The 72,089-nt window shown below is 38.9% G+C and overlaps 1 protein-coding gene and 1 long non-coding RNA gene across 5 annotated transcripts; one reads left to right on the top strand and one right to left on the bottom strand.

The window, feature by feature from the left end:
• Positions 1–16,647: 16,647 nt before the first annotated feature.
• Positions 16,648–40,879, top strand: LOC132614822 (ABC transporter G family member 24-like). The gene is made up of 14 exons (XM_060329369.1): positions 16,648–17,198; positions 17,290–17,366; positions 23,201–23,467; positions 24,146–24,209; positions 24,303–24,449; positions 24,657–24,691; positions 24,867–24,940; positions 25,228–26,156; positions 26,421–26,717; positions 30,485–30,976; positions 38,810–38,958; positions 39,068–39,357; positions 39,448–39,581; positions 40,602–40,879. Exons 1-14 carry the CDS (start codon positions 16,969–16,971, stop codon positions 40,756–40,758), a joined length of 3,342 nt encoding a protein of 1,113 aa, XP_060185352.1. The 5' UTR covers positions 16,648–16,968; the 3' UTR covers positions 40,759–40,879.
• Positions 40,880–41,505: 626 nt separating this feature from the next.
• On the bottom strand, positions 41,506–45,750 carry LOC132613661 (uncharacterized). Of its 4 annotated transcripts, none has more exons than XR_009572049.1 (3): positions 45,344–45,631; positions 44,894–45,043; positions 41,506–44,278 (listed from the first exon to the last, which is right to left on the bottom strand). It is a non-coding gene; the product is annotated as an uncharacterized LOC132613661 (long non-coding RNA). The 4 variants fall into 4 exon arrangements; XR_009572048.1 differs by having other exon boundaries at positions 44,894–45,018; positions 45,344–45,622; XR_009572046.1 differs by lacking the exon at positions 44,894–45,043 and having other exon boundaries at positions 45,344–45,750.
• Positions 45,751–72,089: the final 26,339 nt, after the last annotated feature.

Raw genomic sequence — 72,089 nt, 5'->3', positions numbered from 1 at the left:
GTTGGGTACGGATAACCTTGAGCCTTGGTAGGGCCAGGTATATGTAACCCTGAGCCTTGGTAGGGCCAGGTATGTATAATCACCGAACCTAGCCATGGTCGGGTACGCGAAACACCGAACTTTCGTGGTCGGGTATGCTATGTAAATGATATGTATATGAATATGAATATGATTACGGATACGAAATGTAAATGAGTACGGATATGGATGTATGTACACAATCACGCATTAGAAATGGAAAGTCCCTATAAAAAGCAAGTAAGTATCCATGACGTTGGATCTACTACCTCCCATCTTATGCTCTTTCTTATGTTGCTTATTATGCTTCTATAATGATGTTGATCATGCTTTACATACTCAGTACATTCTTCGTACTGACGTCCTTTTGTTTGTGGACGCTGCGTCATGCCCGCAGGTGGCCAGGGAGACAGACTTGATTCATAGCTTTATTACTCAGGGACTACATAGCGGAGCTCCATTTCATTCAGAGTTACAGCTTTTGGTATTTATTCTCTTGTGTACATATTTATGGGCATAGCGAGGTCCTGTCCCGCCTATATGATATGACATACTCTCCTTAGAGGCCCGTAGACATGTGTATATGGTTAGATGTATTTGGCCTTGTCGGCTAGTCTTGTGTATATCATTTTGTTAGCCTCGTCGGCTTATGTACATTGATATGGGCATTGTTATTGATGGTGATATATATATATATATATATATATGTATCGTTGCCCAATGAGATTAGTATGAATAATGGATGGAAAGTATGAATTAGCTATGTGGCTCACCTAGATGTAAATGTGAAAGTATGATAAGAGGTGCCCGGGTTAGCACCAGGTGCCCATCGCGGCCCTCCGGTTGGGTCATGACAAGTAAAAGGCAAAAAGGGAAAACCACTCCCTAAAAGAACAAGTTACTCAACCAAGTTCACCCGTCATAGCTCTCCAATCTGAAGTCCTAGGGCTAACCATCAAGATTGAATCCATGAATATCAGTGACAACCAATTCAAAGCGGAAGCTAATTTGAAAAGGACGAGAAGGGAGCTGCATGAAGAAAGGGAAAGCACTAGAAAGATCAGCATGAGTTAGTAAGCAGAAGTTGATCTAGAAAGAGCAAATCATTAGACGCAATCATCTCCACTACTCTCAAATCCCACCAGCCGGATACACAAAAAATCCACTCAACTAGGGTATGATAAAGTCCTAACTCAGGAAATCACAAGGTGAAATACCAAGACTGTCAACAGGGTTGAAGAGCAAGTCCTTAAAAGAAGTGCCCAGATGGATAAATAAGGGATCAATTAACTCAGGTATTCAAAGAAAAGGGGCCCAAATCTGCATGGGTTCTTATAACTAACCCTTGAATGTTTTTACAGGTAGGAGGAGCAGAAGGAGGCATGCTAAATCAACACTTAAATAAAGCCTTCTCAAAAGCAAAAATTATGAAAGAATACAAACTCTACTCGCTCAGTTTGAGAAAAGAATATTCCATGTAAAGACTAGAAGGGCATGATGATAGGGGGAACTTGTACAAAAAAGGAAATAATCATGATTGCATTAGTATCTCATAAGTTGGGTAGAACAAATACTATAGATCATGTTATGCCTAAATTGAAAAAAACAATATTCTACTCAGTCTTGTACATTCACTTGCATGTCCTATACCATGTTAGATATCTATCTCATAAGATATAATGAATCGTGAATGTCACACAAATTAGTCTGGATGCTGAAATTGATGAGAGTCCATCCTTGTCTATTAAATAAACGTACAGACCGAGAAAAGTGTCTTTTATTTTCTTGAATAGAAGTGTGCAACCATCATTTTTCAAAAATTAACCCCACAATAAAAGAATTACCCCTTTTGAAACTATCAATACATTCTTGTACCAATATAAGTCTCAAGCACTTTACAACAAGCGACCCAGTCACATCCAAAGATCATTACCCTCTTAGCAAAAACAAAAAAAAATTGTTCTGTACTCTGTCTTTCCTCTCAAATTCTTGCTCTACTTCCATGGAACAACAAGTTTCTACCTCTGCTTCTCCTCAAAAGCCCCAAACCTCTGCTCAAATTGCTCACGGCCCTGTCTCTTTTTCTACTGTGATATTGTCAAGTCCAAATATCCCTGAGTCATCCTTCACAGAAAAGCCTAAAAATACGGTTCAAACCTCTAACCCACAAGTCCAAAACCCTATGAGAACCAAGGCTCTGCGTGTCGGGCTGATGAACTAATTCATTATGATGACTCTCAACTTGATCCATCTTTGGTATCTTTCTCTGATCATTCCGATGCTCTGGAGACATCCTGAGGTTTATTTGAAATTAAAGGATTAGAATGCAAGAGCCTAGTGTGCAAAATGTAAAAATTACAAGGAATATACTATACATGCCCTCTTGAAAAAATAACCCCAATTTTTGTACCAAAGGTAGTGATAGTAGAACAGACAGGAGTAGCTCATGTAGTAACGTCAGTTGAGGAATTGGGCTTTGAAGAGGACAAGCTTGAGAAAGAGCCAGAAGAGGAATGCATTCAGGGGAGCAGTACTGAAAAGCCTCCAGCATCACCTACGAAGGTAAATGAGGCAGAAGATCGAGTAAGTTTGCTGGTGTTGGTAACAATACAGAGGAGATGGAGGAAGTAGTGAAAACCGCAAAATCAATAGAAGAAGTAGTGGCAGAGGTACTTGGTGAATGTGATATAAAGGAGACTGAATTAGAAAAGGATCTTGAAAACCCAGAAAATGCCCAGGAAGAATAGCTGCCAGTTGATAACCTAGTGCCAGTGAAACAGGTCAATGAACCTGGTCAAACGCAAGAAAAGGATATACAAATAGAACATGTAATCCAACCTGATTCAGATAAGGCTGACACTGAGAAAGAAAATAATGATGATGATGAGGTACACATTACTAAGTTTGTGGTAAAGAAGGTCAAATCTAGGCTTAGAAAGGCATCAGGTGAGCCTGTTCTAAAGCCAGATAATGAAGGGGTTGAGGAAAGAGGCTCCTCAACAGAACGAAGAACCCCACATACCAGGGGGCAGAAGAGGAAGGCTGAGGAAGAGATGACAAAGGCAATGCAGGTAAGCATAAGAAGCACTGCCTCAAGAACAAGGCATACTAAGCTTGAGTCAGTAACCATGACTGAGTCATCAAAAGAGACCGAAGCTACTGAGAAGGATAGAATAAGAAAAGGCAAGTAGGTAGAAACTCCAAGATCCCAACCATCTGCCAAAAAGAAAAGGGTTGAAAAGTTTGCGTTAACAAAGAAGAAAACTCAGGTTAAGCAAAGGGATGTGTCAACTGAAAACGATGGGCAGAAATCCTCTGGGTCAGAACATCAGGACTTCAAGGACATTGAAAATTACTATGACTCTGAGGACTTGAAAGATCCAACTAAGAGTACAATATTGATGATCAAAAGGCAGTCTGTACTGAGAGGAAGAGTAGTCACAAGGCATGAGGGACCTGAAATGGATGCACTGCTGGAAATGATTGAGTACCAAGGGTGGAGTAACTCGTTTCTTCAAAAATATGAAAAAAAAAAAAGATGTGCAAGAAACAATTTATCGAGTTTTATGTCAATGCCACTTTTTAAGGAGAGGAACTCATCAGCAATGTAATGTGACTTAAAATAGCATTTAATGCTCAAAAGCTGGGAAACATTCTGCATGTACCCATAAGGGATGGGCAAGGTATGCAAAGAATGAATGGACATCATTTTAAGGAATGGAAAATATTGTGGATAGAGCTAGGAAGCTCTTAAATAACCCAGCAGCCAAGCAGCACTAGAGAGTACTGAAAAAAGAGATGCCTAAACTCTATCAACGATATTTTGAAGTTGTTCATCGCATGATTGTGCCAAAGAAGGAAGGAAGGAAGAGGAGAGGCAAGTTATTTAGCTATGGCGCTCATAGGGCTTTTTATACTAAGGTCCAAATAAATTTGCCTAGTCTTATGCTTCAGCATATGCATAGGATTACACTTTAGGAGAATAGAGGTCATGGACTGGCATATGGGTTTTGGTATGCTGAAGTTTTTTATTATTTTAAAATTCCCATCGAAGTATGGCAGTATCAGGCGGTGGAGGATGTCATTAGGACTGTGGAACAGGTTGATCAACCAGTTCCAGTCGAAGACGCTAGTGAGGAACTTCAAATCTTTTGGGATCATGTAGCAGCAAAGGAGATTGAGATTGTTCCATTGAAGTATAAGCATCACTATGAATTGTGTATGTTACAGGAAAAGTATGAATGCGAGCAAGAAGCTCTGGATACTCAGATCTTGAGCCTACAATCAGCATTGGATAAGGAGAATAAGGAAAACACTGAGTTTATCCAGAAATTGGTCGCTGTTTTTGCTAAAGAACCCTTTTCTACCTCCAAACCATCCTCCTAGAATCCCTTAGTTAGCTCCACTGCTTCACTCTTAAAATTGTTTTGAATTTCAGTTCTTGTCTAATTGGTATGTATGTTTAATGACTCTGATGGTGTTCTCTTTCATTGATAACGAATACAGTCTGGCTTTCGTACATCTCTATGTTGATTCTGTGATAAGCATATTCTAAAGACTTGGCGGTCAAGATTATAGGATTCCTTGCCATAATTAAACAAGGTTCTTCAGACTCATACAAGGACAATGAAGTAGATCCAAAAGGCAACAATCCTACTTCAACACAAACCCTATTATATCCCAAGGGCCTACTCGAACAAGGTTTTGTGTTTGCCGACTTACGGTGCACTCAATGCTATATAAATATAGATCCAAGTCTTGCCAAGAAGAAGGTTTGCGCACCCATAAAGAGAGATTCAGAATATTGAGCGATCAACGAAGATATCAAGAATATTCAGAATCTAGGCGTGCATCCCAAGTACAAGAAGAAGATTGAAGAAGCTGCAAAATAGAGTTTATGTTTTACAGTTCTTGAGTCTAGAAAAATTGTATTAGGTTGGTTATCGAGTTGTATCTTTATCCTCTTTCATAGAAGCACACAGTTAGATATAAAACGTTATAAATTCAACTTCAAGTTGGAGGTCAACTTGAAGGTTGCTTGTGTCACGACCCAACCTAGGGCCATGACAAGTGACCGAGCTTATCCTGCCCGATGACCCAACTTATATTACTTATTCTCAAATATGGCGTTCAATAGATTTTTTTTCAACTAAATCTGAAAGCTGTAAATAAAATACCAAAGTCGACACGTAACTCAAAACATCTCAAGCATGTTTACATATATATATATACATGGCATAGGACAAGGCGAGCCAAAGAGGCTACCACCACTTCTGTACAATAAAACAATGGCCGACAAGGCCAAACAGTAACCATGACACCCACGCTGTTCGCAGACTTCTAAAGAGTATGACCTGCAATAAACAAAGTTATACCAAAACAGGAACAGTCTCCGAAGCAAGTGGAGTTATCTGACTCCCGGTGCTGACTCCCCCTAGGTAGCTGGATCGCCGGACTGCGTCCCTGAACCTGCGGGCATGAAACCTAGCTCCCGAAGAAAGGGGGTCAATACGGAATATATACTGAATATGTAAAGCATCACAGAATCATAAACAAGGAAGGGCGTAACAGTAAACCAGTTTAGAGATAACCCGGGAGCAACCTGGAACAGCATTTTACACCGTGCCATGTAGTGCCTTACACCAATTTCCAGCATACACAATATAAATACAGTATACACAAATTCTAGAATACACAACCTGAATATAATATCACAACGGTCCCTTCGGACGGCCGCTTCCGGCTTAACAATAATGATGGCCCCTTCGGGCATGCAGGTGCCGGCATAATCGTACTAGGCCTGGCCCCTTCGGGCATGCCGCTTCCAGCATAATAATGATGATGGCCCCTTCGGGCATGCCGCCGGCATAATCGTACTAGTCCTGGCCCCTTCGGGCATGCCGGTCCGACATAATAATAACAATGATGGCCCCTTCGGGCATGCCGCGTCCGGCATGATAATAATGATGGCCCCTTCGGGCATGCCGCGTCCGGCATGATAATAATGATGGCCCCTTCGGGCATGCCGCTTGCGACATAATCGCACTAGTCCTGGCCCCTTTGGGCATGCCGCTCGCGACATAACAATAATAATGATGGTGTCAACACAACTTAATCTACAATTATCCATGCAAAGAGATACCGCTATGGAGTATAAACACAAATCGTAAATGAACAAAATAGTAACATCTCGCACCCCGTTCGGAGTGGTTTTGGAAATCAACTTTATGCTTTCTTTAATACCGAACTAATTTAATTTTTTAATTTTTTTTCTTTTCGAAGTCGTGAGTAAACCTTAAACACGTTTCAAGTTAATCTGAGTTAGCATAAGAAAGTTAACGACCCTATGCACGAGCAGAGTAGTGAGAATCCATATGCACGCAAATCAATGTTAAGACTCGATAGACACGTATACTTACCGACGCCTGAAGGCTCAGAAACAAGTTTCGGGTCAATCTGACTTAGTATAAGAAAGTTATGAACGTTTGAAGTACAGAACCTCCTACGAACGTTTCAGAAGCTATTTTTGGAAAAATTAAAGCAACAATCGTACCAAGTACCTTCCAAATATCATTATGGATCAAATCAAACAGAGCTTTTGGAATCGTAAGTACGTATCAAAATATATCAAAAACTCAATGGAATAATCGAACGAGCTAGCATTTGAAAGTCAAGACTTTAGTCATATCAATTGTCTTTCGAACAACATTCGGAAACATATCAACTGAACTTCGGACATCATAGATACGCATCAAAACCATATGAGACAGCTTATGGAAATCAAGAACGTAGCCATCCTAGTGGCTCTAAGAATAGGATTTTCTTGAAATCATATATATACGTCAAATGCTTGTTTCACAAGGACCATGCCAAAAGAAAGAAAGGTTAGTCTTTACATACCTTGTCTGCTTCCTAAGCTAGTTCGCACTTAAGTCTCGTCTTTCGTAAGATCTACAACAATGTCAAAAGATATCAAACATTAGCTATGGACACTTAAGAGCCCAACCCTAAACTAACACTTTGTTTACAGAAATTTCGGCAGCACCTCCCCTGTGAATACACCATCCCCGAGAATTTAACTCGGACAAATTATCAACACAATACCACCAATCATACTAACAACTTCAACAATCAATCCAACTATATTCCAACTTCAACAATTTAATTCAAAACGCATTCTAACATCGCTAACCATTTCTACGCAATTCGACGACATTTCACTTATGTTCAAATTAACCACAACAACACAATCTAAAATCTTCCAACTTACCATGAATAACAACAACGCATTCCTTCCTCCCAAATTCATAAACTACACCAACAATTCACACACTAACAACATTATTTTTCGTAAATGCAAGAAGACTATATTCGAATCACATTAACTTCTAAAACGACTCTCCAACCACTACAACCTCAACTAGAATCATTAAACTTTCATTATCAACATAGAATCCACAACAACAACAACCAAAATACTAAATAAAATAATTGGTTCATCATACCTACACAACACACACATGCACGGCCAACACCAACACACACACGGCCACCACACAACTTCCATATTTTCATGATTTTCATTCATTTCTACATACTACAACACACACAAACCTTCCATAACATATAAAATAAGATTAAATCTTACCTTTTTCCTTCAACTTCTCACTTGGCTAGGGTTGAGAATTTGCAACAAAGAGTAGTTTTCTCGCTCCAACAATTATACCACATTAAAGAGGACCTTCAACTTAGTATGAATGCTAGGAGAAATAATTTTTTTGATAAAGATTTTTGGTCTTCAATTTTTGGGTAGGCTTGGCCGAATGGAGTGGTCTTTATTTTTCTCAAGGCTTCTTGAAAATTCTAAGTGTTAAGAATGAAGAATATGCTCTAATTCTCATCCTTTATGGATTAAAATTGGACTCCCATGTGGGCCTTGGCCCATTCCATGTGGCCGGCCATATGGTCCATTTAATCCAAGCCCACTTTTTTTTTCTTTTCTCTTTGGTGTTTTGTAATTCATGAAAATTATTTTCCAAATTCCAAATTTGCCTTTGGCCTTCCTCCATATTTTCACATCAAAGTTTTCATACGCAACTTGTGTGTTAAACAAGATCAAAATATATAGCCTTGCCCTTGACTTACCACCACCATCTTGAATTATCCGAATGTGCAAAGTACGGGGTATAACAGCTTCCTAGTCAGAGAACGATTAGTAAGATTGGGATTAGAGATTAGTTCTTAGGTTACAGAGTTTGTAACTTGAATTTGCAGAGGTTCACCGTTGTAGTGGAGTTTTAGGAAAATCCTACAGAAGTGTAGGTTGTGGTTTTTATCACCCTTGTGAGTCGGGTGATTTCCACGAAAAAATCATGTGTTCTTTACTTACCTGCTGTTTATATTCTGCAAGACGCTAGCATAGAACAAGTAAAGTAATGTGTTCCATCTAAACTTGTCAACCATGCCGGTTGAACTGGTCAAAACCGATAACCGGACCAGGTTTAACCGATTCCGTAACGGGACCCGGTGGACCGATTTATCGATCGCCAATCTACCGGGGTTCAATATCAGGCCAATTTTTAAATATTGTGCCCGATTAACTGGTAATTTTTTTTTAATAAAATGGAGGCTGCCTACTGGACCGTTGGCAACGGCTAAAAACGACCATTTCGGCTTCCCTTTGTTCCCCAACCCCTCCAAACTTGCAAAAATCCGAAGTAGCTCCAAAGTTTTGGTAGATTTGCAATTCTAGCCGCCTTCACTTTGATGGAAATTAGTCCCACAATTTGGTACCTTCGTTCCAACTCTATCTTTATTTTTCGCTATTTAATTTACGCAATTTAATTCTAGCAATTTAATTTATTGCAATTTATTTTCTTGTGATTTATTTGCGTGTGATTTAAAATTATTGTTATTTAATAATGTCGAAGAGAGTGAGACGTGGTGGCGGTAGTAGTGGTAGTGATGGGTTTATGGAGGAAACATTTGTGAACGAAACACCTAACTTAGGTATTAATATTGGTGGAAATAATCCACTTTTAGATCATGATGTAATGGAACACTAATTCGGCACTTTTAATGAAATTGATGATAATGATGAAACACAAGCCCCCGAAAATCCCATAGGAGATACACATCCTTCACAATCACATACACAAGACAAACCGCCAAAATCTCGCAAGCCAACCTCTAGAGTTTGGAAATTTATGACTAAAGATAAGGAAAAAGACAATTAGCTATATGTAATATATATGGAAAAGAATTTACTTTCAAGCAACAAAGTAGTAAGGATGGTGGAACGGGTTCACTAACGAATCATATGAGAACTAGACATAAGGATGTTTGGGGAGAGCGAACGGGTTCAAATGTGGGGGGTATTCAACAAATAATAGACCCACGAACCGGTAAAAGTTTTAGCTATGACAAGAAAAAAGATCGTATAGAAATAGGTAAAATGGTTGCTTTTGATGCTCTAACATTTTCCTTTCCTTCGAGTTTGGGTTTTGTTACTTATATTCAACGTTGTTATAATCCATTGTTTGAGGGTATTCCTAGAAGTACTTGTAGATTGGATATTATTGATTTATATAAAAATATAGATTTTATTTGCGTCATGCATTTAATTCTTTAAATTGTAGTGTTTCTCTTACCGCCGATATTGGTCTTAGTCTTAACAAGTTAGAATATTTTGCTATTTACATGTCATTGGGTTGATGATAATTGGGTGATGCAAAAAGGAATTATAGCTTATTTATATGATGAAGGGAAAGTTCGTCATGACAGAATGTTTTTAGCGGATTTAATGTCAACTATTATGAAATTTTTTAATATTTATAGAAAAACACTTTGTATTGCTTTAGATAATGTTTCTAATAATACAAGGGTGGTTGGTCTTTTAAAAAGGGAATTAAACCCTCCACTAGAAAATATTTTTTATATGAGATGTAGTTGTCACATTTTAAACTTGATTGTTAAAGATGGTCTTGACTATTTTGAAGATTCTATTCCAAGGGTTAGAAATGCGGTTGTTTTTCTTTTTTGTAATGCTAATAAGGAAAAAACAAGAGATTTTAAGAATTCTTGTTTGTAAAATAACCTTAGACCTAGGAAAATTCAAGTAGAAGTTGACACTAGGTGGAACTATACTTACATTATGTTACAACAAGCATATGATTATAGGATTCTCATACAACAAGTTCACAACTTTCACAATACGGAAAGTGATGAGTGGATAAATAATAACGATTGGGTAGGTGCTAAAAGGAATGTATTGAACTTTTACAAAATTTTTGTAATGCAACTCTTGCTTTTTCTAGACAATTCTATCTCTCGGTAACTGGAATTTTAGCCTACTTAGCGGAAATAGCTAGAGTTTTATATGAGTATAAGATAAATCCGGTTATCAAGTGGCTATTTTTTTCTATGACAACAAAATTTAAGAAGTATTTTTTTCCCATCCCAACTTTATTTATATTGGGTTCTCTTTTAAATCCTTGTTTTAAAATGTCTTATACTATAGGATTGGTTAGACAAATTTATGAATTTTTAGAAATTTCCGAGGGAGTTAAACCATCTTTAATTGATGCCGAGCTCGTGATTGATGCCGAATTTAAAAAAAGCTTTTCCTCATTATTCTACTTTGGAAGAAAGTGCTACATCCGTTGCTCCACGCCCTAGTACTTCTCAAAGTAGCAAAAAGGGCTTGTCGGGTTTGTCGAATTTAAAAGTTTTACATTCACATCCAACTCCTTCTCATAATGCAAACTTTGATGAACTTCACCTTTATTTGATGCAGCTAAATATGGATATCTCCCAACTAGATGATTTGGACATCTTAGCATGGTGGAAGAAATACAAGGCGAGTCATTCGATACTTTCAAGAATGACTCGAGATATCCTTATGGTTCAAATATCAACTGTCGCTTTGGAAAGTGCATTTAGCCAAGGAAGACAACAAATTGGAGACCATAGACACTCATTATCCAGATTTAGCTTTTGCATACGCGATTGGATTAGATCGGAGCAACGCAACCAAAACTTAGGAGCAGTGGAAGGCGAAGAGGAAGAGATTGAAGATTTGATAGCAAGTGGAGGAGACCAAATGGAAGACTTTGAAGATATCTCAATAACCGAATTTGATATTGCGGAGATTAGCGAAATGATTCAAACTTTTTTATTTTATTCTTGTACTACTTTTTTGCAACTTATGTCTTATTTGCAAGTTAAAAAAAAAACTACAACTTGCAAATAAATGTTATTCATTAATGAATAAAATATACGGCTCATTGAGCTTTCTTCTATTTACTTGTGTTCATATTCTTACTTATATTAAGTTAGGAATATACTTAAAATATACTTATAATATACATCTACTTAAATTAAAAAATAGAAAGTTATATACTTGGAAAAATAACTTAAGTTATAATACATATAACTTAAACACACATATATATATATATATATATATATATATAGTAGCTAAGCACATAAGTTATGTTTTTTCAAAGTTTATAGATTTCTAATTTATAACTTAAGTATATTTATATTATAAGTATCTTCTTAGTATATTTTAGGTATATCTAATATAAATATACTTTAAGTTATAAATAGAAAGTTATAAACTTAGAAAAAACTTAACTTATATGCTTAGCTACTTATAATATACACATACTTGAGTTATAAAATAGAAATTTATAAACTTAGAAAAAAAACTTAAGTTATATAGTAACTTAAGTTATAAACTTAGAAATAACTTAAACATAGTGTATACATATAAGTATATTTACATATAAATAATATACATAACATATATAAATATACTTAAGTATACCTACAATATGCTTAGCTACTTATGTTATATATAAAATATGCATATACTTGACCTTGAGTTATAAAATAGAAAGCTATAACCTTAGAAAAAAAAAACAATCTAGAATTTTATAAAATTCATAAGTTTTTAGTTAGTAAATATATAAACTTAATTTATGATACATATAACTTAAGCATATATGTGCGTGTGTGTGTGTGCGTGTGTGTGTTGTTAGTTAATAAATATATAAACTTTAGTTATAAACTTATATAACATATATAAATATACCTACAATATACGAAGAAATACTATAATATGTATATACTGAAGAAAAAATGATTTTTTTAACCGAATACCCGGGTTTAGGGGTTGTACCCGGCTGGTTACGATTTTCAATTTTCAACCCATTTAACTGGTAACCACCACTGTTGCCGGTTTTTTAACCAGTAACCGGCCTGTTGGGCAAACCGGTGCCTGTTTCAGGCCGGTTGAGACCGGTTGACAGGTTTAGTTCCATCCTTAGGCGAAATTTGGATATTGCATAAGATAGGAAGTAGGTCGTGCAACCCAACAGAGATCTTGTCATGGGTCGTCTTTGAACTTCCAAAGCTACATCTATGTCCTTTAATGACGTTGAGCTTCCGTGGATGCTATCAATTTCCCCTATGGTCACTCAATTAATAGTTATTATCACAAAAAGTCACTTTCTTTGTTAAAAAAAATTGGAATTAAGAAGAAAGACAATTTTTAGAGATAATAATTATTACTTGAGTGACTATTTGAAAAATCTACCCAAGTTTAGGTGGGGCTGTTTTACGCTTTTCGATATAATTTTCTCTAATTTAATTTTTTAAAATAAAAAATTCAACAGATGAACAAAACGTTTACTAGTTAAATGCTAAATACACGTTTACTAGTTAAATGCTAAATACTTAGTATTCATGACTTTTTGTTGTTAACGTGTGGACTGAAAATTTGACTATTGAATTGGTAAGAAGCAGCATGCATGTTCACCATTTCGGAATGAGATAACTCGTTATAGAAAATCTTTTGTATAATTTCTAAATTATAGCTGTTCATTTTAAACTAAAACAATTATACCATCGACTTTTGATATATGAAGTAAACGATCTGTTGGAATGAAGTAGTTTTGGTAGGGTAACTAGATGGAGATTAAGCACATATACTACAGTGTTTTTTTCTCCCTCCATTCAATATAAATTTAAATGAATTGAGTAGCAATTTGGCTAAAAAAAAATTTAAAAAAACACAAAATACTGTAGCAATTTGGTTAAAAAAAATACAAAATAACTAGCGATTTGGTTAAAACTAAAAAAAAAAAGTACAAAATAAGTCTTTGTCAAATTTTCTTCCTAAACGTTTTTTCATTACATCTATGAAGGTGAGAATCCGCGACTTTTGTAGCACCAAAAAAAAAAAAAAAGTTGAACTAAACTAGCACAAAAAAAAAAAAAAAAAAACATTAGTAGGTTTCACGCACTAAATTAGTGCATGAAAGGACCAAACTGCAAAAATGCAACTTGGGCCTTTCACGCACCAAACCTTTTAGGCATGGTGGAAAAACTTAACCTTTCACGCATAGAAACTATGCGTGAAAGGGTTTTCTTCTTTCACGCACTAATTTCGTGCGTGAAAAGGCCTCCTTCGCATATCACAATTTCAGGAATCTATGACACATAAAGGCTTGATTTGACAATACATTGCTGCATTATTTGACCGTTTTAATACGACTTGTATTGCGCACCATTTTAATGCGCACTGTAAGTATTGATTTGACAACACACCACGCATGACAATTTTAGGAATCTATGACACATAAAGGCTTGATTTGACAATACATTGCTGCATTTTTTAACCGTTTTAATACGACTTGTATTGCGCACCATTTTAATGCGCACTGTAAGTATTGATTTGACAACACACCACGCATGACAATTTCAGGAATCTATGACACATAAAGGCTTGATTTGACAATACATTGCTACTTTATTTGACCATTTTAACACGACTTGTATTGCGCACCATTTTAATGCGCACTATAAGTATTGATTTGACAACACACCACGCATGACAATTTCAGGAATCTATGACACATAAAGGCTTGATTTGACAATACATTGCTGCATTATTTGACCGTTTTAACACGACTTGTATTGCGCACCATTTTAATGCGCAATGTAAGTGTTGATTTGACAACACACCACGCATGACAATTTCAGGAATCTATTTAACTTGAAGGCTTGATGAGTGAAAAACTCATCAACTTCATAAGTCTAAATCTTACAAGTCATTAAAAAAAAATCAAACTTCATAGAAAAAATGTCTCAAAATGCTTCAACTGTTAAGGTTTCACTATTTTGGGATAGAGATATCACTGAGGACAATTACTCCATTCGTTATAGTATCAAACCAAAAGCCCATGTTAAATTTCCAACAACTTTAAATTATGAAACACTAGTCAGTTACATGCACAAAAGAATGAAAACTAGACCCATTGAGTTTGGAATCTCACTAACTGGCAGATATCCACAAACAATATCAAACGGTGTAGTGCATTATGACATGCACAATATCAACGATGATGAATCTTTGAGTGATTATTTGGGATCGCCGGAAGAATATCGTGATTTAGTATTCATTAATGTTCTTGAGATGTATGTTGAAAAGATACCTCGAGAAGAAGTCCCTCAAGTCCAGCCTATTCATGGTAACACTTATGGGGACTTTAGTTCTTATGGAGACATTTTGAGTGGTCAAGTGCCGCTGGAAAATCTAAGCCAGCAATTTAATCAAGCTTACAATGAAAATTGGTAAATATGGATTTTTCATATTATTATTATGTGTAGTAGCACGTGTTTGTTGTATGAATTGGTAAATAACCAGTTTTCGAATCTTTATAGGAACTATTCTCAAAACTCACCAGTGGTACCAAATATGGATGTTGGTCAATCCTCTCAGTTCGGTGGAGTTGATCATTCTCCACACCATGACAGTGCTCATGAACAACAGTAAGTTCATCACCTTGATATTAAATTATCTGTATATATATATGATGTTGGTATTTAAAATATGTTACTTTTCGTGTAGGAGGATGAATGCACTTGATAATGAAGATTTTCCTAATTATTATGAGTCATCATCAAGTGATGACGATGAAATAGCTAATAATGCAGAGGTAACCAGTGAACCCGCATACGTTTGGTTGATGAAGCTCGAAGTTGAAAAATGGACGCTTCATGCTGATGGAGGCAAAAGATGGGGCATGCTCACAACAAACAGCTCAGATTCTTTCAATGGCTTGCTGAAATCTGCTCGAGGACTACCTGTCACCGCAATGGTGAGAATGACTTTCAAGCAGGTTGTGGAGCGATTTGTTGTTAGAACAAGGCAGGCCAGAGCGATGTTAGCCGACGGCGGGACATGGATGCCAAAGCCCTTAGAAAATATGGAGCATTATAGAAAAAAATATGAGCATCACCAAATGACCGAGTATGACCCAATTCAACATGTGTATGAAGTTAGGACGGGTTATTACAACGGTAAAGGTGGAAACGTGCATACCGTTTATGAGGCAACAAGAACATGCACTTGTGGTAAGTGACAAACGTACCACATGCCGTGTTCTGATGCTGTCAAGTGCTTCGAGAGAATGAGAAAAACGGTAACAAGTTATGTGGCGGGGGAATACAAGGTCCACAATTACCTTAGAGCATATTCCGGCCAATTCCACCCACTTGGTAATGAAGCTTATTGGCCAAACGAGCCGTTTTCGATGGTTGCTAACAAGGATTACATCAGGAAATTGGGCATTAACTCACGGAGTCGTAGACCCAATCAAATGGATGTTAGTGAAATAACTTACTCTTGCAAGTGCTCTACATGTAAGCAATATGGCCATGACAAGCGTTCGTGTGGGCAACAAGGCCGTGGTAGTACAAGCACGTCTCGAAGTAATAGAGCCTCTAGAACTTGAAGATTGTATTGTTATTGTAATTTATTATTGTAGTGCTTTGAATTAGTATTGTAATTAAATGGAATGAATTATTTTTTAATTAGTATAAACCTCTCGTATTGGATGAATTATTATTAAATCAAATATTTATATTTGTACATTCAAATATAATAAAACACTTAAATCAAAACCCTATAAATATGACAAGTTTCAAAACTTACTTCGGGGCACTTTAGAACCCCTAAAACGACGATCCAAACGTTTAGGTGGACTTGATGTAATGAGCCGATATTATTGTACGCAAAAAAAGATATTAAGTTTTATATAAAATATTGATATTTTGGGATTTTGAGACATGACTAATCTTTGCCCAAAGTATGAAAAAAATGTGATTTGAAAGGTAACACAAAAAAAAAAAAAAAAAAAAAAAAAAAAAACAAAACAGCTCCTTCACGCACAAAATTGGTGCGTGAAAGGCTCAAGTTGCATTTTTGTAGTTTGGTCCTTTCACGCACTAATTTAGTGCGTGAAACCTACTAATGTTTTTTTTTTTGTGCTAGTTTGGTTTAACTTTTTTTTTTTTGTGCTACAAAAATCGCGGATTCATGAAGGTGAGGACAAAAGGAAAGTGAAAATCAAATTCTTACCTATTGTGCAAAAAAACTTCTGTTATGTCATTAAACTATAATTTTTGATGGTTGATTTTAGAAATTATATTAATCTTCCTTGTATCATTTCAATTTTATCAATTACTAACATTTAAAAACTGTTTTTCTTAAATAATGATGATATTAAGTTAATTCAAGGTTTCAATTAATGTAGCATACATGCTTAAAGGTTCAATGCATACTAAAATCCTAATCTTGTAGACGTGCAAGATAAGATGTTCCAGGTTTGACTTGGCCGGCCTATTCATCGAAACAAAGAGTTAAAAAGGATATAATAAATGAAGAAATGTTCAAACAATTCGGCAAATAGAGATCCGGCAAGTGCAACGGGAGCAGTATAATTTTATAATATGCTAGTTCAGACCAAGACATGGTCTTCTTTGAATTGCAGAAAATGGGACCCACTACTCTCTGCAACTGCCATGAGTAGTCACCATTTTCCTTTTCTTATATAGACCCGCAAATCTCAAGCTCTTGTCCTGTTTTTCATATCCTAAACTATGGCAGCGACCCACCGGCCATTTCAAGTGGGTGTCATTGTGGTCCTGTTGAGCTTACTCAATTTGCAGTTTGTTTTGAGTCAATCCTTAGACAACGGTGCCTCACAACTCGATAATCCTGCTGTGCTTGATTTAGTTACTCGAACTCTATATAACCGTATATACAATCTCACTCAAAACCTTTTCGACAACCAATTTGCGGATGAATTCAAATTCTGCATTCTAAATCGGTAAATATTTCGGTCCAATCGTGGTTTATTCACTATTATGTTTTCGGATGTGTATGTTGCCTATTCTTAATGATATGATGATGTGTTGCAGAGATGAAGAATGGAACCATGCCTTCAATTACTCATCCAATATCGCTTTTCTCAGTGCTTGTGTTACCAGAACTAAAGGTACTTCCCATTTTCAACTTCTATTTTACACCAAATGAAGTGCTACAGACAAATGTTTGGAAGAGAATAAAATGACTTCATTTACTATGTGGATATAAATGAGACTACTGGCATAAATTACCAACAACAAAAAAAAAAACAATAGGAGACAATTAGCACCAAGTTTTATTCTGTCCATTCTTGACATCCTTTTGAAATAAAGTCGGCTTTTATAGTAACTTCTTTTGCTGATAATTTTGCGGATCGTCAGATTGTAACTCGTAGCTAATCAAGTCATAAAGCTGTTATTTACAATGGTAGCATTCACTTTTTCGATCGGTGAAACAAGTTTAGTTCTCAACGGACCAATTAGATAAATTTGCTGGCATGTTCAAGGGAAATTTATTTCTAGATATTACAATCTTGTATAGAATTACATTAGGCTTTTAAAATACAGCATATCAATCTCTTCTTGTTTCTCCTATTTTATTTTTAGAAAACTATCCAGTTTGGCAGCCCAGAGCAAAAAATTACCACGTTTACAGGCTTAACCGAAGCACTAATTTCTCTCATAGGCTCTTGTAATTATTCCACAACTAGGATCTACTATCAAATGCCTTCAAATATTACCAACAAGCTGTCCTCTTTACTTGCACTGTTGTATTTTCAATTGGCTGTGCTCCAGTCACACTGCTAATTATTAGGACCCATTTAAATGCACTCGGTTCATTAAACGTTGGTATTTCAAAATTCCTTCCGGCGTTGGTATTTCAAAATTCCTTCCGGCGTTGGTATTTCAAAATTCATTCCAAAAATTCCCGCGTTGGTATTTCAAAATTTCAAACTCGATAAGCTTGAATTTGAAAATTTGGGTTTTCAAAATTAAATTTTGTTCGAGTCGGTGTTGTTGGAATAGATTGGGTTGGGTACATCTTAAGGAGCTTGAATCTCAATTTTGGGGCGATTTGAGGTGGTTTGAAATGAAATTTAAGCCAAATTTGAAGTAGACGATGAACATGGAAGAAGATGAGATGTGTATCTCCTGTATATCCTTTGTGTATTTGTATATTTCCATGTATAATGTATCGCAGAGAAATTTTTCTACTCAATTGACTACGAATTTTGTCTTCAAATCACTTCAAATCGCCTCCAATCTTCCTCAGATTTTGTATGTTGCCTCGTTCATGTTATCTCATCATTGTTAGCTTTTTGTTGGCAAAAAATGGTTAAATGACATAGAAGACTAAAATGCCGTAAAGGATACTGTTAGTATCGGGAACTCGGGTGAGGAATTTAGCCAAACAACGTTATAATGACAATAATAAAGACAATGCAAGTTGATAATAACGAAAAATAAAGCAGACAAAGGAGACACAAATTTAACGTGGTACGTCCACAAGCGGAGAGGAGCAATTTCCCTATACCAACAAAAGTATAAAAGAGAGTACAAAATTAGAGGAAATACTCTAATTAATCCCAAATACTAACCTCACAAGATCACTCCAACGAAAAGGTTCACACAAGTGTTTCCCAACACCCACTCTCTTACAAAATACTCTAAAAGGATGAGAGCAAACTCAAGTAGTTCTTCTCAAATTGGTGTGTCTTGAACGTAAGGATGAACCCATAGCTTCCACTAAATCAGCCGATTAAAATTGATTGGCATCTGCAACTTTCTTTTGCAACTTGATAGGCAACAGGATATGCAACTTGATGGCATAAATTGTTATGACAAAACTTGTTATGGAACTTGTTGTGACAAAATTGTTATGGCCAAACATGGACACATAACAAATCTCCACCTTGGCCTTATTTTGACTGATATAGTAAATTTGCTCCTCCTCCGCAAAATCCTGATGGGCTAAATTGTTCTACGTAAACGCCAATCAAATTCAAGCAAAGCTTGAACTTGTCAATTGAGAAAGATTTTGTAAACATGTTGGCAGGATTGTCTCTAGTGTTGATTTTTTGAACAAAGACTTTTCCTTCAACAATGATTTCTCAGATGAAATGATACTTGATATCAATGTGTTTGGGCTTTTGTCCTCTCATGATATATCTTATCTTTAGTCAAGTGAATAGCGCTTTGACTATCATAGAAAAGGGTAATACCACCTTGGTGTAAATTGAGTTCAGCAAGTAGACCCTTCAACCATGAGGCTTCTTTGATCGCCTCAGTCACTGCCATATATTCTGCTTCGGTTGTAGATAAAGCTACTACATGTTGCAACTGATAGTGCAACCACCAATACAAAATACGTAACCTGTCAGTGATCTTCTTTTGCCAAGATCACTTGCATAATCTAAGTCTACAAAACCAACTAAAGTGGTAGTATTTCTCCCAAACCCAAACACCTCGCAAGTATCCGAGAATCCATTTCACAGCCTTCCGATGTGCTTTACCAGGGGAAGCCATATATCGGCTTACCACACTTACTGCTTGTGAAATGTCTGGACGTGTACACACCATTGCATACATAATACTGCCAACTGCACTGGAATATGGTATTTGTGTCATATACCTCGTTTCTTTCACTGACTGTGGTGATTGAGCAGCTAATAACTTAAAATGAGTAGCAAGACTAACTGGTTTAGTATCTTTCATGCCAAACCTCTCCAAGTACTTTTTCTAGGTCAGGAATAGCCTGTTGGCTCCTCGATCTCTATTGATCTCCATGCCAAGGATTTTCGTAGCTGCTCCCAAATTTTTCATTTCAAATTCACTTTTCTGTTGACTTTTCAAGTTGTGAGTTTCTGCAAATCCTTAGCAGTAATGAGCATGTCATCAACATATAACAATAAGTAAACAAATGAACCATCATTTAACTTTCAAAAGTAAAAAACAACGATCATACATGCTCCTCGAATAACCATGACCCAACATAAAGGAATCAAACCTCTTGTACGATTGTCTTGGGGATTGCTTTAATCGATACAAGGATTGTAATGTAGTATCCTAAGTGGAAAAGGATTGTAATGTAGTGTCTATAAATAGGGCTCAGTGTAATAATGCAGATACACAATTCAATAATATTTTTCGAGTCTTCATTTCTAACAAGATGGGTTTTACAATACTCACAACCCTCCCTGTCACGCCTCAAATCTGGAGGAATGGACCGGCACTCGATGCCTTAACTTTGATCGAGCTAACCACAACTATGGAGAGTGAGCTAGCTTCTTTAACATTAGCTCAAGGGATTAGTTGGAGGCAAAAATCAAGGATCTTATGGTCGGAGGAGGGAGATTCTAATACAAAATTTTGTCACAGGGTAACGGTGGCAACACGCGGAGGAATTTCACTAAATCAGTTGAATTGAGTGGGCTAGTGCTTGAGGGGGAAGAGGAGGTAGGAGGGGCAATTGTGGGTTTCTATTAGCAGTTGTTTTGGAAGGAGGCAGAATGTAGGCCTAAATTTGGGGGGGTGGGGGGTGGGGTGGGGAGAGTTTAATCAAATTAGGGATGATAGAATGATTTGGCAAGAGAGGGACATTGGGGAAGAGGAGGTAAGGCAGGCTGTTGCGAGTTGTGTAGGGAAATAAAGCTCCAGGACCAGACGGTTTCACTTTGGCATTTTTCTACCAGTGTTGGGGCACTTTAAGATGAGGTGATGTGGACCATAGAGTCTTTCCAGACTACGGGGGAGTTTGAAAAATGCCTCAACACTTCTTTCATTGTCATTGTTCCAAAAAGAGAGGGAGCTTTCAGTATCAGAGTTTATAGACCTATTAGTCTCGTGGGAAACATCTATAAGCTTATATCTAAGGTGCTTTTCAGTAGAGACTAAAAAAGATTTTGGATGAGACAGTGGGACTTCGACGAATGCCTTTGTGGGAACCAATAAAATTGTAGATGCAATTGGTTGCAAATGAAATGGGTGATTCGAGAAGAAAGCAAGGGTATCGGTGCAAATTGGATCTTGTGAAGGCTTATAATTAGCAAAATCTGCAGTTCCTCGACTTTATTATGATAAAGATGGGTTTTGGTGCTAGATGGAGGAAATGGATCAAGTTTTTCATCTCAATTGTCAGGTATTCTATCCAGGTGAATGGCAATCCATATAGCTTCTTTGGTACTCGATAGGAGTGAGACAGGCGACCAACTAGCTAAGGTCCACTTCTTTTCTTCAATTGTCTAGTCCTGATCCGATATATTTATAGACTACTTAAGCTCCTTTTCATTCTGAGTTCTCTTACCTAGACTTTTGAACGCTTTGGCAGAAGATGGTCGGTCCAATCAGTTTTAAAAATCCGTACAAAATCTAAATATCAGCTGACACTAGAATCTATGACTCTGAGGTGATACAGAGCATTCCAGCAAGCTTTTTCTGTTTGTCTAACTTCATCCTTGGGATGCATTCATGGTGTTAGCTGCAAATATGAAACTCATTAATGTGGCAGAGTTCCACAAAATATAACAGGTGTGAGCTCTTAATCTCTTTTCATCCCAGACTACAATAATACATCAGTCTTGTATTATTCCTTTTCTTTTTTTCTTTTTTTTTTCTTTTTGCCCTTTCCCTTGTTTTTGCTCTTTTTCATTCTTTTTCCATTCATTTCTTCCCTGGAAATATCCAAAGCCTTTTTTTTTGTTCATAGAAAAGGATATTGAGAAGAGAGAAAGATAAATTCATTTACATAAGGAAAAATCAATACATAACTTAAAAAGAAGCTTCCTAGCTCCCTTTTAAGTCGGATTGTTGGATGATGGCATTCTTTGAAAAGAGCCTCTGATTAAAAGCAGAGACTCGGTGTATAGAGTTTGTTGAACTATCAATGTACAAAGTTCAAAAACTTACACATACACTTCATGTTGTCATGCTATTCCAATCAAAGCAAATGGATACATAGAAGATAAAATTCTCCTAAAACTTCTCTAATTGTCAAAGTCACAAGTATAAGCTTCCAGATATGAGGTGTTGAGGAATCTTTTAGAAGGAAATACTGAAAATAGAAGTTAGTCTTCTTTCCATTTTATACAGCCTCTATTTGAAGCCAATTATGAGTTTCCACTTTATTGTTTTGATGTATTAATGGAGCTTTTGCAATAAACTGTGGTGAAAGCCAAAGGCGCCCTGATGGTTACGATTGTATCTCATCACTAGCAAACTATATGTCCTGTGGGTTTTTTTGAAATTGGTAACATGTTTCATATATTTAGATGTATATAGTCATCAGCACAAAGGTGGTTCTTAAAAGATGATGCAAAACATTAGACATTCCCCTATACAAAAACTTACAGGGATTCTATGACTTAAAGTATGGTTCCAATCATTTACAGAGTTTGGTTTACACCAAAAATGGAAAAGTAGTATACAATTCAATTTTATCCTCTGGATGAAATTACTTGTGTTGTGTCCTCAAAACATCTGGAGTTTCTTTCCTTCCAAACTGTCCACCAAATGCATGCTGGAATCTTTCTCCGCCATATCTTTTCACTGACCCCACCACCTACAGCAGACCAACATACATCCCATTGTTAACATATACTTACATATATTTCCTTAGAAATTATAGATTCAGTTAGGTTTTAGATTGACCTGATTGATCTTATATATATTTTCATGTCAAGTAGTCCAGTTATTTTGTTTGGCAATTTTTCTCAAAGCTAGTATGTGCTGAATTGGACCCAATTCATCTCATTGAACTGAAACACTTTCTCCCTTTACTATTGTTTTTCTTTTGCTCTGAGTTTTATATGATTGTTTCTCGTCTTCTCGTTGATGTTTGTTGTATGGAAGTGAAAATGATGGTGGAACAGACTTGATCTGATGTCTTTTTCTTTCCTATTGCTAAACATTTCGTGCCATTAATCACTCTTACAGTTCGATGATCTGATGAAAGTTATATATTGAACAGGGGATATTCAACGCAGGTTGTGTACTGCTGCAGAAATTAGTTTCTACTTCAGTAACACCATAACATCAGGGTCCAATTATTTAACGCCCAACAGAAACTGTAATTTGACCTCTTGGGTTCCAGGCTGTGAACCAGGATGGGCATGTAGCACTGGCTCGGATCAGAATCCTGACTTAAGAAATTCTCGAGAAATACCAGCGAGAACTGTTGCTTGTCAGCCTTGCTGTGAGGGTTTCTTCTGTCCTAACGGTCTTACTTGTATGATACGTAAGTATATAACTAAACATCATAAGCTTTTCAAAAAAATTAATAATAACTATCTTGTAGATTCCTGTGAGTGGACAGTAAAATTCTTGTATGTAAGCATGCCTGCGGTAGCCTTATTGGTAAAACAATATAAGAGATAAGTAGCCCACTGCAGTTACAGTTAAACAAGGAGCATCTATTGTTGTTTTATTGGAAAATAAACAAGATTGTCTCATTATTTGATTGTACATAGGAATATCAACCTAAGAGTTTTTCCTACTTTTTTACCCCCTTTCCTCAATCCTGAGTTAAATAGCTGGTTAGGTTCTCAAAAACTACTTGTGCCGGGTTCTGGTATGATGTACTGAATCTGTCTCTAGACGATGATATTTAGTTCAAGCTTTGTCACAGATATATATAATTAACTTATACATTGACATCCTTCATGAACAAGTTTGTAAAAGGGATTTCTGTTGACTCAGCATATAGTGCCACTTCCAGTAATTTGATGTTTTACAACAATGCCCTCAATATATGTATGCATTAAATGGAATAGTTAAGTGTTGCGCTATTTTTTCACTTATTTTGGTTACATGTGTACAACTTCTTAATCTTAGTTTCTATGTTCTTCTGATAAGTACCTTACTTGCTGATTCTTAACAAAAGAAAAGATGTCTGATAGCTTTTTCATTTTTCTAGCCTGCCCTTTAGGTTCCTACTGCCCACTTGCCACACTCAATGTGAATACTGGAATATGCGAACCGTGAGTTCAGATTCTTGATACAAGGCCGCTCTGATTTTTTTACTTGCTACTGTTCACTTTTTGTTTACATAACATGTTTATTGGTTTCTGTAGATATAGTTATCAATTACCTCCTGGGCAGCCAAATCATACTTGTGGTGGGGCAAACATTTGGTCTGATGTTCGCAGCAGCTCAGAGGTATTCTGTTCCGCAGGATCATATTGTCCAACAAATACAGAGAAGAATCCTTGCAGCAGTGGGTTGTAGTTTCTCTCTCAACACCTGATAAAAGTCCAATTATCTTCTAGCTGTAAAATTTTGAAATCAGGCTGATATCTGATTACATAAATCCCTTGTGAAATCCGTGTCACTTAGTTGTACTTGCACAACACACTTCTTTGGTGATATTTCATCAATTTTACTCCTCTTATGTCCTTTCAGGGCTAATCTTTACCCTGTAATTACAGGAATTACTGCCCCACAGGTTCTACGGCTGAGAAACGTAAGTTCCAGGTGGAGCGTGACCAATTATTTGCAATACATTGCTAAATAAAACTCTTTTCATTCAAAATGAATAACAAATGCATTTGTATTTCCATAAAGTCAATTGCATGAATTTAGATTCTTTCTCCAATGGTGCTGCTTCATGAAACATTCACCTCTTGATGGACTTGCAGCATGCTTCAAGTTGACTTCATGTAATCCAAACACCTCAAGTCAGAATATTCATGCATATGGGGGGATGCTCATAGTAAGTTTTGACTATTATCAAGTCACTGCCTGCCTGATATGCCTTCATAGTTTCTAGCTGCTCTAGGTTTATATGAAGTGAGAACTGGATTCAGTAATGCAATAAAATAACTGTGTTACAATTAAAGTTTTCTATTCTGTTTCCATAAGGAGTAGCAGCAACCCTTCTGGTGATAACAAGTTTCAGATATTGTTGTGCTACCTTCCCAGTGCTGAAGTTGAAATTGGTCCCGCTCTTTAGTATTTGAATATCTTCATTGTTTTGATGTTCAAGACTCATCCTTGCAGGCAGCTTTAGCCACGCTTCTACTTATAATTTACAACTGTTCGGACCAAATCATCACCATACGAGAAAGGAGACTTGCTAGATCCCGGGAAGCAGCTGCAAAAGTTGTAAAAGAAAAGATACAGGCACGTGCAAGGTGGAAAGCTGCAAAAGAGGCTGCTAAAAAGCATGCAGTTGAATTGCAAGGCCAGCTTTCTCGTAAATTTTCTCGCAAGCGAAATGTCACAAGTGACAAGATCACAGTACTGAATGAGGAATATACTGATACGGATGGTAATTCATATCCATCAAAGGAGCGCAGTTCTTCTTCAGTGTCCAAGAAATCGCAAAGCGCATCTGAGATAGAGGAAACAGGATCCAGTCCCTTGATGGAGATGATTAATGAAATTGAAGAACAAACTTTTGATAGTTCAGAATCTTTCAGTTTGGAGATCAAAGAAAAAAATTTGAAAACCAAAAAGCCCAAAGCGAAAGATATTCATACTCATAGCCAAATTTTTAAGTATGCATATGCACAACTTGAGAGAGAAAAAGCTCAACAACAGCAGAATAAAAACCTTACTTTCTCTGGTGTAATCTCAATGGCCACAAATACTGATTTCAAGAAAAGACCTGTAATTGAGATAGGTTTTACAGATTTAACTGTTACTTTGAAAGGAAAAAAGAAGCATCTTTTACGATCTGTTAATGGAAAAATCATGCCTGGTCATATTACTGCTGTCATGGGTCCATCAGGAGCAGGTAAAACTACTCTCCTTTCAGCTCTGGCAGGAAAAGCTGTTGGATGTACAACTTCTGGTTCCATCCTTATAAATGGAAAATCAGAACCAATCTGTTCGTACAGAAAAATCGTCGGTTTTGTTCCACAGGATGATATTGTGCATGGCAACTTGACTGTTGAGGAGAATCTATGGTTCAGTGCAAGGTGCAGGTGTGTAATAGTTGGTTCCATTCTATATTATGTCCTTGGGACTCTCCATTATTTTATCATTAAAAAATGTCCTTGGAACTCATGTTATAATGTTCGGCACAGGGTATATTTCAAAATTATCAGTTACTTCTAAATCGCCGTAATAAGCAGAAAACACATTGTTCTATTGACTACTGCTGGCTAGTGGCTTGTATCGCAAGTTGATCTGATCTCTTTAGCTGGTAGTTCAAAAGATAAACTTGTTAACCTTTTGTATTTTTTAAGGTTGTCAGCAGATTTGCCAAAGCAAGACAAGGTTCTCATTGTTGAGAGAGTCATTGATTTCTTGGGCTTACAGAGTGTGCGGGGTTCCTTGGTTGGAACAATGGAGAAGCGAGGTATCTCTGGAGGCCAACGGAAACGAGTAAATGTGGGGCTAGAGTTGGTAATGGAACCATCACTTCTATTTCTGGATGAACCTACATCTGGACTGGACAGTTCATCTTCTCAATTACTTCTTAGAGCACTTCGACGTGAAGCCCTTGAAGGAGTCAATATATGCATGGTTGTCCATCAGCCAAGGTAACCTCTGGAATTTGTTGACTTGGATTCTGATACGCAAATATTCATCCTTTCTGTTTATAGGTACTAGTCTTGCAGCCACAACTGCAAAAGCATGCAGTCTAATTCTAATGTTTGGCAGCAATAAATTAATTGAATAAATTTTAGAACAGAAGAAATCTTCTTCTAGCTAGTAGAGTTTCCTTCTGATTGATAAATATGCTTCCTGTTGTCTTTCACTGAAATCTTAGCTTAATCCTCCAACAATAGGCAGTTAGCTTTTAACATTACCATTCTCAAAAAAAAAAAAAAAAAAAAAAAGGCAGTTAGACGGGGGCGAGGGTTAGGAGGGGTAAGTGGGTTAAAGGAGCGTCTAGGTTGAGAGTAGGATCTTGGAACATTGGAACGTTAACGGGGAAGTCCATAGAGCTAGTTAAGATTCTTCAGAAGAGGAAGATTAATATAGCTTGTATCCAAGAGACCAAATGGGTAGGTCCTAAAGCTAAGGAGGTAGACGGGTATAAGTTGTGGTTCTCTGGTAGGTCGAAGTATAGAAATGGGGTGGGCATTTTAGTAGATAGTGAATTAAGGGATCAGGTGGTAGAGGTTAGGAGAGTCACTGATAGGATGATGTCGATTAAGGTGGTCGTTGAAGGACTCACTTTGAACATTATTAGTGTATATGCGCCGCAAGCGGGCTTAGGCGACGAGGAGAAGAGGCGCTTTTGGGAGGATTTGGACGAATTAGTGGGAGGCATACCGCCTACTGAGAAGCTATTCGTGGGAGGTGCTTTCAATGGACACATCGGACCTATTTCGGGAGGTTATGATGATGTGCATGGAGGCTTTGGCTTCGGGGACAGGAATGGAGGAGGAGTCTCACTTTTGGATTTTGCAAGAGCTTTTGGATTGGTGATAGCTAATTCGAGTTTCCCAAAGAAGGAGGAACACTTGGTAACTTTCCGTAGTTCGGTGGCTAAGACTCAAATTGACTTTTTACTCCTTAGGAAGGATGATAAAGGTCTGTGCAAGGATTGTAAGGTCATCCCGAGCGAATATCTTACAACCCGACATAAGCTCTTGGTGATGGATTTAGCGATCAAGATGACGAGGAAGAAGAGGGTCGTGGAGGACCGACCTAGGATCAGATGGGGGAGTTTAACCACTATTAGTGCCCTGGAGATGGGAGAGAAATTGAAGGATATGGGGGCCTGGGATAGTAGTGGGGATGCGACCAGTATGTGGGATAAGACGGCTAATTGCATTAGGGTGGTAGCAAGGGAAGTGTTGGGGGTCTCGACAGGTAGTCGTGGTCAGCATCAAGGGGACTGGTGGTGGAATGGAGAAGTTCAAGGGAAGGTGGAAGCAAAGAAGGTGGCGTATGCGAAGTTGATAGAAAGCAAGGATGAGGTGGAGAAGTGGACGAATACAGAACTTTATAAGATGGCGAGGAAGGAGGCGAAGTTGGCGGTTTCGACGGCAAAAACGGCAGCTTTTGAACGCATGTATGCTGACCTAGAAGAGAAAGGAGGGGAACAGAAATTGTTCAGGCTAGCCAAGGCAAGGGAGAGAAAGGCACGTGATGTGGATCAAGTAAAATGCATCAAGGACGAGCATGGCAAAGTATTGCTAGAGGAAACTGTCATTAGACGGAGATGGCAGTCATACTTCTCCAAACTCTTGAATGAAGAAGGGGACAGAGACATTGTGTTGGGTGATTTAGAACATACAGAAAGGCGTCGCGACTTTGGCTATTGCAGGAGTATTAAGGTTGATGAGGTTAAGGGTGCTGTTCGTAGGATGCGCAGGGGAAGAGCAACCGGACCTGATGAGATTCCGGGGGAATTTTGGAAGAGCGCGGCCCCAGAAGGTTTGGAGTGGCTGACTAGGTTGTTTAATGTCATCTTTAAGACGGCATTGATGCCCGAAGAATGGAGGGCGAGTGTAATGATCCCTCTATACAAGAATAAGGGAGATATCCAGAGTTGCAACAACTATAGAGGTATCAAGCTGCTAAGCCATACTATGAAAGTGTGGGAAAGGGTGGTGGAGATGAGGGTGAGGAGAGGTGTGTCTATTTCAGAAAACCAGTTCGGATTTATGCCGGGACGTTCAACTACAGAAGCCATCCATCTTATGAGAAGGTTGGTGGAGCAGTATAGGGAGAGGAAGAGGGACTTACACATGGTATTCATCTACCTAGAAAAGGCTTATGACAAAGTTCCAAGACAGATCCTATGGAAATGCTTGGAGGCTAAAAGTGTACCTGTGGCGTACATTAGGGTGATCAAGGACATGTATGAGGGAGCTAAAACCAGGGTGAGGACAGTAGGAGGAGACTCAGAGCACTTTCCAGTTGTGATGGGGTTGCATCAAGGATCAGCTCTTAGTCCGTTTTTATTTGCCTTGGTGATGGATGGATTGACACGGCAAATTCAAGGTGAGGTGCCATGGTGTATGCTTTTCGCGGACGACATAGTCCTGATTGACGAGACTCGTAGCGGAGTTAACGCTAAGCTGGAGTGTTGGAGACATACTCTGGAGTCTAAAGGGTTTACGCTGAGTAGGACCAAGACAGAGTACTTGGAGTGTAAGTTCAGTGAAGCAACTCAGGAGGCTGACTTGGAAGTAAGGCTTGGTACCCAGGCCATCCAGAAGAAAAGTAGTTTCAAGTACCTTGGGTCTATTGTGCAAGGCAGCGGGGAGATTGACGATGATGTCACACATCGTATTGGGGCAGGGTGGATGAAATGGAGGCTTGCTTCCGGAGTGCTATGTGACAAAAAGGTGCCACAAAAACTTAAGGGCAAGTTCTACAAAGTGGTGGTTAGACCGACTATGCTGTATGGGGCGGAGTGTTGGCCAGTTAAGATCTCTCACGTTCAAAAGATGAAAGTTGCCGAGATGAGAATGTTGAGATGGATGTGTGGCCACACCAGGAGTGACAGGATTAGGAATGAGGATATTCGGGATAAGGTGGGGGTGGCCTCGGTGGAAGACAAGATGCGAGAAGCGAGATTGAGATGGTTTGGGCATGTGAAGAGGAGAGATACAGATGCCCCAGTGCGGAGGTGTGAGAGGTTGGCCATGGATGGTTTCAGACGAGGTAGGGGTAGGCCGAAGAAGTATTGGGGAGAGGTAATTAGACACGACATGGCGCAATTACAGCTTACCGAGGACATGACCTTAGATAGGAGGGTTTGGAGGACCCAAATTAGGGTAGAAGGCTAGTAGATAGTCTCGTTATCCGTTCTTATTAGTAGTCGCATTATTGCAATATAATTTCTTGTGCTCCGATTTCTGCTATTATCTGTTATTATGTGTTATTTCCTGTGCTTTGGTTATCCTGTGTCATCTGCTCTGATTTTTGCTATTATCGGTTATTTTTTGTGCTCTGATTATCCTGTATTATCTGTGTCGCTTGCATTATTTCATTTCCATATCGCTTTAAATCTCTTATCCGAATCTCTTAACCTTATCTAACCGTATCTGACTTCTTTTTATGCTTTTATTGAGCCGGGGGTCTTTCGGAAACAGCCGTCCTACCTTGGTAGGAGTCAGGTCTGCGTACACTCTACCCTCCCCAGACCCTACGATGTGGGATTTCACTGGGATGTTGTTGTTGTTGTTGTTGTTGGCAGTTAGCTTTCACCATATATTGGAAATCAACCTAGAAGTCCAAAAAAACATTCGATTTTTTGAAACTGCAGATACAGTGAAGTAGACTTTTTAGGCTGCTAATTATTTCCTTTTCTCTTAATCATCTCTTTACCACTTTGCTGTTCCAGCTACACCTTATTCAAGATGTTTGATGATTTGATACTCTTAGCAAAAGGTGGTCTTGTAGTCTACCATGGTCCTGTAAAGAAAGTCGAAGACTACTTTGCAGGCCTTGGTATTGATGTCCCAGAACGAGTTAATCCTCCGGACCACTTCATAGATATTTTGGAAGGGCTGGTGAAATCAAGCACTAGTTCAAATGTGAACTACAAGGAGCTTCCTGTGTTGTGGATGCTTCACAATGGTTATTCTGTGCCCCCAGATATGCAACAGGGTGCTGCTGTGCTTGCATCTTCACCAGTGGAATTAAACATTGGCAATCAAGCAATTTTTGATCATGTAACAGAGGAAAATTCCTTTGCTGGCGAAATGTGGGAAGACATGAAGACTAACGTGGAGCGGCAACGTGATATTATACTGCACAACTTTATGAGGTCAAATGACCTCTCCAACCGGAGAACTCCAAATGTTATTCTGCAATATAAGTACTTCATTGGAAGGTACATATTCACAAAATCAGTTTCTTTTCATTGGAGAGTTCTTTCTGTGTTTTATTATGAATTAAATACATAGATAAAAACTTAACAAAAAGGTAAGTTCAAGAATTTCTTAAGTAGTGAACCACCGGTCTGGGAATCGGGGTTCTAGATCATCTCTATACCCATTACCCAGCTAGCTTTCACTAATTTTGGCACTGCCCACAAGTTAAACAAAGTTGCGTGCATATTTATGTGGCCTGATAAATTCTTGGAATTGCTCGATAATTGATCTTATAATCTGTTTGCTGTTATTGCAACCAGTATCTAGTTTTAGTTGAGTTACATCAGTATTGACAGGCAAGAAATTTATCCAGTGTGAGCTATATCCCACTATAGAATCTTAAGCCATTGAAGAGGAGAAGTGTAGCTGAAGCTTCCTGCAAGAATGAGCAATATTTTGATTCGCGTACAGTGGTCTAATATCTTGAGCATCAGTTTCACAGCCGAAGTCATCTTGTTGATACAAACAAAGAAAAGATGATCTTGTTAACGTATCCTTGCACTTTGGGACACATGTGGATATCCCCCACTTGTGGCTAAAAGCAAACCCAAAAAAGAAGAGCGAAGAACACTTTCAGAGATCGGGTTCTTTTAATCTAGTGAATAAGGCCCGTCAATTTTTATAAGATCCACTACTTCCTCTCAAACAAAGCTCCTCACAGAAATTCCAGCCTTCTGATTTGATATCAATCAAAGGGAATTCCTTTGTTCCTAGGTGTTAGAATAGGAATAGGAATAGGAATAGGATTTGTATATAGTATCCTACATGGAAAAGGATTAGGATGTAGTGTCTATAAATAGGGCTCAATGTAATAATGTTGATACACAATTCAATAATAATATTTTTTCCCGTATTTTCTCACATGGTATCAGAGCCATAATAGAACACCGGAACAATTTTTCCGACGTGAACAGTGTTTCCAGCAGTTCAGCACTATTTTTCCGGCTATACAGCACTGTTTTCCAATCTGTTTCTCTTCAGTTGAGGTCGCCCAGGTCTTCCGAGCACTTCATATCAGTTTGCGAGCACTATTCTGATTGCCGGAATTAGGGTTCCGGCGACTGCTGCACTGTTGCCAGCCACTTTTTTGACAATTTTTTTTCCCAGCCTGGTGTGTCAGAAATTCCGCACCTATCCCAGCAGTGATTTCTGACTTCCGATCACTTTTAGTTTTCCAGCGAAATTTTCCGGCGGCTGATTTCTGGATCTCTGTTTTCTTAGCACCATCAGCTAAGTTTTGTCCCTGTTTTGTGTGTTTTACTTGAAGTTTTGAGCCATGTCTCTCGGATATGATATGTTTGGCTCCAAAAACACGGGAATCGGAACTTCAAGCCCTATGATTACTTCCGAACCGTTAATGGGAAGTTCAAACTATTTAGCTTGGGCTTCCTCGGTTGAGTTGTGGTGCAAGGATCAAGGTGTTCAAGATCACTTAACGCAAAAGGCTATTATGGTTGACGAAAAGGAAAAGGCTAGTGAGACAGATGGAAAGGCCAAAGCACAGTGGGAGAAAGTTGACGCTCAATTATGTAGCCTTCTGTGGCGATCTATTGATCCCAAATTGATGCCCTTGTTCCGTTGCTTCCAGACATGTTATTTAGTTTGGGAAAAGGCTCGCGCTTTATACACTAATGACATAGCTCGATTTTATGATGTGATATTTCGGATGACCAACTTAAAGAAACAGGAATCAGATATGTCTACTTACTTGAGACAAGTACATGGATGAATTTGAGCAGTTGATGGCGGTCACTACGAACGTTGAAAAGCAACAGGAGCAAAGACAGATGTTGTTTCTAGTTCTTACACTTACTGGACTTCCTACTAACCTTGATTCGGTGCGTGATCAGATTTTGGCTAGTCCTACGGTTCCTACAATTGATAAACTATTTTCTCGTTTGATTCGTCTTGCTGCGCCTCCTAATCACACAGTGATTTCATCACCAACCGTTGACTCCTCTATTCTCGCATCTCAAACCATAGAGAATCAAACATCTCAGTCTATGGATAATCGACGAGGAGTAGGTCGCTTTGGAAAATCTTGAACTAAGTGTAGTTATTGTCATAAGTTTGGACACACTCGCGACGTATGCCATGCTCTACATGGTCCACTACCCAATGATGTTCAGTGTAGTTATTGTCATAAGTTTGGACACATTCGTGACGTATGTCGTGCTCTGCATGGTCAACCACCCAACAATGCTCATGTTGCTCAGACTGACACTATAGGAAATTCGAGGCTTTTATCTGAAGTTGAATATAATGAGTACTTTCAGTATCGAGCAAGTAAGCAGCCATCTCCACAAGTAGTCACGGATTCTCAGCCTAATACTTCTGTTGCTGGTAATCCCTTCGCTTGTGTTTCACAGTCTAGTATCCCTCCATCGTGGGTCGTTGACTCAGGCTCTTCTGATCATATTTCTGGTAACAAATCACTTTTGTCAAATATTATTTATTCACAGTCTCTTCCTTCGGTTACTTTAGCCAATGGAATCCAAACAAAACCAAAAGGGGTTGGACAAGCTAATCCCTTATCTTCTGTCACTTTAAACACTGTTCTCTATGTCCCAAAATTGTGCCATAATATTTCTTGATGATTTTTTTGTTATGCAGAGCCGCAATACGAGACAGGTGATTGGTGCAGGATATGAATCACAAGGCCTCTACTATCTAACACTTACCTCTCCTAATTCCTCCACAGCATGCTCCGTTATAGATCCTCCGGACTTGATCCATAAACGATTGGGACATCCGAGTCTGTTCAAGCTACAAAAGATGGTGCCTAGTTTGTCTAGTCCGTCCAAATTAGATTGTGAGTCGTGCCAATTTGGGAAACACTCGCACTACCTTTCCACGTAGTGCTGAGAATCGTGCAGAGTCTATTTTTTCAATAGTTCATTCTGATATTTGGGGTCCTAGTAGAGTCTGTTCACCTTAGGATTTCGTTATTTTGTTAGTTTCATTGACGATTTTTCCCGATGTACTTGGCTATTCTTAATGAAAGATCGTCCTGAGTTATTCTCTATATTTAAGAGTTTTTGTGTTGAAATACAAAATCAATTTGGTGTTTCTATTCGTACTTTTTGTAGTGATAATACCTTACAATACAAATCCTCCCAGTTTCAGCAGTTTATGACTCACCTACGAATTATTCATCAAACATCTTGTCCCTCCACCCCTCAGTAGAATGGGGTAGCAGAAAGAAAGAATAGCAGTCTTATTGAGACTGCTCGCACTATTCTCATTGAATCCCATGTTCCGTAGCGTTTTTGGGGCGCTGCAGTCCTCACGTCTTGCCATTTAATTAATCGAATGCCCTCATCTTCTATTCAGAATCAAATTCCATATTCCATAGTATATCCTCAGTCATCTTTATACTCTCTTCCTCGTGTTTTTGGGAGCACATGTTTTGTCATAACCTAGCTCCGGGGACAGATAAATTAGCTCCTCGCTCTCTTAAATGTGTCTTTCTTGATTATTCTCGGGTTCAAAAGGGGTATCGTTGCTTCTCACTTGATCTTCGCCAATATCTTATGTCTGCCGATGTTGCATTTTTTGAGTCTCAACCTTACTTTAGGTCTCTTTCTGATCATCCTGATATCTTTGAGGTCTTACCTATACCTCAGGTTTTACCTACACCGACCTTTGAGGAATCTACAGTTACTTCTACATCTCCAGTCACAGTGCCACCACTTTTAACTTATCATCGTCGACCGCGTCCAGCATCAGATCCAACATCAGGTCCAGATAATTCATATCATGCGTCGGAACCTGCACCTAGTGTGGACTTATCTCCTTCTGATCAGCCGATTGCACTTCGGAAAGGTAAACGGTCCACTCGTAATACTAACCCACATTATACCCTTTTAACTTATCATCATCTATCATCATCCCATTATGCCTTTGTATCATCATTTTCCTCTGTCCCCATTCCTAAGTCTACAGGTGAAGCCCTTTCTCATTTCGGATCGTGACAGGCTATGATTGACGAGATGTCTGCTTTACACACGAGTGGTACTTGGGAGCTTCTTCTTCTTCGTTCAGGTAAATCTATTGTTGGTTGTCGTTGGGTTTATGCAGTCAAAGTTGGTCCGGACGGCCAAGTTGATCGGCTTAAGGCTCACGTTGTTGCGAAGGGGTATTCACAGATATTTGGGCTTGATTACAGTGATACTTTCTCCCCTGTGGCTAAAATAGCATCTGTCCGTCTTTTTCTATCCATGGTTGTTGTCCGCCATTGGCCTCTTTATCAGTTGGACATTAAGAATGCTTTTTTCCATGGTGATCTTGAGGAGGAAGTTTATATGGAGCAACCACCTGGTTTTGTTGCTCAGGGGGTGTCTAATCTGGTGTGTCGATTGTGTCAGTCACTTTATGGTTTGAAACAGTCTTCTTGAGCCTGGTTTGGTAAATTCAGCACAGTAATTCAGGAGTTTGGCATGACTCGCACTGAAGCAGATCATTCTGTGTTTTATCGACATTTTGCTCCAGATTTAAGTATTTATTTGGTGGTTTATGTTGACGATATCGTTATAACTGGCAATGGTCAAGATGGTATCACTAATTTAAAGCAACATCTCTTTCGACATTTCCAGACTAAAGATCTTGGCTGACTGAAGTATTTTCTAGGTATTGAGGTTGCCCAATCCACGTCAGGTATTGTTATTTCGCAACGCAAGTATGCCTTAGACATTCTTGAGGGGACAAGTATGATGGGATGTAGACCCATTGACACTTCTATGGATCCGAATGCTAAACTCCTGCCAGGAAAAGAGGAGCCACTCAGTGATCCTGGAAGATATAGGCGGCTGGTTGGTAAGTTGAATTATCTCACAGTGACTAGACCTGACATTTCATTTCTTGTGAGTGTTGTAAGTCAATTTATGGATTCGCCCCTTGTCCGCATTCTACGATATATTAAGTCAGCTCCAGGTAAAGGATTGCTTTTCGAAGATCGAGGCCATGAGCAGATCGTTGGATATATAGATGTTGATTATGCAGGATCACCCTCTGATAGACGTTCTGCATCCGGATATTGTGTGTTAATAGGAGGTAATTTGGTGGCCTGGAAGAGTAAGAAACAGAGTGTCGTTGCTCGATCTAGTGTTGAATCAGAATATCGAGCAATGGCTGTAGCAACTTGTGAGCTAGTTTGGATTAAGCAGTTGCTTAGAGAACTAAAATTTGGAGAAATCAGTCATATGGAACTTGTGTGTGATAACAAAGCGGCCCTTCATATCGCATCAAATCCAGTATTTCATGAGAGGACTAAGCACATTGAGATTGACTGTCACTTTGTTAGGGAAAAGATACTCTCCAGAGATATTGTTACTAAATTTGTGAAGTCGAGTGATCAACTTACGGATATTTTCACCAAGTCACTCAGGCGTCCTCGTATTAGATACATCTGTGACAAGCTCGGTACATATGACTTGTGTGCACCAGCTTGAGGGGGAGTGTTAGAATAGGAATAGGAATAGGAATAGGAATAGGATTTGTATATAGTATTCTACATGGAAAGGGATTAGGATGTAGTGTCTATAAATAGGGCTCAATGTAATAATGTAGATACACAATTCAATAATAATATTTTCTCCCGTATTTTCTCAAAACTAGGATTATATGTCATCAACTGAATCTATCTTGATGAAACTTTTCTAGCCGTTGGCAATAAATCAACTTCTGAAAATTATGAAGTAATTCATCTCTTAATTCCTAATCCATTCTTTCTGACCACCAAAAGTAAAAGTAAAGAAATAGAAAAAGGAAATAGGTGCAAAATAAAGAAATAAAATAATACGTGCATCCCTTCTTCTTCTTCATTTGTCTACTTATTTGACCCTTTGTGTTAACTTCTGATCTCAAAACATATGTATAAGATAGCCTGCACACAGCTAGCATTTCAGAAAGTTGATAATTCCCTGTCAAACTGTCTCCTGTCACGTTGATCAGGCATTTTAAAGAGGCATTATGTTGTATGTGTTCCTTCTTTTGATGTATCTAATACCTATTAGTTGGGACTAAGTTTTAGTTACATTAGTATGTTTTCTTTGGGTCTTATGTTTTCTAGGAGTCTTTTAGTCCTATTTGAGATTTATATGCCAGTAGAAAATATAAAGAACTTCAACTTATTATAGAAAAGGGTCAAATATGGCCTTAAAGTATTGAGGATTGAGCATATCTGCCCTTTGTTAGTAGTTTAGTTCACATATGCCCTTACCGTTCAATAGTTGGTCGAAATATGCCCTTAATTTAATTGAAGCCTCCAATTAACTGATTAATCAGCGAAAAAGGGCCAAATATATCCTTAAAATAGCGAAATTTGGCAGATATGCCCTTCGTTAATAGTTTAACATTTCTATAGCATGTACAGATTTAACATTTCTTTTCTACTGGTGTTTATGTAACAACCAAAGCCAAACACCAATTTCTAAATATGAATGTAAATAGTTTAGCTTAAGTTAATATTGTTATATTTTTACATACTAACGATGTACTATCTTTGTCTCAATTTATGTGACACACTTTTCTTTTTAGTTAGTTCCAAGCAGAATGACATCTTTCCATAATTAATAACAGTTTAACTTCAAACTTCCCATTTTACCCTTAATGAAATGATTTATAGTCACAAAATTTTTATGGCTTATTCAAGACATCAAGTTTCAAATTTGTTAAACCCCGTGCTCAGTCAAACACCTTCACATAAATTGGAATGGAGGGTGTAAATAATATATCGATGTAATAAACTTTCATATCTTCGGTGATGAAAATTGTAATTTATAAATATCTTTTTGTTCTTCAGTTCCCTGAGTTTTTTTTATAATCGATTCACGTATTCTCTATACTATACTTGTGTCCTAAATTAAAGACGAGATAATTTCCATCATGTTATTATAAAAAAAAGGTGGATCTTGTGTTAAAAGTTTAATTATATTGACTAAATCAATAATTTTCCTTTAATTATATTGACTAAATCAATAATTTTCCAGACTCCTAAAAAAAATCAATAATTTTCCGGATTAACATCGATCCTCAAGAGTCAATTTTCTAAGCGGAGAAACAATGTTGAAACACTTTTATACAAAATTTGTGGAGTTGAAAGGGGGTTGTCAGCCAAAAATTTAGTTTTTTACTTGGTTAAATCTGAGAAAATCTTATTCGATTATCATTCATGTATTATTAACAAAGGGAAAATCTGCTCAATTTCTCATACTTTAAGGGCATATTTGACCCTTTTTCGCTTATTAATCTGCTAATTAAATTAATGCGGGCTCCAGTAAAATTAAGGGCATATTTGGACCAACTATTGGATGTAACATAATATGTGAGCTAAGTATTAACGAAGGGCATATCTGCTCAATTTCAAATACTTTAAGGGCATATTTGGACCTTTTCTGTTTTTATTATTATATCTTTGTATAGCATGGATCTAGGATGAGCTTAAATGGAGTGGCATGGTCAATGAGGATCCATAGAGCTGATTTCGACTTGCTTCGGATTGAGGCTAAGTTGTTTTTATAGTCTAGTTGACTGAGGTTGATATCGAACTTGGAGATTTTGGCAAGTCAGCTACTTTTGTAACTTTTCCTGATAATTATGTAGAAAATCAGGTCATTATTGGGTTATAGCAGCAGAGCAAGTTTGGTTTAACTTAACTGTTGGAAAATGTTATTTGTTTTTACACGCCACTGCTGGATGCATGGGCAGATTTAAGTGAATAAGCTTCAAAATCAACTTTTTTGACGCTGCAGTTGAATTCTCATATAATGTTTTTCTTTTTGAAAATATCCCAGAGTATGTAAGCAAAGATTACGAGAAGCAAAAATGCAAGCAATAGATTATCTCATTCTCTTGGTTGCTGGAGCTTGCTTAGGATCACTAACCAAAGTGAGGGATGAAAGCTTTGGTGCACCTGGCTATACACACACAATAATTGCTGTCTGTAAGTTGAATAACCATTATCCAAGGCTTTAAAGTCCATACTAGTTCAGAGTATAACTTCTTTTTCCTGAATTTCTGATCAGTTTTTATTTCTTATAATTCTTCTTCAGCTTTGTTATGCAAAATTGCGGCTTTGAGGACATTTGCATTGGACAAGTTACAGTATTGGAGAGAAAGTGCTTCGGGCATTAGTAGCATTGCTCATTTTGTTGCCAAAGATACAATAGATCATTTCAACACCGTGATTAAGCCTGCTGTATATCTATCAATGTTCTACTTTTTCTGCAATCCAAGATCTTCATTTGCGGATAATTACATTGTGTTACTGTGCCTTGTGTATTGTGTGACTGGAATGGGCTATGCATTCGCCATCTTCCTAGCACCAGGTCCCTCCCAGCTGGTAAGCATGACTTCCCCGTGAAACATGTCATATTGCTGCAGTGTTAGTTTCTTTTCATACCTCTGACTAACATGCTTCACTTATACCTAGTGTTCGGTTCTTGTTCCTGTGGTTTTGACGCTTATTGCGTCTTGCACTGATGGTGGTAAATTCCTCAAGATCTTGGCAGATTTATGCTATCCAAAGTGGGCGCTGGAGGCATTTGTCATTGCAAATGCCGAAAGGTATGTGATGACAGTTCTCTATAGTGAATGACCTATGTATGGTTCAGCGCTTGTTACTTTAATGGTTCTAGTTGTGCAAATCTTGGCATCCCCTGACAGAAGACCACTAAAATGTTTGAATTAGAAGCATATATAAATATATTCTCTCTCTCTCTCTCATGCGCGCGGATGCAAAACTCTCCAACTCTTTAGGACTACATTGTGGATGTTGTGAAGTAAAGAAGGTGGGATCCACAGTTTATAAAGGTCCAAAACCTTTTCCTCCAAGAAAAGGATTAGTCAAATATGGAAGAGATTTATATTTTTCTTTTAGGAAAAGTAAAAATCAATTATGACAAACACATTGTCCTTTTCTTCAAGAAAAAAGAAAATCCGTTAACACCTAACAATGTGCATGTAGGTATGATTCCCGTGTTTTGAACTCTGATTCCTTTTTCTTCCTTTTCCCTCTTCTTTTGCTTAGCTATACTCCTAGGGTGGCGAGGTCACCACTCAACAGTGGAGAGATGCCTACTTGTCGATCTTAGTCCTGTTTTCAGTTATTCTTGTTTATGGAAGCATGAGTTGGTAATACTGCTGATGATAATGAGAGGCAAACTGCAAAAACAAATAGTGCATTGAATTCCTAATTATTACGCATGAATTTTTCTTTCTTTCACATATAACTCATTTATAAAGATTATCACAGTACTCCCTCCCTCAATGCAAACAGAGTGAATAGGTTCTATTGGATTTAAAAGGGCTCTAGTGGGGCCTATATCTTTGTTCTAAGTTGGTGGATCGTTGATGTGAAAAGTGCTGGTTTACACTGTTGACTGTTCTCCTTCTTACTGCACCGAGTCCGATAGCAGGTTCTGACTAAGTTACATCATAATTGATCGATCCCAATTTGAATGATTTTACACAAACAATCAATCAATGTAATGTCTCTGTATATAACAATCTTAAATTTGTGAAATACATCGTACATAATTTCAAATTCGAATGCATGTAATGAATCATTATCTTGTCTGATTTCAGGTATTATGGTGTATGGCTCATAACTCGTTGTGGTGCACTTATGAACTGGGGATACAGTCTCCATGATTGGGGTCTTTGTTTGTGCATTCTCCTCCTCATAGGTTTAGGTAGTCGTATCATTGCTTTCATTGGCATGCTAAGCTTCCAGAAGAAGTGAAATTGATTATTCATGTCAGTTTTCTTTGTTGTCATCAATTTTTTTTAGGTGATTCTATCCTCCATTCCTGTGTAAATATATATAATTTTTCATCTTGTGCAATGAAATTATATAGCCCTTCTATTCTGTTTAACAACATTGACCCATATTATTTGCACAAAAGAAAAAATGGAAAAGGGGCCAAATATACCACCATGCTGTTCGAAATAGTTTATATATACCTTCCGTTTAAGTATAAGCTCAATTGTAATTCTACGGTTATACATTGGCAATAATTTGCCCTTGACGGGAGGACATGTGACAAGCTCAGAAACAAAGAATCCGCCCCAATTTTAAGCACCCAGGTTCACTTTGTAAACCCACCCCTTAATTTGACCCATACTTGATCCTCTATATATTTTCTCTTCTTCATTCAACCTCCATCAATGGAAATTCTCCTCTCTGTCCATTCCATTCTTATCTTTTGTAACAATAATCCTTAAGAAAAACTAACAGAAATTAAGTAGAGAATAAAATAATGTTTAACTTAACTTTAAAGCATGCAGACTTTTTAAATTTTATATAATTTTTACTATAATATTTATGCTACAGCAAGGGCTAATAGGTCAAATTGCAAGGAGATAATTGTTTTTTTTTAACTCCAACTCTACTATAGCGATTATACTAGTAGAGGAATGGCTGTGCACAACACGGGAGCAACAGTAAACTTTTAGATATAATACAGAAGGATAAGATGGATGAAACGTGCAGGAGGATCTCTGATGAATTTATAAGATCAAGAGGAAGCAACCATTGGTAGGAACCAATTGGCCCAACACGTCATGGTTGAAGTACCAATAGCAAAACAATTCCAAAGCTTGTTTACACAAGTCATTCTTATACAACTTCTAATGAAACACGACATAAAGTGTCCACTAGTAGGAAATGCCTAAGTATTACATTGAGCTAAAAGTATAACGTCAATCTACAACTTATAGGGGGGAAAGGGTGGGGGGAAGGGAAGTTAAAAGTGTGGCAGCTCTCTCCATAGGGTACATGGAATTGCAATCATCTTCCAAGAGATTTGTAGGTCGATAGAGAAACTTTTCAATGTTCAATGGCAGTACGGCACAATGCTCCTACAGGGCCGGGGCAGAGAGAGGAAGGGCCAAGGGGGTTAATCCGAACCCCTTTCGGCGGAAAAATACACTGTGTATACATGGTTAAAATTATTTTTTATGTATATACAGTAGACATTGAACCCCATTTGTCTTCTTCGTGTGTTTACCTTTTTATATTTTGAAACCCCTTAGTGAATATCCTGGCTCTGCCACTGCTACAGGGAGTATCAACAGGTCCAAGACACTTCAATTTCTTTGCATATGTTGAAACAAACGCAATGCAAGAGTTAATATAACTTCATAGATCGATTAGAATGCAATTAACATGAAATATCTTCAACCAAAAACATTGAAATATATTCCTAAAAAAAACACTGAAACATATTTCAGTGATCCTAAACTTATTATTTGCTATCTCATTAACAAAGTAAGAGAGACCCTTGCCCGTCTTTCTGAAAGGCAAGGCTGTTCTGAGCCAAAAACCACCGGTAAAGCATTTTAACAAATATGATATTGTTCTTTTCGCTAAAACACATAGAAAATTAGAAGTGCAATTTGCAAGTAATTGATCCAAAATTAGTTTGGACACACAAATTGAAATGTCATGGCTCATCTAATTTCTATTATAACTCATCAAGAGAACATAGCTTTGCACCAATTTTCCGGATGCCAATAACTCATAAGTTTATTTTTTAATCAAAATGACATAAAATACTGATGTTTTGTGCAATTTATATCTTGTAAGAACTTATTTTGGAATACAAAGCTTAAATCCCTTGACCGCCTCCCCCCCTCACACACACAACACTTTTTTCCCTCACAAATTAAAAAATAAAAAAGAGCAATTAGCAGCAAATTCATAACTTGGTGATTTAATTTGTGTGTGTGTGTCTAGGACTCCAAGCTTGGTCTTTTGCTAACAACACCAACGTGTGAGCTTTATTTACTTCATAGAAACTGGGCTAAAGACCTTTACCATGTCATTTTTTGATAACCTAAAGACATGTACCATGTGATAACAGGCAGATTTACATTACTGTCAAAAGATATTTAGTTATTTCTCAAATAATATCTTCATTGATTTTTAAGATATATGTCATCTTTGTTTGGTGTTGCCAGCAACTAATGCAAGTAAGTAGACCATTAAAATAAGCTTGACTCATAGGATTTGCAGCAAAGCGAAGACGCAAAAAATTTAACCAACTTAACTCTTTGAATTGTAAGAGATATAAACTGTACCTTGAATGATTTTGAAGGACGGATGGACAGATCTGCACACCCTCCTTGCGAATAGAAGTTGATGATCATAGACATTTACAAAACTAAGAGGCTTATCAAAATGGACCAATTCATTTATCTATACAGACAATGGTGCTGCAGAAGGAAAAAGAGACAGAGTATCTGTTGTAGCGCATCAAGCTGACATGACAGTGTCGGGTAGCATTTGAATTGGGAGGACATTAAAACCTGTTACATGAGGCTTTTCTCTTCGTAACATACAATTAAATCAACGCTGACAATATTTCTACAGAGACTACCTAAATGAGTTTAAGAGTTACATCTTTATGGTTGTGAATGCTTGATTAGTAATGATCTAGATATATGTATAAACTGCTTGAAATGGTAGCAATTCTAACTTTTACTGAATATGAATCAGAAAGGTATATACAGCCTATATCAGCCATGTCGTCTGAAAATAAAAAAGTAAAACAAATAGTAAAACTTTACAACATTTATAACGCACACTCAAATTCATCATCAACCTCACACCTCATCATGCCATGAGCAAAATTCAACCAATTCTTGTGCAGAAAATGATTAAGTAAAGTCTGCCAAAATAATAAATGCTACCAAAAACCACAGATAAAAAACAGATATAGAGTTCTCAACATAAATGCACATTGCCACATGTATGCCTTTCTTGAAGATAAAAGGGACTCTACTGAATTTAATCACATTCTAATAAGACTGGAGCTGTTGATCTAGAAAATAAAGAAAGAATAGAAGAAATTACTTAATATGATGCAGGAAAACTTTGTTATCCCTTGATTAAATACTCTAGATCTTTCACTTACATTTCTCAGTGTTCTCCTGTTTATGCAAGAGAAAATTACAGGTATTCACCCACACTTCAACCCTATGAGAGGTCTCCCTCACTACAAATAGAGATGCAAATCACGATGAAGCAGAAACATGAAAAGAAGCAACCTAATATGATAACATGTCATATGTGACTCAGTTAATCTGTTCCTTATTAAGTATTAATAATTCCTATTATTCAAGTTCGGTCGAAACTAACCATAGGAGGGAATAAGATAGGAAGCAACTCCATACCTGATAAAATAGCAATGGAACCTCAACTTAGGTAAATTCAGCTTTGTTTAGTGTTTGGAGACACTTAAATTGCAGTGACTTTTGACCTATCATAGCAGAAGCAACAAAAAACCGTCAAATAGAACTTTGTGTAAGGAGAGTTTACTCGAAGCTATATATGACAAATAAATCAACATATTATGGACGATACAGCACTACAGGTACATGTGGAGTCGATTCCCCAATGTAGAAAAAGAACATCACAGACGATCATGGGAAAACCATAGAGATTCGACATTGATAGAGTTAAGAAGGAAGTGAAGCGCATAACGAAATCTAGACACTGTCCTAGAGAAAGAGAAGCGCATTACATAATTTTAGGTTTTATATTTTGTCATGCTTTTCTTGAGCCGAGGGTCTTTTAGAAACAACCTCTCTACCTCCCAAGGTAGAGGTAAGGTTGCATATACTCTATCCTTCCCAGACCCCACTTGTGAGATTTCACTGGCTATGGCTATGTTGTTGTCACTGAGAGAAAGAGATGACACTCAGAAGTAGAAGTGAGAATTGGAAGCAGACAACATAAAGAGAAATAAAATAATTAAAATCAGCAAACATTAGAATCTCTATTAACACAATAACATGACCATTCATATGAAAATTAAGTAGGCGCAAAACAAAATCTTATTGTTTTCTCGGGAAGTGAGGAGTTCATTCCTTACTTGTCAATACGAGCTATTCATAGATCACACGCATCTGTTTCTTTATCATCGTTGCCTTTTTGTTTGACTTGAACTCCCAAAAAATCTCTATGTGCATGTGGAGACTTTTCAATTGTTTGATGGGTCTGTAAGTAAGAGATGGATTCCGCTCTAAAAATCCCCAATTTCAAACCTCAGGTAAAAATTTCAAATTTCGAAATAAAAGTATAAACTAAAGTAAAATTTATATGTGCAACACTTCATGAGTGCAAAGAAGTAACATTAAACAAACTCATAATAGAGGAAAACAGAGAAAAATAAAAAAGAAGAAGAACCCTATAACCTACCTTTTCTTAACTTATTACATATAGCAGCAGAAGAACATCAATAAACAAAATAGATAGAGGATCGACAGAAAAATAAAAAATTTAACACTGAAAGAGTGAAGAGGAAGAAAATTGAGAAACTCACCTAAAGCCTGATGACACTGCGAAGAAGCAAAGGAGAAAGAGAGTTGTAGAGAACAACGAAGGAGAAAGAGAAGAAGAGTGAAGGAAATTTGAGACTGCAGAGCTATTCTATCTAAAGTGACACACGTGGATTGCTATGGTAGAAGTGCAGGACACGTGTTCAATTAACAATGACATAGGCCCAACTTCATAGTACAATTCATACTATCTTTTATACAATAGTTTATTGCAGTGTTCGTACACCACAAGTGTCATTTCTATAAAGTAGTAAATAGTTAATATAATTAACGAGATCTGATATCATTATATAGCATGTAAGAAAACGATTAGTTTATGCATATATTTAATCATTACTCATGTGGACTGTAATCTAAAGCTGGCAGGTGGTATTAATTATGTTGCGTCTGAATCACCTGAGAAGGAAATGACAATAAAAGATCACTTTTTGTATAATTAAAACCACCTAGTAGGATGCTGGTGATATTTTATTCCAAAAGAAAAACAAAGTTATTTACACAAAGAAACAGAATAAGAAAAGAAAATAAAGAGAAAGCTATCCTAGAAAGCAATATGAACAAAAGCTTAAACATTGTAGCAGAAACTAAAACTCAAAATTAGATATTGATGCTGCATCAAGATCTTTTGCTTTGGATTGAGGCCACTATCAGTCGCCTCAATGCTCTCACGAGGTGCTATGGAATCTATTCCTTATGAAATTCATTCAAGCAAAAGTATGGCTACATCTCCATCTGAGGTTGATTCTCACCTTCTGTAAACTCTTCCTTGTATCTCTACACCAGATTCAAGGTGTGTGTGTATTTTTGATGTTAATCTTTCCCACCCCGAACTTGGGCCTGAATGCGACACGACACTTGGTGCCTGACTATATGTAACCGAGCGAACTACATGGCTTGCTGAGTTAACATGGGACATGTACTGATGCAGAATGTGAATTGAAAACATGAAAGTAAGAGTAAAACATGTGATATCATATTAATACCGAAAAATGCTATTTTAATCATGAGTACAGAAAATAGTCTGAAAGCATGATAATGCAGCCCACAAGGCTGAACAAAACTGAATACCTAATATAACATACTGACTAGTCGATGAAACCTCTGACGAGAGTCTGAAATACCGAACTGTTGCTAGGACAAGACCCCTAGCATACCTGACTACCTAACATAACATAACTACTGAAAATAAAGATAGCACCCCGAATGAGGTGGGGCACACCAAACAGCTGATGCGTCTGATGTCCTAACGAGCAGATCTGTCGTCCTGTAAATCAATGCCTGCATCGCGAAATGTAGGCCCCGGGCAAAGATGGACGTAAGTACATTTGAATTGTACTTGTATGTAAAACAACTGAATGAATAAACATGGCACATGCAATAATAGGGACTAAAACTGGAACTGTAAGCTGAACATAAACGTGAGCAACATCTGACATGAGTATAATATAACACATGTAAATTTTTTTAAGTGGGAGAGCATTAGTATAACCGACATGTAACCACCATGTGAGCATGTGGCGTCTGATCTCTGCCTGATCAGCTAAGCTATCTCGTACCTTGCTGGAATACGAGATTGAACATGACATGAATGGATCCATAAAATAACCCACAATGGGTAACATGAAGGAATCGTCCTAACTGGGCAGAGCGCTTCTTATCCTATGCTGGCATACGTAGTTTCAGGTATAAAACCTTCTTGGTAATCTGTGCAACTCCCAAAACATGAACATAAATATAGGTGGCTTAGAAGCCCATGAATTTCATAACCATGATGTTAGGTTGCGCGACTTACTTCCTATCCTATGCAGTATCAAAATTTTTCCTATAGGATGGAACACGTTACTCTACTTGTTCTATGATAGAGTTTTGCAGAATACAAATTGCAGGTAAGTAAAGAACACAATGATTTTTACGTGGAAATCACCCGGCTCACAAGGTTGATAAAAACTATGACCTACACCTTTGTAGGATTTACCCCAAACTCCACTACAACGGTGAGCCTCTGCAAATTCAAGTTACAGACTCTGTAACCTAGGAAACAACCTCTAATTTCAATCTTACTAATCTCCTTAGAGTAGTAAGCATCCATCAAGTTGATCCCCAACTTGAAGTTGAATTTATAATGTTTTTGTACTAACTGACTGCTTCTAATAAAACGGATAAAGTAAACATGATACCCCAACTTAATACAAGTTTTCTAGACTCAAGAGCTGTAAAAAATATACCCTATTCGACAACTTCTTTAATCACCTTCTTGTACTAGGGACGCACGCCTAAATTCTAGATATTCTTGATAAATCTTTTGATAGCTCGATATTCTGAAACTCTATTTGTGGGTGCAAAAACCTTCTTCTTGATAAGACTTGGATATATATAGCATTGAGTGTACAACAAGTCGGCACACACAAAACCCTCTTTGAGTAGGCCCATGAGACATATTAGGGTTTGTGTTAAATTGGGATTCTTGCATTTTGGATCGACTTCATTGTCCTTGTAGGAGTCTGAAGAACTTTGTTTAATTATGGCAAGGAATTTTATAATCTTGACTGCCAAGTATTTACCATAAAACTGCAAATCCAGTTGCTGTAGGACTAGCGCTGGAATATGGTCACAAACCTGTTTCATCCGCCTCCAAATCTCTGCACTGTCTGAGATGGAACATGTTCACAAACCTGTTTCATCATCCCATTCTCGTTCATTCTTCTGACTCTAACTGGAACATGCTTTTGTGATGGATGATGTAACATATTGATAGACCTTTTCATAGCATCATGCTCTTTGTTCTGTGTCTATTTCTTTAATTAGATTTATTCATTGCTAGAATAAATCATGTATTCAGCCCTGTCTAGATCTATGACTCCGATCATGTTCTTGCTCTGTGTTGAACCATATTTGCAGACCTGGTTCATATGCTTTGTCTGCAACTTTCTTTACTTGAACAAACTACTTCTGAGTCATCTTCACCTTTTCTCCTGATTCATTAATCCACTGCCCCTGATGACCCTTTGTGATAGAACATATTTTCATGCTTGTTCTAGTCTTCCATGAACCGCTATGTGACTAAGTCATCTTCATCTCCTTTGCTTTGTCAGGACCTGTCTTGTGATAGATCATGTATATGGATGGTTCATTCTCTCTCTAATAAGATCATTGTACTTGTCTTTGTATTGGCACACATGTTTGCAATCCTGGTTCATGTGTATGCTCTTTTCTGTAGCTTCTTTGCAATGGAACATGTCTATGGACCTGTTCTAACCATCCTGTGCTACCTCCTTTGTAATGGAACATGTCTATGGACCTGTTCTATCCATCATGTGCTACTTGCTTTTTCAGGCCTTTTACATTTTTTGGAACCTCTGCCTTCATCTTAATTACCTTGTGCGTCTAGACCTGGTTTCTTTGCATTGTAGGTTCACTTTGCCAATCATCAATACTTCACACATGGCTTTATGCCAACAAATTCCCCCTTTTTGATGATGACAAACACCTGTCTTACACTTATCTTTTAAGCAACTGTGTAACCTATTCCAACTATCTCATAACCCAGTATTTGAGCATTTCACTTATAGCAAACCCGATTAACAATTGTGTCAAAAAGCATAAGCACACAATTAATTAATCTTTCCCTTTTTGGTATCATTAAAAAGTTAATCTCAGAAGCAATTAAGCATTTTTCAATATTAAACTTGTCACGACCCAATTTCATAAAGTCGCGTGGGCACCTATCCCACCTCGGTAGGCGAACCCTTAACCCAACATTCACAAACACAGTATAAATAGCGGAAGAAGATAAAGTAATGTAAGTCTAACATATTAATATATAATAAGTGCAGAAGTAAATCAAAAACCACCCCAGTATCTGGCCTAGTCATACAAGAGCATCTAACTAAAATCTATAAGTCTGGAAGTAATAATAATACATTAATAGTCTATAATAATGTCTTAGAATAGCAAAGCAAGACATAATAGAAGAAGAGTCTTCGGGTAGCGAAGCGTCCACATGCTCGCCCTAACAGACTCGAATCAGCAGCCTCAAACTCTCAGCCACGAGGGGTAGACGTCGATCCCACCTGATACTTTGCATTCATAAAAGAATGCAGCAAGTGCAGGTCAGTACAAACAACACATAATGGTAGGTATCATAGGCCGACTAAGATTAGCTAACATATACTGTCACGACCTGACTAGGGGCCATGACGGGTACCCGAAGCTGACTACCGAGCACCACCCATTGTGCCAGTTATCATCCTACCTGAACACACATAATCTCCAAGGCAATACATATACATATATATATATATAAGCTCCCATGGCTGCCAAAATGGTGTATATATATATACTGGGGTGATCAGAGGACATCTACTACCCACACATCTGTATCTACGAGCCTCCACTAGAATACTAAGACATAAGGACGGGACAGGACCCCGCCATGCCCAAATATATACACAAAAGAATGCATCAATGACTGGCACCTCCGGAGTAATGGAGTGCTCCTGCGTAGCTGCTGGATAGCTCCTAAAAATCTAGGCCGCCTCTCCACCTACCTGTGGGCATGAACACAGCGTCCAAAAAGAAAGGACGTCAGCACGAACAATGTACTGAGTATGTAAGGCATACACGATAACATAATAAGGAAACATAGAGAGCATAAGAAGGAAAGATAACTATAGCTGCTTGCCTCTTAAGGCGGAATCATGTATGCTCACTTTTACCTTTCAAATATTTCACACATACATACATAACCTGTCTGAATCGATAACATCATTAGCCCACGTTCGGGGTAATCATAATATGCCGCCCACTAGTGGTGTCATGTCCGGCTAACTAGGCACGGTGTTATCATATGCCGCCCGCCCTAGCTGTGTCATGCCCGGACATCTAGGCACGGTGTAATCGTATGCCGCCCGCCTTAGCGGTGTCATGCCCGACCATCTAGGCACGGTGTAATCAGGCACATGTACTTATCATGAAGCGTGCATAAGAGCTCAAATAAAAGCTATACTCTATCGGAGGGTCGTAAGGTCGGGAACCTCCAATTACATTATGCAACATCATCATCGCTATGCCTCGCCTTGAAAGAAATAGTATCATGAGGTGAGGCAACAACAAGGAGTATACATCAATGAATTGTAAACATAGGATTCTTAAGCTCATGAAGGCATCATTATCATCGTCACTATCATAGATCATATCTTATAAGAAGCTCTTAAGGGTCTTTAACTTTTATCTTTAGAGATATAAGAAGGTCATGGGAGTATAAGGGGAAGAATTCACAATGTAAGAGTCATGCCTTTGAAAGAAGGGGAATAGCCTCACATACCTTTACATCTCCTCAACTTTATCGCCTAATTGTTTGCCTTTCAAGCTCGCGATTCTACCTTCAAGAGAGTTTGTACTAAGATTAAACAACCGGAAACATACTTAAGCTTAAGCTAAAGCAACTAAAAGAATATGGAAATTCGGTGACACTTCCTTTGTTTCGAGAACTTCTTCCATGAAATAAGATAACCCTCAAACATCCATAAGAACACTCATGATAACACAATCAATAGGTTCCTTAAGTTAAACATTGTTTACTTCTTAAATCCACCTTCAAGATCATCCATAACCGTACCTATATTACAACATCCTATTCATTCTCATAAAATACTCCTTTAATATAATTCGTACCATTCACCACAAGTTTGTACTAATAACATGTCAAGAGCTATTATTCAATGTCACGACCCAACCCCGTAGGCCGCGACTAGTGCCCCACATGGACACTTGTACATACTTGCCAATCAAATTTCACTTGCATCTACTTATTATGAATTTCGCGCATACAAAATCACATATATATATCATTTAAATCGTTACTTATGTCATAACACATAAATCGATCATATTAACGTAGTGTAGGAGGAAACCGGACACAAACCCAAATAAGCATCACTGAACAAACATGACCCATGACCCACATACATGTCTACAGGCCTCTAATACAGACAACAAAATCATATGATGGGACAGGGCCCCGTCGTACCCCAGAATAATCATAAACACAAAGATATATACAACTGAAGGGTCTGTACCAAAAAGATGGGCTCCGGACCAAAGGAGCACTCCAAACAGCAGACTGTGTACCTAGGTTGGCGGATCACCACAATAAGCGTCTGTACCTGCGTGGCATGAAGCGCAGCCCCCGAAGAAAGGGGGTCAGTACGGAATATGTACTGAATATGTAAAGCATGGAACACAGAAAACAGAACATACCGGATCAACAGTACAAAGGTAAATACACTATCCAGATTATCAAAGCGTCATTTCCCGATCTCTAATCACGTATGCAGATGTTATATGTCAGAAAAGTGCAGACTAGGAAAATTAGAATAATTATTTCCCAAATACAGATCATATGAGCCGAAGTTGTATATCAGAAGAAGTACGAATCCAGAATGTCAGAATGCTTGTTTCTCAGGCCCGGATAATATATATCGCTACCATAAGTCAGAAGATGTACAGAGGATACAGAAATACCAGAGAGCTTACTTTCCAAAACACAAACCGAGCATATCGGAATCGTATAACATATATGTGCGTATGACAGATCCCGGCCCTTCCGTGAGGGACGCGGTGGACAGAATCATATAGCAGATCCCGGCCCTTAGTAAGGGACGCGGTGGATAGAATCATCAGATGCCAAAGACAGATATCATATATACATGTAACAGATCCCGACCCTTTAGTAAGTGTCACGACCCGGCTAGGGGGGGGGGGGCGACGAGCACCCGATGCTACCCCACCCGGGCACCCCCTTATCATACATAACATAACATCTAGGTGAACCATAAGTCAATTCGTGCTTTTCTTATCGTTAATCATATTGATCCCATTAGACGACCATCATCATTTAACATATCATAGGCATCTATGCCACATCATAAGTACAAGGCCGACGTGGCTAACAAAAGATATACAAATCATGGGCCGACATGGCCGAACATCTCTACCCACATACACATGACTACGAGCCTCTAAGAGTATGACATATCGTATGAGCGGGACAGGACCCCGCTATGCCCATAATTATATACACAAAAGAATAAGTACCCAAAAGCTACGGCTCCGAAAGAAATGGAGCTCTGCTATGCAATCTCTGAATAAGCAGCTATGGATCAAGTCTGTCTCCCTGTGCACCTGCGGGCATGACGCAGCGTCCACAAACAAAAGGACGTCAGTACGAAGAATGTACTGAGTATGCAAAGCATGATCAACATCAATATAGAAGCATAATAAATATCATATGAAATAGCATAGGAGGGGAGACAGTAATATCATCATCATCATGTCGCTTACTTGCATACATCGTCGTTCGTATCCCATAATAATAGCCATACCACTTTGTGTTCATATTCGTATACATGCCCTTACTAAGTCTTATCCCACTCATATTCATATTATATACATGGTCATATCATATACATAGTATTTACATAGCATACCCAACCTCGTAGGATCGGTGTGTCATACATACTTGGCCAACCAAGGCTCAAGATCATACATACCTGGCCCTACCAAGGCGTCAGGGTTATCCGTACCATCTGCAGAGGTGTGCGCGCGTTTCGTAATCATATACATACTTTATACATAGTCATATACATATAGTCATACCCGACATCATAAGCTCGGGGTCTTATCATAGCCCTTCATAGGCATACATATACATATCTCATAGCTCGTAAGCATCTCTAATCTCATTTTACTCTCATCATCATTACTATCCTCATCATTATCGTTACATCTACATTATTGACTTACTCGTCATACGAGGAACATAGTATAATCATAGTACATATCAAGGGTCGTGAGCTTATGAGCTCGGAAAGTCAACCATGTGAAGACAACATACTCATATAGAGGAATTAGGAATTTGGCCAAGAACCATGCATTATGAAAGAAGGGTTAGCCTTACATACCTTTCCGTCGAACTATTATACACTTGCACGTTCCCTTCCAATGCTAGCGTTTATACCTTCATTAATATCATAACAATGGCCATTAGTCATTCAAATGATCCACATTATCTAGATTTCTCAATTTGCTTCTAATTCTCCCATATTTATGGTCATGACCTCCAACTTCGTCCATTCGTCTAAAATGTCGAGTTCATGATCTTAGTACCATTTATAATACATTCATATCGTAACACAACAACAGTCATAATTCAATTCAAACTATTCCTCAAAATGTCACTATTCAACATTCATGACCTAGTTGACCACATTTTCTACAATCCATGTATTTTAATTCTCCAATACCTTAAACATCATGTGAAAATCATGAATCTTACCTTAGAAGTTGTAGGAACAAGCTTTGGTTGATAATACCCCACTTTGAGCCAAACCCTAGTTTTTCTCCATTTGGATTTCTTGACTTGGATGATCCTTGATGATTCCCTTATCCTTGATTCACTTGTCTTAATGTTATTGATGGCTTATAATCCTTGAAAACTCATATAATAAATGTAGAGAGAAGTTTTTGAGAGAAGTGGTGTAATGTTGTAATGAAATAAAACAAGTGTTGGTCCCTTTATTTAATGACTTGTGAAATCTGTGCTGGGTGAACAGTGGTCGTCCATGGAGGTTTACGGACCGTATTCCACTATACGGCTCGTCCTCCATGGGCGTATTTAGCCATTTCCAGAACCAGAAGCTGGGCTGCCTTCATGGTGGTTTACGACCATGGTTTACGGGCTGTAAATCACTTTACGGTCCATCCACCAGGTCGTATTTAACCATTTCCTCGGCTGGCAGAAAGTCGAAGCCTTGCATGGCAGTTTACGACTGCCAGTTTACGGACCGTATTGTACTTTACGGTCCGTATTTTGCAATATACGACCACTGGGCAGTTGCAATTCTGCAACTTCCCATATTTCTTAGACTTCTCATTTTAATCACCCCCGTCCATGCACATGCATTGCTCACCTTGTATCTCATCTTAACTTAGCCAACTTCCTCATCTCACATCGGATACTTTCGAAATCTCCTAAGGTCATCAAACGTCGTTTCTTGCTCATGGACATCATGCACTCATATTCATCACTAGTTCATTCTCTTGCGTACCAACGGAAAATTTTCCGAGGTGTAACATTCTACCCCCCTTAGGAACATTCGTCCTCGAATGTTAAAGGCTTGGGGAATTCTATAAAAATTTCGCCAGAGTCTCCTCTGTAATGTGGCACTACCACCCTGTCACAACAACCCACAACAAAAATGCCTCACAGGGCAATAATACAACAGCACTAGAAATTTGGCCGCACACGACCTGAATGTATAAAAGGAAAACATGCATACCTTATGATTTTGACGTCTCATCTTGGAGTTCTTCCAAGGGCTGAAATAAATGTGGGTATTTGGATCGCATATTCTCTTCCGCTTCGCATGTCATTTCCTCTCGATTGTTATTTCTCCACAGAACTTTAATTGAGGCCACTTCTTTGTTTCTAAGCCTCCGTACTTGCCTATCTAATATGGCAATGGGTATTTCATCATAAGTTAGCTTTTCTGTCACTTGAATATCAGTCACTGGGACGATCCTCGTAGGATCTCCAACACACTTCTGAAGCATCGAGACATGAAATACTGGATGGACTGACTCCAAATCTGGAGGTAGATCTAGCTCATAGGCCACTTTGCCTATTTTGCGCACAATCTCATAGGGTCCGATATACCGGGGACTGAGCTTCCCCTTTTTGCCAAATCTCATAACGCCTTTCATTGGCGACACTTTCAAGAATACCCAATCCTTAAATTGGAACTCTAAGTCCCTTCGACAATTATCCGCATAGGACTTCTGGCGACTTTGAGCCGCTAATAACCGATCTTGTATAAGCTTGACTTTCTCTATAGCTTGCTGGACCAAATCTGGCCCTATCAACTTGGCCTCTCTAGTTTCGAACCACCCAATCGAGGATCTACACTTTCGCCCATATAAATCCTCATACGACGCCATTTGAATGCTAGAATGATAACTGTTATTGTAAGCAAACTCAATGAGTGGCAAATGGTCATCCCAATTTCCTCCGAAATCTATCATACATGCCCGTAACATATCTTCAAGAGTCTGAATAGTACGTTCAGCTTGCCCATCGGTCTGGGGGTGAAATGCCATGCTAAGGCGCACTTGGGTCCCTAAACCCTCTTGGAATGACCCCCAAAACTTAGCTGTGAACTGAGTTCCTCTATCGGAGATAATAGATACTGGAACGCCATGGAGTTTCACTATCTCTTTAAGATAAAGCTTTGCATAATCTTCTGCCACATAGGTCGTCCTGACCAGTAAGAAATGATATGACTTTGTGAGTCTATCCACAATCACCCATATCGAATCATACTTACGTCGAGAACGGGGTAACCCTGTAATGAAATCCATATTGATCACTTCCCACTTCCAAGTTGGGATTTCTATAGCTTGCAATAATCCACCTGGCTTTTGGTGCTCGATTTTCACCTGTTGACAATTAGGACATTGAGCCACGAATTTCGCTATATCTTTCTTCATGCCATTCCACCAATATACAGACTTAAGATCATGATACATTTTCGTCGCTCCAGGGTGAATGGAGTAACGGGAACAATGAGCTTCTCTCAAAATCTGATGGCGTAGACCTGCCACATCAGGAACACATAACCTGCCTCGACATTGGAGAACTTCGTCTTCCGAAATGTCAAATGATGACTCCTCCTTCTTAGGGAGTGTATCTCTGTACGGCATTAGCATGGGATCCTCATATTGTCGCTCTTTTACTTCCGCTACTAACGATCAAACTGCTGAATTCTGAATAGTAGCTCCGCTGCTACCTGAGTCCACCTCTCGGACTCCTAGGCTAGCTAACTGCTGAAGATCACGGGCCATCTCTTTCTTTTCTGGTCGTACATCACTTAGACTTCCTATGGATATGCGGCTAAGAGCGTCAGCCACAACGTTAGCCTTTCCGGGGTGATACAAGATATCAACATCGTAATCCTTTAGCAACTCCAACCATCGTCGTTGCCGCAAATTCAACTCTTTCTGCTTGAAGATGTACTGGAGACTCTTATGATCTGTATAAATATCCACGTGGACACCATATAAGTAATGTCTCCATATCTTTAAAGCATGGACCACCGCGGCCAATTCTAAGTCATGGGTAGGATAATTCTGCTCATGTTTCCGTAATTGTCTAGAAGCATACGCAATCACTTTACCATTTTGCATCAATACACAGCCTAGCCCGACGCCCGAAGCATCACAATAAATAACATATCCTTCCAATCCCTCTGGAAGTGTCAAGACTGGGGCTGAAGTCAGTCGGTCTTTCAACTCTTGGAAACTACGCTCGCAAGCATCTGTCCATTGAAACTTAGCTGACTTCTGAGACAACTTGGTGAGCGGTGCAGAAATAGAAGAGAAACCCTCAACAAATCTTCTGTAATAACCTGCTAAGCCCAAAAAGCTACGAACCTCCGTAGGGGTCGTGGGGCTTGGCCAAGTCTTCACTGCCTCAATCTTTTGGCTATCCACTCGAATACCATCAGCTGCAACAATGTGGCCCAGAAATTCCACTGAGTTAAACCAAAACTCGCATTTGGAAAACTTTGCGAATAACTCTCGGGTTTGAAGAACTCCAAGGACAATACGCAAGTGATCCGCATGTTCCGCCTCGGATCTAGAATACACTCGGATATCATCGATGAATACAATCATGAATAGATCCAGAAAAGGCCTGAATAAATTGTTCATTAAGTCCATAAACACTGCCGGTGCATTAGTTAACCCAAATGACATTACTCGGAACTCGAAATGGCCATATCTTGTTCTGAAAGCTGTCTTAGGGATATATTTCTCCCTAACTCTTACTTGGTGATACCCAGACCTCAAATCAATCTTTGAAAACCACTTGGCACCTTGCAATTGATCAAATAAATCATCAATCCTCGGGAGAGGATACTTGTTCTTAATCGTCACTTTATTCAATTGCCGATAATCAATGCACATTCTCAAGGAGCCATCCTTCTTCCGGACGAACAATACGGGTGCTCCCCACGGGGATGAACTAGGCCTAATGAAGCCTTTTTCAAGCAAGTCTTTCAATTGCTCCTTCAACTCTTTCAACTTTGCGGGTGCCATCCTATAGGGAGGAATAGATATGGGTTTAGTGTCTGGAAACACATCAATCGCAAAATTAATCTCTCGTTCGGGAGGAAATCCTGGAAGTTCTTCCGGGAACACATTCGGAAATTCGTTCACTACTGGAACTGACTGGAGAGTCGGCGACTCAGCTTCTACATCTTGAACTCGCGCTAGGTGATAAATACACCCTTTCGTGATCATCTTCCTTGCCTTTAGATAGGAAATAAACCTACCTTTTGGTGATGCCGCATTCCCTTTCCATTCCAAGACGGGTTCTCTCGGAAATTGGAAACGAACCATCTTCATTCTACAATCAACATTGGCATAACAAGAAGCCAACCAATCCATGCCCATAATGACATCAAAATCTACCATCTCTAGCTCATGCAAATCAATCATGGTACGACGATCACAAATCACAATCACACAATTCCTATATACTCGGCTAGCTATTACCGATTCACCCACGGGTGTAGATACCTCAAAAGGCCTGATAAACTCCGGCTCAATTATAAATCGACCCGAAATATATGGAGTAACATATGATACTGTGGAGCCCGGGTCAATCAAAGCATATACATCATGAGAGAATACCGATAATATACCTGTGACTACGTCAGGAGAAGACTCAAGATCTTGACGTCCAGCCAAAGCATAAATACGGTGCTGAGAACCGCTAGTACTGGGAGCTCTGCCCCTACCTCTACCATGGCCGACTGGCGCATGTGAACCTGGCCCCGTTGGGCGTACAGATGCCGAAGATCCGGCTATCGACCCTGATGGCTGGGTCCTACCTCTACCATGTACTGAGGGGCAATCACGCATAATATGGCCTGGCCGACCACATGAATAGCAATCATCTGAACCAAATCGGCATCGAACCCAATGCATCTTCCCACACTGGGAACACGGTGGTACGGGTGGCCTTGACTGGCCCAAATCACCTCTGAACTGAGGTCCTGTATAACTCGGACTCGGCCCTGAACGAGCAGGTCTATCAAGGTCCTGGCCTGAAAACCGTGGAGGTGGACTGGTCATAGAATAGTCTGAATTGTTGGGAAGCTGCTGTCTGTGTCCACCCCTGGACTCACTCCTCGAACCCGAAGGTCTAGCTCTCTTGCTATGTCCCCTATCTTGCTCACGTTCATTTCTCCGCTGCTGTAGGTGTTCCTCTAATTCCTGAGCATGTGCCTGAATGCGTACAATATCCATGCCATCCTGAAGGGACGCAGTTAAGCATTTATCCATCAAGTGTGGCCCTAGGCCTTTCATAAACCGGTGCACCCGATCGCCCATATCCGCTACCATGGCCGAAGCATACCTAGCCAAGGAATTGAAGCGGAGACTATACTCTGTAGCACTCATGCTACCTTGCCTCAGATTCAAGAATTTATCGGCCCTAGCTCGCCGAACTTCTGGGGGCATATAATGACGGAGAAAAGCATCAACAAACTCTTGCCATACCGGTGGAGGTGCATTGGCTCCCCGCGAAGCCATCCAAACCGTATACCACTGGATTGAGACATCCCTAAATCTATATGACGCTAGCTCCACCGATTCGGTGTCTGAAGCATGTATCAACCGGAGCGTCCTTAGCATACCATCAATAAAGTCCTGGGGATCCTCCTCCAGTTTCAACCCAAAGAATTCCGGGGGTTTCAAAGAAATGAAGTCACGGGCCCTTGCACTAACAACCCTGTCACCATGCCCTGAACTCTGCCTCTGAGTCTGGGCCGCAACCAACCGAGTCAACAAATTAATGGCCTCTTTGACATCTTGACCCGAAGCGTTTAGTGGAGGAGCTGGAGCTGGGGCTGAGGCTCCCACGTGCTCCTCGGTAATAGGCACTGTCTGGGAGGACTGAGATTGAGCCGCACTCTGGGACTCATCTTCCTCTACTTCCGGTGGCGGTGCTCTTTCAGCCCGCTTTTCTGCCACCGTCTTGCCCTTTTGGGCTGCTGTAGCCTTTTTCTTTACAGGCATTCTCTGAAATACACAACACATTATTAAGGAACAAGAATTTCTTACATCATAGCTCTATCGCACGATTCTTATGAAGAAAGAAGGTCATATATTCCTAAAATGTCCGCAGCTTCTTGTTTATAAGTGTGGCGTGCAACACACCCATAACCAAGACTCTACTAGACACGGCTCGTACACACATCCTAGGACTGAACTGCTCTGATACCACTTTTGTCACGACCCGGCTAGGGGGGGGGGGTGCGACGAGCACCCAGTGCTACCCCACCCGGGCACCCCCTTATCGTACATAACATAACATCTAGGTGAACCATAAGTCAATTCGTGCTTTTCTTATCGTTAATCATATTGATCCCATTAGACGACCATCATCATTTAACATATCATAGGCATCTATGCCACATCATAAGTACAAGGCCGACGTGGCTAACAAAAGATATACAAAACATGGGCCGACATGGCCGAACATCTCTACCCACATACACATGACTACGAGCCTCTAAGAGTATGACATATCGTATGATCGGGACAGGACCCCGCTATACCCATAATTATATACACAAAAGAATAAGTACCCAAAAGCTACGGCTCCGAAAGAAATGGAGCTCTGCTATGCAATCTCTGAATAAGCAGCTATGGATCAAGTCTGTCTCCCTGTGCACCTGCGGGCATGACGCAGCGTCCACAAACAAAAGAACGTCAGTACGAAGAATGTACTGAGTATGCAAAGCATGATCAACATCAATATAGAAGCATAATAGATATCATATGAAATAGCATAGGAGGGGAGACAGTAATATCATCATCATCATCATGTCGCTTACTTGTATACATCGTCGTTCGTATCCCATAATAATAGCCATACCACTTTGTGTTCATATTCGTATACATGCCCTTACTAAGTCTTATCCCACTCATATTCATATTATATACATGGTCATATCATATACATAGTATTTACATAGCATACCCAACCTCGTAGGATCGGTGTGTCATATATACTTGGCCAACCAAGGCTCAAGATCATACATACCTGGCCCTACCAAGGCGTCAGGGTTATCCGTACCATCTGCAGAGGTGTGCGCGCGTTTCGTAATCGTATACATACTTTATACATAGTCATATACATATAGTCTTACCCGGCATCATAAGCTCGGGGTCTTATCATAGCCCTTCATAGGCATACATATACATATCTCATAGCTCGTAAGCATCTCTAATCTCATTTTACTCTCATCATCATTACTATCCTCATCATTATCGTTACATCTACATTATTGACTTACTCGTCATACGAGGAACATAGTATAATCATAGTACATATCAAGGGTCGTGAGCTTATGAGCTCGGAAAGTCAACCATGTGAAGACAACATACTCATATAGAGGAATTAGGAATTTGGCCAAGAACCATGCATTATGAAAGAAGGGTTAGCCTTACATACCTTTCCGTCGAACTATTCTACACTTGCACGTTCCCTTCCAATGCTAGCGTTTATACCTTCATTAATATCATAACAATGGCCATTAGTCATTCACATCATCCACATTATCTAGATTTTTCAATTTGCTTCTAATTCTCCCATATTTATGGTCATGATCTCCAACTTCGTCCATTCGTCTAAAGTGTCGAGTTCATGATCTTAGTACCATTTATAATACATTCATATCATAACACAACAACATTCATAATTCAATTCAAACTATTCCTCAAAATGTCACTATTTACCATTCATGACCTAGTTGACCACATTTTCTACAATCCATGTATTTTAATTCTCCAATACCTTAAACATCATGTAAAAATCATGAATCTTACCTTAGAAGTTGTAGGAACAAGATTTGGTTGATAATACCCCACTTTGAGCCAAACCCTAGTTTTTCTCCATTTGGATTTCTTGACTTGGATGATCCTTGATGATTCCCTTATCCTTGATTCACTTGTCTTAATGTTATTGATGGCTTATAATCCTTGAAAACTCATATAATAAATGTAGAGAGAAGTTTTTGAGAGAAGTGGTGTAATGTTGTAATGAAATAAAACAAGTGTTGGTCCCTTTATTTAATGACTTGTGAAATCTGTGCTGGGTGAACAGTGGTCGTCCATGGAGGTTTACGGACCGTATTCCACTATACGGCTCGTCCTCTATGGGCGTATTTAGCCATTTCCAGAACCAGAAGCTGCGCTGCCTTCATGGTGGTTTACGACCATGGTTTACGGGCCGTAAATCACTTTATGGTCCGTCCACCAGGTCGTATTTAACCATTTCCTCAGCTGGCAGAAAGTCGAAGCCTTGCATGGCAGTTTACGACTTTACGGTCCGTATTTTGCAATATACGACCACTGGGTAGTTGCAATTCTGCAACTTCCCATATTTCTTAGACTTCTCATTTTAATCACCCCCGTCCATGCACATGCATTGCTCACCTTGTATCTCATCTTAACTTAGCCAACTTCCCCATCTTACATCGGATACTTTCGAAATCTCGCCTAAGGTCATCAAACGTCATTTCTTGCTCATGGACATCATGCACTCATATTCATCACTAGTTCATTCTCTTGCGTACCAACGGAAAATTTTCTGAGGTGTAACAGTAAGGGACGCGGTGAAAAGGAATATCAATGCATGTCAGAATTATGTAACACATATGCAGATAACAGAACCCGGCCCTTTACTGAGGGATGCGGTAAATCATATGTCATGTATGCATGTAACAGAACCCGGCCCTCTGCTGCGGGACGCGGTGAATCACATATCATATGCCATCCTGGCCACCGCCCCGTATCATCATAAACATACATATAACAGAACCCGGCCCGCAGGGGAGAGGGACGCGGTGAACAATGCAGAGAAGGTGCACGATAACATAACAGAACCTGGCTCGGGCGCAGTGAATAGCATACTGAGACTTGCACGAACAGAGCAGTGAGAAACCATATACACACATATCCAGACTCGAGAGGTACGAACACTTATCGACCTTTGAAAATCATAACATATTCCAAGTCGATCGGAGTTAATATGTGAAAGTTACGAACATTTTTACCACAGAGCATTTACGAACATTTCAAAGCATATCCAAACGACAGATCAGTTCGAAGGAATCGGACGATAGTCATAATGTACATATATACCTTTTGGATGGCACGATAGATTGTATCCAAACAAAACCTCTGGAATCGTTTTACATTTCAAAATATATTATAAGACTCGTCAGAATAGTTACAGCACTTACCGTTTGATAGACGGAACAATAATCAAAAGTTCCCTTTGAATACCGTGCGAAGATATCACATAAGACATTTAAGGGACTCGATAGAACAACTCAAATGATAGATCATATAAAATAATTCGGACGATAGTCATAGTGTATGTCTTGCGGATGTCACGATGGGTTATGTCAAAATAATCTCTCTAGGATCGTTTTACGCTTCAAAATATGTCATAAGACTCAAAGGAATAGTCAAAACACTTATCGTTTAGTAGTTAAGGGAGTAGCTAAAAATTTCCTTTAATTATTGCTCAAAAACAAATCACTAACACAATGGGGCGGATTCGGAAATAGTGGGCCCACCTCGGGTCAACCGAGGTGACAGACACAAATTACGTGCATTAAGCCTTAGGAAGTCACTTATGAAAGTTTTAGCATCATTCGGTTCCATTCGGGTAAGCTATAGATACTTAAGCAATTGTTTCAACAAGGCATGCAAAACTTAATTCAATTCTATTGAATGAAAAAGGGGCAAATTCAAGCTCGGATTTCTAGGAATAGAATCATCCCCGAGGTTCATATCCAAACCTATTGTGTCTAAGACATGCCAAAAGAAGGAAATGTAGAGCTTTACATACCTTTTCCGCTCCTTACGCTACTCCAAATTCAAATCCCGTTTACTCCAAAATCTACAATTGGTCACATTTACCAAACATTAATTAGAAGCCTTTAGAAGTTGAATCTTAAAGTAACGCTTGTCTACAGAAATTTCGGCAGCATTTCCCCTGTAAATGCGCCATCCCCGAGAATTCGACTCGGCCAAAATACAACAACAAATCCGAGAATTTAACTCGGCCACAATATCAACAACAATACCAACAATCATTCTAACAATATCCACCATTGATTCAAAACGCATACTAACATTAGCAACTTTGTTCTACAACTTCCACGGCATTTCAATTATATTCAATTCACATTTGTTCACACATTCAAGTACTAATCCAAGATCATTCAACACAATTCAAAAGCATTTCAATCAATCCACAAAATATTCAAACTATTCCACCAACACATACTTCACCCGAAACCCCCCTTAAATGCGACAAAACTACGACGACACATTTTCTTCGTTCAAATTCACAAACTACAACGACAATTTACACATTAACAACTTCATTCCCGCAATTACGCAAAATCACATTAAAATCGCATTACTTTCCTACAATGACCTCACTACAAATTTTCATACCAACTAAAACCATAAGCCTTCCACTTACATCACAAAGGCCACAACAACACACTTACATGCTAAATAAAATAAGTTCACCTTCCCTTCACCAATGACACCACACGGCCACACACACAATATACTCACACGGCCACACACTTCAACACACAACATTTCTATAATTTTCATTCTATTATACTCACTACAACATATATAAATCTTCCCATAACATTTAAAGAACATGAAATTCTTACCTTTTCTTCAAACTTCCACTTGCCACAAACGTAACTTTCTCGCTTAAATAATTATACCACGTTGAAGAGCACCTTGAACTTGGTAAGAATTCAAGAAGAAGTGAATTTTTGGATCAAAGTTGAATGACTTCAAATTTTTTTTCTCCCTTTCTCTTGCTCGGCCGAATGGCCCCTTTGGCTTGAGCTCTCTCTTTTTTGTTTTCTTGAGTTTTCTAGAATTAAAATGATGAATGCATGGCCCTTTTATTATTAATCACATGGATTTAATTAAATGGGCTTGGGCTAATTTCTCTTGACCATGGCCGGCCACCCTATACTCTTGGGCCTCTTTTTCAAAATTTTTTTGAGCCCAATTATTTGTGGATCACATTTTGTAATTCACGAAACTAATTTTCGCAATTCCAATTTTGCCCTTAGCCTTTCTCGATATTTCCGCTTCAATATTTTTCATGAACAACACATATACACACTACATGAGATCAAAATATGGCCTTGTATTTATCTTGTCGCAATTATTTCAAATTTTCCAAATGTACAAAATACGAGATATAACATTCAAGTTAAGTCATTAATCAAAAGTATCACTTTTTCCACATTTGTACTCCGTATTCTCCTCCCTTCCATAATCCAAGTCTTTTAACCTCTCAATATTCTTAATAACATGAATTGAACATAAAGCTTACCTTTGATGATGTAGGAATGGACTTTGAGTGGAATTACTTCACCTGGAGAAAACCCTACTTCAACACCAAAGAGATTCTTGGTTTCCACAAACCCTAGAGAGTATCCTTGCACTTGATTCTACAATTTCTTGGTGTTTACTCCTTGATTTCGCCTTGGATATATGATGATATGATGAGAGAATTTTTCTAGAACCTTCAAGATTTAGAGAGAGGCTCAAATCTGAAAATTTGGAGCTCAACCCGTCTATTTATAGTTGAAACTGGAAAGTTCCAGAGGAGCGGTTTGACGAGCAGGTCGACGGTCACGTCGACGTGTCGACTTGCTCCGTCGACCTGCTTCTGTAGACCAGAAGTTGTAGGGTCATATTGATGGCAGAGATCGACGGCCCGTCGACGTGTCGATGGTCCGTCGACGTATCCCGTCGATCTGTTTCTGTAGATCAGAATTCTCAAAACATAGCGACGGTGCATATTGATGGCCCGTTGACATGATCGACGGACCGTCAATAATGTTTGGTGTCTGCAGACTTCCTTGAATCTGCTCAGCCTGTGTCGGTTCAATCCGTTCGACTTCTAACCCCGTAAATTACCAAGAATACCTGCTAGTACACTGTGTTCAATATTCTCTACCTTAACTTCCTCCATCAAGCTTTCTTCTTTTTTTCCCAAATGTCTTTGGAATCTTAACTAGAATCGTTAAGTTTCCCTTCTTACTAGTGGGGACATCATAGACACCTTAACCTATGCTAGCCTATTCACCGCGCAACGACATGAAGTTTTTTGAGGTGTTACACTCTCCCCCCTTAAGAACATTCATCCTCCAATGTTAAGTTCTCGGGGATTCTATAGAAATTTCGCCAGAATTTTCCTTGTAATATGGCACTACCATCCTGTCACAACACCCAAAATGATATTGTCTCCCAGGACTACACCACAATGGTAAGAAAATATGGCCATACACGACCAATAGCATTAAAAGGAAGCATTACATACCTTACGATAATGACGTCTCATCTTGAATCTCTTCCAGGGGTGGAAACAGTTACAGATATTTGGACTTCATGTCTTCTTCCGTTTCCCAAGTCATTTCCTCTCAGTTATTGTTTCTCCACAAAACCTTAACCGAGGCTACCTCTTTATTTCTAAGCTTCCGTACTTGACGATCTAATATGGCTATAGACACCTCTTCATAAGCCAACTTCTCTGTAACTTGAATATCATTCACTGGCACGATTCTAGCTAGATCTCCAACACATTTGTGGAGCATTGACACATGAAAGACTGGTGGACTGATTCAAGCTCTGGAGGTAAATCCAGTTCATAAGCTACTTGGCCCACCTTATTTACAATCTTATAAGGCCCAACATATCGAGGACTCAATTTTCCATTCTTGCCAAATCTCATCACGCCCTTCATCGATGATACTTTCAGGAATACCCAATCATTAACTTGGAATTCCAAGTCTCGCCGACGGTTGTCTGCATAAGATTTTTGGCGACTTTGGGCTGTCAACAATCGATCTCGAATAACCTTGATCTTTTCCACCACTTGTTAGATCAACTCCGAACCTATTAGTTGTACCTGTCCTACTTCAAACACCACACAATTGGCGATCTACACTTCCTTCCATACAGAGCTTCATATGGAGCCATCTGGATCCTGAAATGATAACTGTTGTTATAGGCAAAATCAATTAGTAGCAAATGATCCTCCCAATTGCCTCCGAAATCCAGTACACATGCCTGCAACATATCCTCCAAGGTCTGAATAGTGTGTTCCGCTTGTCCATCAGTTTGTGGATACCACTTTTGTCACGACCCAACTAGGGCCGCGATGGGTACCCGGGGCTAACCGCCGAGCACCGCTCGCTCTATTGCTCATCTTACTCATTTAATGCCCTTTTTATCACATTTACACTCAAGCGTAGGAAATTCATATTTCATGTGAAAATATAAATACTCTTTTACACATGTGCCATTTTGGCTATCAAAATAATGATATATATATATATATATATATATATATATATACAGTAGCCATCTCGTGAGACCATCTAACCCACACTGCGCATCTACGAGCCTCTACTGGAGTGCTAAACATGAGGACAGGACAAGACCCCGTCATGCCCAAAAATACATATACATGACTATATACACAAAAGAATAATCATAAGCACCTCCGGGACAATGGAGGGCTTCCACTCAGCTGACAGCTACTACGGATCTGGATCGAGCTCTCCTCCCTGTCTACCTGTGGGCATGAACACAGCGTCCAAAGAAAACGGACGTCAGTACGAATATTGTACTGAGTATGAGAGGCATAAACAATGATAGAAAGGGAATATAAAAATGAAACATCTGGATCTGACTGACAAATATATATAAAAGAAGTAATGCATGCTATCTTACTCATACCCATCATCATATCATATATGTAAAATGTATAAGCTGCCCGTCCATAACGGATCGATGTGATAATCAATAACATTAGCCTGCGTCCAGGCCTCCCGCGTCCGGGGTATCATCCCATGCCGCCCACTAGTGGTGTCTGCCCGTGCCATCTGGCCATGGTGTATACATATAGCTGCCCGCCTTAGCGGTGACTGCCCGACCAATTAGGTGCGGTGTTATATCATCATCATCATAACGTGCTTATCATGGTATGCTTATCTTATCATAGTACATGCATAAGGCTCAAGATCAACTATACTCTATCAGGGTGACGTAAGGTCGTGATCCCCCGATTGCATTATGGAACAACCACGGACATTCTGCCTCACCTTGAAGGAATTAGCGTATAGGGTGAGTGTAAGCGATGAATAACATCATTAGACTTTTTTTTACTTTAACTCATTACCTTGTGTAGCTAATTATAGACATAGGCTCATGGATAGGAAAGTAGTTACACTATAGGATTCATGCCATTAGAAAGAAGGGACTAGCCTCACATACCTTTGACGTTTAACTAGGCTGGCGCTTGCTTGTTCTCCTTCGATATCTCGTTTCTACCTTCAAAAGAGAATTCGCATTTGCGTTAGTTAATCAACTATAAGAGCGCACTACTATTTCTAGAGACAATTGGGCAGCACTTCCTTTGTTTATACTACTTTTCCCATATTTCATATCAACTTCCAACACCCACAACAACAATCAAAATATATCAATCAACAGTCATCATTCATATACAATGACCATGATCCACCATTTCTCTTCATTTTTCTCACAATTATGGTTGTGGGTTCGCTACGTATTTTCTCATGTATCACACTTATCTCATGGTCTACATGTCATTTATAACGTATTCATACTCACAACACACTAACATTCATGATTCAATTCAACTACCATTCACTCATGGCACTATTCACTCATTTATGACCCATTTGCTATGCTTTTCTACAATTCGGGTATCTTAACCTTCCAATACCTTAAACAACATGAAATGGTCATGAAACTTACCTTAGATGATGGTTGAACAAACTTTGAATGGATTTACTTCTCTAGCACCAAAACCCTACTTCACTTCTTTTGGGTTTTGTTGAGAAAGATGAACTTTAGTGTGATTCTTACACTTGATTTCGTGTGTTTTTTGTAGTTGATCACTAATTCCCTTTGGTTTTCTTGTGATGAAGAGTAGAGAGTATTCTAGAGGCTTCTTGAAAGAAATGTCGTGGAGTTGAAATGAATTGAATGAGGTTAGGTTTCCTTTTAATGACTTAAAATCTTTTCCGGAATGAACAGTGACTGAGGTGTACAGTGGTCGTAAACCCACTTTACGGGCCGTATACTGGTTTACGGTCCGTCCTTCAGGACCGTATTTAAGCATATCAGAAACAGAAAGGCATGCTGGAGATCATGGTAATTTACGACTCAGTTTACGAGCCGTATTTCGATTTACGGTCCGTATTCCAAGTCGTATTTAACCATTTAAAGCATTTGACAGAAAGTTGAAATTTTGCAAATTGAAATACGACATGCCAGTATACGGGCCGTATACCACTTTACGGTCCGTATTTCATTTTACGTCCAACTGGCCAAAATGAAATTCTACAACTTTTCACTATACGTTCACGGGGAAATTTCTGAGGTGTAACACTGCTGTACTGAGCCTCACTTGAGTACCCAAACCTTCTTGAAAGGACTTCCAAAATTTAGCAGTAAATTGAGCTCCTCTATCGATGATAATAGATACTGGGATACCATGAAGTCGCACTATTTCCTTAAGATAAAACCTTGCATAATCTTCTGCTGAGTACGTAGTCCTGACCGGAAGAAAATGGGCTGATTTCGCGAGGCTATCAACTACCACCCATATGGAGTCATACTTATGCCGAGAACGTGGTAAGCCTACAATGAAATCCATGTTAATCACTTCCCATTTCCAAGTTGGAATTTCCATCGCTTGGAACAATCCTCCTGGCTTCTGATGTTCAATCTTCACTTGCTGGCAATTTGGACATTGAGCTACAAATTCTGCTATGCCATTCTTCATTCCATCCCACTAATATTTTAGCTTAAGATCGTGATACATCTTTGTCGCCCCTAGGTGAATAGAATACCGGGAATAATGAGCTTCTTCCAGAATCTGACGATGTAGCCCAGCCACATCTGGCACCCATAGCCTGCCTCGATTCCTGACAACTCCATCCGCAGAAACTCCAAATGGCGACTTCTCTTTCTCAAGAAATGTATCTCTACAGTGACTCAACTGGGGGAGGGGGGTCTTCATATTGGCGCCTTCTTACTTACGTGTCTAAAGAGGAAATAGCTGAATTATGAATATCAACCCCTGTATTGCCTGAATCAATTAGACAAACTCCGAGGCTAGCTAGCTGGTGAAGCTCACAGATTAGTTCTTTCTTCTTCGGAGGGACCTCACATAGACTTCCCATTGATTTGCGGCTAAGTGCATCAGCTACTACATTCGTTTTTTCAGGATGATATAGAATACTCACATCATAATATTTTAATAATTCTAACCACCTTCTTTGTCGCAGGTTCAACTCCTTCTGCTTGAAAATATATTGGAGACTCTTGTGATCTGTATAAATATTAACATGCACACCGTACAAGTAATGTCTCCATATTTTTCATGCATGAATAACCGCAGCCAATTCGAGATCATGGGTTAGGTAATTCTTCTCATGTTTTCATAACTGCCTTGAAGCATAGGCTATAACTCTACCATGCTGCATCAATACACAACCTAACCCAACACCGGAGGCGTCACAATAAACAACATAACCTTCTGACCCTTCTGGAAGTATCAGGATTGAGGCCGAAATCAATCTATCTTTCAATTCCTGGAAGCTGCGCTCACAAGCATCGGTCCATTGAAATTTTGCTGATTTCTGAGTTAACTTCGTCAATGGTGTGGAAATAGAAGAGAATCCTTCCACAAATCTTCTATAATAACCTGCTAATTTTAGAAAGCTTCGAACCTCTATAGGCGTTGTAGGCCTTGGCCAAGTCTTCACAACCTCAATCTTTTGAGTATCAAATTGAATGCTGTTAGCTGAAATGATATGGCCCAGAAAAGTTATCGAATTCAGCCAAAATTCACATTTCAAAAATTTAGCATACAATTCACGAGCTCGAAGAATTCCTAGGACAGTATGATCCGCGTGTTCTGCTTCAGTTCGAGAATATACTAGAATGTCATCAATGAACATTATCACAAATAGATCTAAGAAAGGCCTGAACACATTATTCATCAAATTCATAAACACCACCGGGGCGTTAGTTAGCCCAAACGACATTACCCGAAATTCATAATGACCATATCTAGTTCTGAAAGTCTTTTTCTCTAACTCTCACTTGATGATAACGTGACCTCAGATTTATTTTTGAAAACCACTTGGCACCCTGTAATTGATTGAACAAATCATCGATTCTTGGAAGCGGGTATATTTTTGATCGTCACCTTGTTCAACTGCCTATAATCAATACACATTCGTAAAGAACCATCTTTCTTTCTTACGAATAAGGCAGGTGCTCCCCATGCTGATGAATTGGGTCTAATGAATCCCTTCTCGAGTAAGTCTTTCAATTGCGCCTTTAGCTCTTTCAATTCTGTAGGAGCCATTTTGTAGGGAGGACTAGATATAGGTTTGGTATCCGGCAACACGTTGATAGCGAAATCAATCTCCCATTCCAGTCGAAGGCTTGGTAGTTCATCTAAAATATATCTGTGAATTCATTTATTACCGAGACGGATTGAAGAGTTGGCGGCTTTGCTTCGGTGTCATGAACTCGGATTAGATGATAAATATAGCCCTTTGCAATCATCTTTCTTGCCTTAAGGTAGGAAATAAACTTACCCCTTGGGGACGCTATATTGCCCTTCTATTCGAGCACTGGTCCTCCTGGAAATTAGAACCGAACTATTTTCGTTCTACAGTCCACATTAGCATAGCACGAGGGCAACCAATCCATACTCATAATCACATCAAAATCTAACATTTCCAGCTCAACCAAATCAACTTTAGTCTGACGATCACATAACACAATCATACAATTCTTATACACTTGTCTAGCTATTATTGGATCACCAACCGGAGTAGATACCTAGAAGGGTTTAATTGGCTTGGGTTTCACCCCAATTCGGCCAGCAATATAAGGAGTGATATAAGACAACGTAGAACCCAGATCAATCAATGCATAAACATCATGAGAGAATATGGATAATATACCTGTAACCACGTCAGGGGAAGACTCAAGATCCTGACGTCCGGCTAAAGCATAAATACGGGGCTGGGTGCCACCTGAACTGGACGCCCCCCCTCTGCCCCTACCGCGGCCTGCTGGAGTCTAGGGAGTCAGCCTTACTGGGCGTACAGACGAGGAAGAACCAGCTGCGGATCCTGTGGGCTGAGCGCCAACTCTACCACCCATTGACGGGAAATCACGCATCATGTGCCTCACCTAACCACAAGCATAGCAAGCATCTGAACCCTGACGACACGAACCCGAATGTAACTTCCTACACTGGCTGCATCGTGGAACCGGTGGTCTCCTATGACTATAATCACCTCCAAACTGGGAACCCGAAACTCTCAAGCTCTGACCATGTCCTGAATAAATGGGGTGGTCAAATCTCCTGCCCGCAAACCTAGGAAGTGCACTAGTCGCCGACTGGCCTGAATACCTAGAGTATGACTGCCTCGATCCCCCTCTATAATCACTGCTGGCACCAATAAACCTGGCTTTCTTACT

Source organism: Lycium barbarum, chromosome 10 (genome assembly GCF_019175385.1).
Source record: "Lycium barbarum isolate Lr01 chromosome 10, ASM1917538v2, whole genome shotgun sequence".
In the NCBI taxonomy this organism is placed as follows: domain Eukaryota; kingdom Viridiplantae; phylum Streptophyta; class Magnoliopsida; order Solanales; family Solanaceae; genus Lycium; species Lycium barbarum.
Note: the sequence above shows the minus strand (reverse complement) of the source record. Positions and strands in the feature narration are given on the sequence as shown.

Bases quoted from the DNA above. Each gene is read 5' to 3' on its own strand.
- LOC132614822 (XM_060329369.1), top strand. From the start codon at position 16,969: ATGGCAGCGACCCACCGGCCATTTCAAGTGGGTGTCATTGTGGTCCTG. The intron at 23,468-24,145 runs GTAAGTATATAA...TCATTTTTCTAG, and splicing joins CGGTCTTACTTGTATGATAC to CCTGCCCTTTAGGTTCCTAC. The intron at 24,692-24,866 runs GTAAGTTCCAGG...ATGGACTTGCAG, and splicing joins AGGTTCTACGGCTGAGAAAC to CATGCTTCAAGTTGACTTCA.